This window comes from Schistosoma haematobium, chromosome ZW (genome assembly GCF_000699445.3).
Source record: "Schistosoma haematobium chromosome ZW, whole genome shotgun sequence".
NCBI lineage: Eukaryota > Metazoa > Platyhelminthes > Trematoda > Strigeidida > Schistosomatidae > Schistosoma > Schistosoma haematobium.
In genome coordinates, this window is record NC_067195.1 from 19,726,122 (window position 1) to 19,798,054 (window position 71,933).

The window sequence follows — 71,933 nt, forward strand, 5'->3', positions numbered from 1 at the left end:
AAGGGGTGTTATTTAGAGTAGCAAACCACTAAGAGCGATAAACAGATAAAGACTCTGATCCTTGACGAAAGATCACAGATAAAAATCCAGAGTCAACGCTGTTCCCAATAATTAAACCGAATGGCATCAAACATTCATTCTTACCCATATATACTGAAATGAAGCACAGCAAAATCAGCTTAATGATAGTGAAAAGTAACTGCTGTGTGATTTGCAAGTAGTTTAGTAGCGCCGAATTTCACCAAGTAGTTGAATACACCAAGTTCAGTGTTGAAGTATTTGGTAACCGGTCTGAACGACTGATTGCGTAAATGCCGAACTGGTAATCGTTACACATTGATACTAACCAACATATGTTTCTCAGCCACACAGCAACACAAGACTGCACTGTACACTCTCCCTGCCGTAATGGCGTGTAAACAAGTTGATAGCCATTTAAATTAATTTATGTAAAACCGAAGAAAATTGACAATTTCAACGTCTTGTTATAAAGAAGCACAGTCATGATCAGTAAGAACAAGGCATTCTGACGATGTGGCTTCTTCGTTGCCACGAATTTAACTGACCACCTGTGTACTTATGTTTCCCGATGTTCCAAAGCATGAACGGATAAATTTACCATCCTGAGGTCCATTAAAAGGATGCAGATCTGTGAAGTCTAACATGTTATCCAATGTACGGATAACCAAGTCGATTATGTAGTTCCTTGTCCACCAATTTCTATATCAAAATAAATCTATGATGTTTATAGAGACAAAGAAATAGATCTTTGACATGTGTACGCGAAATATGACTACACCGCAAGTGTGGACATTGAAACGCTCACAAGCACATCGCGAATATCAAGTATTAACAACATACACTTTACCATTGTCATAGCAGTGGATGTACTCTCCTGCCATCGCTTCGTGTCTCATTCTCCTAACTCGTTTGTAATTTCTAGCTGCAATTTTAGCCACAAAAGCTATAGAGAAGAGAATCATCTCTTCTGAGACATTCGTTATGTGTTTATGAGCACTTTCCACACGATCGTTTGCTTGGTTGTTCAGGCTTGGTACATGCCGTTGACAACAGCCAGCTCATAATGACTTCCGGTCAATCCATTGGTCTCTTATGCAATCATAGGCTCGTATAATGTGGATTCTAAAGCACCCGTACGTTTGAGCAAATCTGAATTTAATGCATTATGTAAAGTGGAGCTTGCATGTCCGATAGCCTGGTTTATACAAGATGTTCCAAGCATTTGCGAACATCGGCATTTCGCGACTACAGAAAATAATCTATAAAGTTAGCTCTCACCTTCCTGAAAAATACTATTAGAACATGGAACGGACACAGTATTATGTTGGCATGACTGTGCGAAGACTGCACTTAGGAAATTTCAGTCGCTGCCGAATCCACAATAAAAGTGCGTGTACCATAAGTACCATACATTATGTCTTTGAAGTATCTTAGTAGGCTTAAGAAGTCTTTGCGTCGTTCTTGCCTGCAAAGGACATGCATAACAGTGTGCCTTTGCTAAATACTGTCAGCAACGACTAGCTATAACGGTGAAAGACTTCAAGATAAAGTTGTTATTATTCGTTACTTGGCCAACTTTGTTGGTCTGATAAGTTAAATCAATACATAACACCTCTAGATAGATAGCCATTTTTTACCTGCGACTGAAACAAATAAGAGATATGTTCCGATTTTATTCGAATAACACTGCTTCGGCGTTTGGCTGGACGCGCTGTAAATTCCCGTTGATATGTTTAATGTCCAAATCCACGTAATTAGAATGTGAGTTTAACAACCTGGATACAACTGTGACCATATTTTGGCAATATCTTCCTCGGTAAGCTACTTGTGGAACCTCCGAGTAACCAGATGCCCAATGATACGCGCTGGCGTATTACACAAAAAAGGTCTTAAATATAATCATTTACTCTATAATAACTGTCGTCTCGAAGGATCTACAAAAATATATCTTTTTGTGCAAGGATGGTTGTACACAATTTTGATGGAAGTGACATTTATCTCACCACTATGAAGACTAGAAATATTAAAATTGTTGTACTTACTAGGAATTCCCGGAACAGTGATTTAATTTGTTTATTCTGATCCGGACATCTCAGAGGACTTATCAGGCGAGTAGAAAAGCCAAGAAGGAATAAAATACCTGTGGCATACAGGTTTCCGCACCGAGTCATCGATTCTTGGAACCTCTTACCCGGATCAGTGGTGTCCGCACCTTTAGACGACTCATTCAAGGGAAGACAAGATACTCACAGAAGAATACTAGAGGGAATAACATAGTCCATAGGCCTTCTGTCCTTACTACACAAATCTGAATTTGATTTAAGCCAGACAGAACTAGATAAGCACAAACAAACGTATTCCACTTGGAATTTGTGATAAACGAGTAGTCAAGTGCAAAGGAATCATTAGTCTGTACAAATGCCGCACGAACCCAAAATCCAGACTGACAGTGGTAATATTTAGGCCTAAAGGATAAATTCATTTGGTATGAAGTATAAATACCGGGGGTCAAATAGTCTACGTCTGGAGTTTCGTTTCTCGCACCGAGTACTGACCCAATCTCCCTATTTTGGGGAAAGTTTTATCCGTCGCGACATAATATCGCTGGGGATTCTTCCGATATCATCCATCATAACGATGGCATCACTTTGGTTACTTGAAAGATGGGGGCTATCAGAAATAGTATGGCTGAACTCAACACTTGTAATCGTCTTGATTTGACCACTCATGCAAAACCTTACAAATTGTCGAGGTGACGCACCAATCGTTTTACGAAACCTTGACCTTCAAGTGCTCACAAACCTCCGTCAGTGGATAATGCCACTGGGTCGTTGCCGCAGTCATTGAGGTGATCATAAAAATTGCCCGTGTCCGCTTTGACGGTTTTTTTCCGATGACTTCAATGCTTAGGGAAATTATTATTTTGTCAAAGTTATTTTGCACTTTACGTGGTGACTTCACACTTTGTGAACTTCTCAAAGCAAATTTGCCTCCCCAAGCAACTATAGTAGGCGAAATAAAGGGGAGCATGGTGTTAATTTTAGGGAAAGTTTGACAATTTGAGGAAGATGAAGGTGTTCATTTGGGAGCATTTCCCATGGCATGGGAAATCTTGAAAAGTCATACCATTCGTTCCGGGCCATTAAGGTGATAATTTCACGCATTGTCACCCATGTTCGCACCGATTTTCCGTAAGGAGAGCAGGAACATAGATTGGTGCACCAACCTTTGTTCTTACTCTCTTTAAGATAATAAGGGGAACTATGTGTATGAAATTTCCTCAAGGAATTGCCTCTGTATTTTCCTAATGTTTGCTTGGGTTACTAATAATGACTGAGAACAATTGTACTCCGTTGAAGTACACTTTATAGATAACTATAAGTTCGTGATAAAAACTTATTAAAAATATGGATCATTTCTTTGCTGTTGTCTTATTTCCAAATTCTGAGTTATTACGTGTTCTAAGGAATCTGAAGTTATCTTTACCATTTTCAGGAAATCTGGATATGAGTTGCCGCTATATCCCTTCATTAATTCGGAATGCGCCTCGCTTAAAGACCCGAGGGATCGAAATTTTGCGTGACCCACGGACAAATAAGGTTAGACTTCACCATATTGAGTTTTCCCTCAGGGTTCCTCGTATACTCTCCATGAACGCCAACTTCTGGGGATTCATGGACTGTTGCCACCGAATCCTCAGAATCAAGATGTTGAGGAGCAACGAGTTATCTCAAACCTTTATCAGCTGGATGATAATCTTAGCCGTTACATGATGCTAATGTCCCTCCAAGATCTTAACGAAAAGCTGTTTTATCGGGTAATAATAATCTAATAAGATTATTTCGCAGACTATCAGAACACATTTAGAGTATTGCTTACCACTTATTTACACACCTACTATTGGCTTGGCATGTTTGAATTTCGGTTTTGTTTTCAGAAGGCCTCGGTAAGTTGCTGTATTTACCATATTTCTAGAGGTATTTATATTACAATTCAAGATAGAGGGCATATTTTTACTTTACTAAAAAATTGGCCTGCTGATACAATTAAGGTAAATGCAAAATCTGAACTGAATACAGGTTAATTAAAGACTGTAGTCATGACTGATGGCGAACGTATATTGGGTTTCGGAGATATGGGCGCTAATGGAATGGCTATTCCTCTAAGCAAGGCTGTTCTGTACACTGCCTTAGGAGGCTTACAACCTTATCATTGCCTACCTGTGATGTTGGATGTTGGTACGAACAATGAAAAGCTTCTGGAGGTATATATTCATCTTGTTATTTTTGAAGATGGTTGAGCTATTTGTTCTAGTAGTCTGTTAATTTTTCTTATTTGACCTACTTACTGCTGGTTTTAATAACTCATGCCTATTTTTGGAATTTAAAAGACTGCAAAGTCATCCAAGAAAACGTTTTTATTTATATACATGTAAGTGAATTATGCTTGGATTTTTTAAAACCACTAACAGAATAAATTGTCTCCCATCAGTTGGCGTAAAGAGTACATTTTACGGAACTTTGTCCCAAAGGACTACCCAAGTCTAATTTTTACAGCTAGCAAATCCAAAATTAAAGTAGACATAGTAAAATATATTTATTATTTACTGATACTGATACAAAGTGCCACCAAAATATATTTGGGCCACACAATAAGGAAACGAGGTTGTAAAGAAGTGGAGAAAGGAAGGTGAGTATAGTATAACAAACTAAATGAATAAATATGTGTATAAGTAAAAATTAGTGGAAGAAGCAGTTCAGTTAGAAAAACACAACCAGACAGGATTCTTTCAGTTAAGTTGCTCTCACTTATATGAAAAAATTACAAGTAATTTACAGCAGGACCTCCACTGGGTTCTATTCTGAGTTACCTCTGATCATTTCTGGATTCACTGTGTCTCACTATCCCTCGAACCTCAACCAGCAAACATTGCTGGGCCGGCAGACCAATTCTATACAGCTGCCTACATATCCCTCACCGTGTCGTAAACTGATCGCCTTATCCCGTCAGTCTCGGTGTTGGCACATAATCCACGGTATGGGATTCGCCGGGACAACATTCGTAGTCCATGTCTGAGCCACCGATGTCGGTGTTTTTGAGTTATGACCGAGTAAATTATCTTCACTGCACCCGGACGCACATTACTGAACTTCCGCATTCCTAATATGGTCTTTCCACTGAATGTCAGCAATCTTTCGCAGACAATCACAAACAAACACCGATAACCGCTTAACATCCTCGACTCGTAAAGACCAAATTTCAAGAGTATAAAGCCAAACTACTGTCGCCGACGCGTTGTAAATCTGACATTTTACAGCCAGAATATCATGGAAAAGGCGCCAAAGATGGACTAGTTTGATATAGGCCGCTCTGATTTTTGATATACATAGATTGACTTCATCACTAATGCCACGAACTACGCTCTATTCATTAAGACAAAATCCACGCATAAAATGAAAGTGACCCGTAGTCTAGTGACTTGCTTTCTTAATTACACTACTACTATCATCATCACCATGCATTTTATTCAGTGGTCCTTAAGCTCAAGCTAAATTATGATCGGTGCAAAACTATCATATACAAAGTTAACCTTCATGCTACACCATTTCCATTAACACTTCCTAATTTATATTGTGAGCTTTCTACCCTGTAGGATATATATCAATATATCATACAAATTTCCCAAGAATATAAATGTTTGATGTTCACTTAATTACTAACGTTTCCATTTTTGTCAGGATGAGTTTTATGTTGGTCTTCGTCGGAAACGGGCCACCGGAGAAGAGTATATTTCTTTCATGGATGAAGTTGTGGAGTCATTGTCTGCGCAGTATGTTGTAATATTGTTACAATTAACAACCATATCACATCTAGTTATGGACCAAATGTTTGTCTGCATTTTGCAGACTTCAAGAATTCAAATGCTTTTCAACTTTTAGAGAGATATCGTTCTAACTACATAACATTCAATGATGATATACAAGGTTAATAAAGTGCTCGTTTTATTTTTATCCATTATTGCAATGCCATTACGTATTCATTGGTTTACAAAACTGAAATGTTCATGATAGGTATTGGAAATTAAGTTTCGTGATCGTTGTCTGATATGTTTGTACGCCAATCTAGTATTTCACAACTCTAACCTCAATGCTGTGAATGATACTGATGCTGTCCTTTTCTTTACCACGCTATTATATATTTGAACACAAATATTAGTACAAGAGGGCACCAGATGTATATGCTAACTAAAGTAAGAAGTCTAATAGTCGTATAAGAGCTTTGTTAGCCAAAATCAGTAGAATTCAATGTACATTTGAGATAATTAGTTATATATCGATTACAGTGATTATAGTTATCGAATTGAGTAACTATCAATGAACAAATATAGTGAAAAATTCACTGAAGGTCCATGAAGTAGCTTCACACTGAATAAATTAATTTAGCATGTGTTCATCTTAATTCGACATTAATTTTTCGCCCAAGTTTTATTTGGGGATTCCTCATCCCGAACATAGTCTTAATGTACTACGTGATTCACTGGATCAGTCTAGAACTTGCTGCTTCAACTCACTAATTTCGAACAGGCTTTAAGCCACAAGCATTCTCTGAGGGCTAGTGACTCAACTAATGATACCTAATTCTTAGTAGATGAGACAGGTTTAGAAACCGTGATTTGGTAATTAAAAGTTGGTTACTTAAATCAACGATTCGCAACACAATGGTGTGTTATTTTACATCACAAACTACTTGACAAAACTGCAGATATTTGGTATAAAGAGTAAACATATTAAAGAAAAGCTTAAAACAGCTTTTACATGCTTTCATGTATATAAAAAAGGAACTATCATCTTGCATGCCTTAGATAGTACTTGAACAGCTTACCAACAACAAATAATCTACTGATCCTCTGCTTAACTCACTGTAAGACCCAAATGCACTGGGTTGGGTTTTGTGTTTATTTATTAGTCGAGACTAATAAATCCGTGACAGAGATAAACAAAAGTATTTGACACTGGTTTTCAACCATTCAGCACCCAGTGTCCGACTGAGATATATATTCGCTCTTTTATACTTATAATTCATCTACTGGATAAAAATAAAATCAAATGGACTTTTTGTAGCTGTGCGTACTATTAAAATTTTTGTGAGAATATACTTAAAATTGTAATTTCTTACACATTAATTTTTCCTCGTGAATTGTATCAAATTGATTCCCATTATTCAGTTTTCGTCATAAAGACTTTGTAATTCAAGTTTTTTAGTACAATAAATGATTTAGCTATAACTGAGCAGTTTGAAAATTGAACTTTAATTGACTTACCTAATAGCTAAATATTTACCCAAAGCGTTTTACTCTCTATATCTTGGTCAGGAACTCACAGTAGCAGGTGTTTTCTACTGTTTTATTAAAGATAAAAATCTAATGATTTGACTAGAACTATATTGTAAACATTTTTAATTGACAGATATTGACGTGTGGAATGGACTTAAAAATTGCCTTTTTAAACGTATTCATTCTATTTCTATTCATCATATCAGGTTCTGCTGTGGTTATTGTATCAGGTCTAATGACTGCATCCAGAGTGACACAAAAGAAAATATCTCAGAACAGTTATCTCTTTTATGGTGGTGGGGGAGTAAGTTATGCCTTTATTTCATTCACTTGAATATGTTCAATTTATGGTTTTGTAGTAAAAACAATATATTAATTAATCTTAATCCACCTAATAATTACATGTTCATAACAAAATCTTGTAAATATAGTGAAATAATATCCATTATTGCTTTTAGCGTGCACTCTGGTTAGCTTTTCTAATTACGCCAGTTGAAATCACTGTATAATATGTAGCTTCTAATGACACTGAAAATCAACAGGATTAATAGATTTCCCTACGTAAGAACATTCAGTTGTTAAGGGCTAAGTTTAACTGGATTAAAAGTTGGCAGTCTTCAGTTATGTTTTGTATGGATTGGTATGAAGATTTAATTCTATTAAATAAGTGTTGAACAATGATATTTGAATTCTAGCTTCTTGTACACGATAATTATTTCCTAACATCAAAAATCTTAAGTAATTCGCGAAACGAATCTTTTTCGTTTCGTGAATTACGTATCGGTCTCTTCAGTATTCGTTATGTGAAATATAAAGAGCACAGAACAATATTATGTTTTGTTCCCATCGTGCCTGTACAACACTGAGTCATAATTGTAATCCTTCAACCATAACTGTTATCTTACAGACCTCGACAAAAAACATCGTCTTACATGATTCAGCCCACTAGTCACGGACCTATATGTACTAATACAATGCTCTAATTGGACACCTGTAGCTTTTTTCTAAGTTCTTGGTCAGGTGGTCATCAACTGTGGATAACACGCTTCGTTCACTTTATTCAATTGAGATTAATAATGTCACTAAATAATTTGTTTTTGTTTAATTATCTAGGCTTCTATCGGTATAGCACGTTTGTTAGTACAAGCAATTATGGAGGAAGGTTTCTCTGAAGATGAAGCTAAATCACGTATTTTTATAATGGATTCTAAAGGTTTAATTGTCACAGTATGTAAATACTTATCTAACTGTACTTATCATTAATTAATACGCCATCTTGTATTAGCTATTTTTGAGCAGTAAAAATAATAGTCTGCTTTCACGTTATCGCTCTAATTATATCGATTTCGCCTACATATCTGTATCTACACTAACATTTCTGAACACATCATCAAGTCTAGATAAAGAGAGAAATAGGTCAGTATGCACAGGTATTTGGATAGGTAGTTTGTGAAATTTTTTTATCAAGTTCGACTGCAGTTCTTCAAACTAATAATTGTACGCCTATTAATAACCACTAGCTTCAAGATTCGATCCCCGAGTTTTTAATGAGCTGTGATTGGTGGTGTTTAACTCCAATGTCGTCAACCAGCATCGCTAAAAGAATAAATTTAAAAATGTAGACCTTTAGATTCTAATTCAGTCTCTTGAAGGCGGTTTTTAGGTCACAAAACCTGAAGCTCCTAGGAGCATATTCATGAGGAGTACCGAACTAAGATGAAGTAGCTATTCAGTCTTCTATGATTTTAGTCCTCCACTTGTTAGTAATAAAGAACTTAGTTTCTAATTCGTATAGATATTTCATTGTAATGCCAAGTAGAATTGTAAACCAGTTCCATTCTTTTAGTTAAATACCACTTGATAAAATAGGAAATCCTAACGAAAGAAGGGAAACCAGACATTTCTGTTCTGGTAACTAATATTTGTGAAGCAAAGGTAACAAACATTGTCAGGTGGATGACATTCACTTCATTTCATCTTCCCAAAATCTATATAGACACCAATTTTATCGATGAAATGTGATACCACAAATATGGTTTGCATATAATAATTCGAAAGTAATTTTTACTACAAACTGACGTAGTTTGGAAGATTTGTAGGAGGTAGAAAACTCTAAGACGCACACAGGATGACCTCACACATGTTTGAACACACGATCTGTAAGTATCCTGGTAAGTAAAGGCAGTTTGCTTGAATATCTGGGCTACATGTACCTGCCATCCGGATATTTCAACAAGCTATATGCTTTCTTGTTCGTCTTAACACATCATTATGCCAATTGATCGCATAACCTATTCAGGTGCGGTTGTGAAAAGTTCACGACATTTCGCTGTACAAGTTATAAAAGAGTCTAATCGGAGACATCGTGGTCGCTGGCAATGTGCATCGAAAAGAATATACATTAATCAGATGTCGATTCCTGAACTGCTAACATCTAACTGGCGACCATTCAATATTTATCGCAAGGGTCGATCAAGAAATAAGGAAACTTGTTAGAATGCTTTGTGCTGAGAATTCTATATTGTACCGAAAGACATGATATTGAATAAAGCCAATAATAATAAGTGTGGTATAAAATCATTAAATTCAATGTTACAAACAGTCACAAATAGTTCACAGATGTTCAGTGCTGTCTGGTTTTCAGTGGTTGTTTAATCTAGGCCAGTTCGTGGTGAAAATTAGGAAGTATATAATTATATGACGTGAAGAATAGGGTCAGATTGTGAATAGATTAGGTGTTAGAGGCAACTATTTTTAGTGTAACAGTGAGGTCAAGGATAACAACGGTAAAATCGGCGTGGAAATATAGGTAAATTAAGTAATGAATTTGTTACTGTGGTTAATTTAAAAATAACTCAGGTTGGAAGATGCTTATGGAATGGGAATATTGAAATAAATCCACTTTATCCTACACTGTTTGTTCTCCATATAAAGAAGTTTATCAATCGGGATTGGTTGTACCATTAATTGTGCCTCTAAACTTCTATGTTGTGGAGCACTTGCCCATGTATTGGCCAAGTTTTTTTCACACAATGATTAATGTTATTGATTTTAAATATTTTATTATAAAATGCAGGAGTGTATGGTTCGAAATATTGGTAAGATATTCAAAATTTTAATAAATTAGTCCAAGGTCAAGTTTTACGCCTTACTATGAACTAATGCCAAAAAATACACTTGAATATCGTATTTTCCAATTCATTTAAAATTTTTCATAGCTAGTATATTGTGTTTACAATAACCTGAAAACTAAGTGTATGTTTACAATGTTTACCTAATCGTACAAATCGGTTCACACTTGGATATGTTTAAAGGGTTTTTCTAAGTCATGATTTCAATGAATGTTAAAATAAAAACTAAACCTTTATGATATTATTGATGTATAAGATTATTGACAGTTTTATCTAATTATATCATAATGGAGTGAATATCGAGAAAATGCTGTAGATCGTGGAACTATCTTATTGGGAACTATTGTTAATATTTTTACTGTATAATTATTAGACATTTGAATTATTGTATCCTTGCATCCCCCTAATTGTAATTATTCGTTTGGCGCATAAACTATTGTTATACGTTTTACTTTTCTCAAGTTGTCGTTCGTTAGTTATGGACCTATTACTTAGTTTCTGTACCACTTATGGTGCACTTATGTACTTTGTTATTCATACTGGTATGCGATCAGAAAATTATTTTATTGTATGGGATGGTGGAATGGTCACACAATAGAAATCTTATCTGGTTACTAATTTCATTTGATTGAATACTTGGTTGAGCGAAGGTTGAGGACCAATAGGTGCTAAAGTTTCGGTCATTGTTAATTGGTCCAATAAGTTCAGAACAAATTGACAAACAATCAGACTAGACAGTATTTCTGCTTCTATAATAACGTCTTGACCACATGGAGTCCGTCATAATACGGGAACCTGTTCTTTTTAAGATATAATATTGTATAACAGTATTAATGACTTCAATGTTTCTCTAAAAGCTGTAAGCTTTTTTCGTATACAAAAAACATGTACGCAACATTCAATATTTGAATTAAAACAAGTGCAAAAATAAAAATTTGATTAGAGCAGCAATAATAACCTGATGATATAAGACAAATTCATTTTATTCTGCCCAAATCATTGTTCTTAGTGTATTCAAGTTTGTAAATAAAACTATGCTTGTGAAATATTCGACTGTTGGCTTAACCAGCAGTATAATTGTCAGCATTTAACGTCATAGAGATGGTTTTTTCTAATAATTTTTTATTTTACAAAAATATTTTTTGAAATAGTATAATCAGGAAAAAACTTTGAAAGTGTCGCCAACAAATAGTTTATTCTTGTTTTCGGTTTAATCAAATTGTTTTATTTTTATCGATGTATTAAATAATGATGCCTGAAATTTTCGCAACTCCTCTCAGTTCACGCATATATTTGTAATTAAAAATCTATACTGTTCATATTCGTTGATTTTGTTTTGTACAGAGACTCTCAACAGTTCATTACTTTATAGTTGTGAAATTTGGCCTATGTAGACAGAAACAGTTGGTTCTTGACATTCGATCACAGATATTCTCGAAGTATTGTTTCATGTATAGGGGAATTATTAATTCGATGTTTCTGAGGTTCAGCTTATGATAATAGGGAGTAACGTTAAACTGGATGACAAGGCTACGAACTTTTATCGCTTTAGGTGAATGGAAATGTATAATACATGTCTTAGCTACCACATCCCTTGACATGCAGCAGAAGCTCGCGTAGGGGTCAGTTGGAGAAAAGCTGTAGTAACAAATCAATACAGCACCAATCTCCGGAGACACTAACTGTTGTATTTGTAAGTGCAGACTTTACGATTGCGCTACGGGAGAAGACTGTAAGCAATAATCGTTGGAGAACCTGGGTGGCGTGTTTTTAAATCAGTTGTAATCATCTAGACGGATTTGTTCTTTATCTTTTCTTTCAACTTTAAGTTTGTGTATTTTCTAATCGTCTTTATTTCTCGATTTCATCCGTTCGTTTCATACTCTCAACTTCTTACTGTCAATAACATTAGTATTCTCACTCATGTGTTTTTGAATTTGTCAATTTTCTCTTATGTCATCCTATAGAGCAGTTAATGTACCACACCACACTATAACTTGAAAATGCATATATTATGAATTTTTCTTATTGCTGAAACGGCAACTTTCTGTCCGACTAACATGGTTATTTCGTTTCATTACAGAGTCATGAACTTAGTGCAGCAAAATCAGAATTCGCTCGTTCTGATTATCCTAAAATAGATTCGCTTTTGGAAGCTATTCGATTAATTCGACCTTCTGTTTTAATTGGTAAGTAACTCAACATTCATAAGTTTATTTTCCCTTTCAACCAAGTGCCTTTTTATTATTTTAATCTAAAGTATATTTTTCATCTTTGTTTTTAAATCCCTTGTCTGAAACGATTCTCCAACTAATCTCAGTTCATCATAAAAGCACTTGCACGTTTTTCTGTTGCTTCTGGTAAATTACTATTATAATCCTTTTCTTGTTAAAACCCAATGATTTCCATCTATTATTTTTCGTTTTAGACTAGTGCTTTGCCTAATCATACAGCTTAGTTAAAACTTTTGAAAAATATTTCAAACATTAGTTGAACCCATATTATCACTAAGATTTAAGTAGTCATGCTTTAGCAAACCTCTTTTGAGTGATTAGTTGCACATAAGTTCATGCTTCAATGCCCCAACAAGTTCGTTGCAAGTTTTAACTAATGACAGTATATTTGATTATTTGGAATCCTTCTACAATACGAGTCTTCTTTTCAGTTCCCACACTCACCCTACTATCCGTGCATAAATAAAATTATTGAACCAAGGACTCTTATCTCAATTAGTGTCATTAGGGAGTATACGTCTCTTTCGTGTGTATTATAAGGATATTGTATAGAACACAAACTATTCCAGCTATCCTTTTTTATCATATGCTTCTCAGTAGTTAATAAAATATGATATTCGTGTTTTATAACTCTACTACTTATGAGTAGTTAGAATTTATTCTTTTGTTGGTTATCGCATACTTGGTTCGGACAGCCATTTTTAGTGGATCATGTTTGTGTTTGGCTGCTTTGAGAATTGACTGTCTTTGTTGCACTTATCGCCCTAAATTTGAGTCCTACCTTAATCTAGCCGTTATTTGTTGATCTTCATGTACAAAATCTCTGAGAAGCCAAAACAGTCTTTTGGCTATAACTAACCTTGGGTCATTCCAGTGAACTTAACGTATGGTTTCTAACTTGAAGAAGAGATCGCATATGTATATTTATCCTTATTTTCCGATTATTTTAAAGCAAATTATATTCAAATCATGATAACCTTCCTCATCTCTTTGCAGGTGCTTCTGGACAAAGTGGAGCATTCACGCGTGATATTCTTCGTGAACTGTCAACAATCCATAAGACTCCTATCATATTTGTCCTAAGCAATCAATCAAATCTCGGCGAATGCACTTCCCAGATGGCTTATAAGGCTACAGAAGTATGTTATGTTTTTTTTTACTAAGATTAATTTTGTAAATGATGTTTTTTTTATATCCTGCTGTTCACACAATGTTTATGATAGATGTTAATCAATAACTTACTGGGACAGAGAATAATCTGGTATATCTTTTTGTAATACCACCTTCTGAAACGACTACATAAACGTACAAAGTGTCAGTAAATTGTCCTGAAGATTTTTGAATCGAAATAAACTGACGATTTATCCATGTTAATAATAGCCAACTGTTATTTGATTGTTTCGTAAGGTGAATTTGGGGTCTTTTGGGCAAATTCTGTTTCTTTGAGATTAGAATTAGTATTGCCTAACACTGTGATCAAACAAACATTACCTCTGACATTTCTACATAGCCTTTTGATGAGGTAACTAACAACACGTTTGCTCCTACTAAATTTATATCAAACTTTTGGATCGTATTAAATTTTTTTCTGTTTATCTCCATGATATAGTGATTAGATTCGTTTACCGGGTGGGGATTCGTGTACTTGGCTTTGATACACACACCAAGTGTAAAGGCTGTTGACACTACCCTGTTGCCCGAACCGAAGTAGATGAAGCAGGGTTCGAACCTGCAACTCAATGTCCGAAATAGAAGCACCTTAACCATTAAAACACTTATGCACCCTTTTATCTTAATATTAGTTATCCTGTTTTGTTGTTCATAGTTTTATTCTAATTTGTACACGAAATAATACGAAATTCATTGGGGACTTTTATCAACTTCTTTTCATCTATTTCCCTTGTATATGTGTAGTGGAGATGTATATTTGTCAGTGGTTCTTCTTCAGAACCTGTTCGAACACCAGATGATCGTTTATTAAAACCGAGTCAAGGAAACAACTGCTATGTTTTTCCAAGTTTGGTTAACGCATTATCATTGGCTGTCATTCGTCCGCTAACTTATAAATTGCTATTGACTGCAGCAAAGGTAAACTACATTATTACCTGTTGTTTTTTCTTTCTAACTTGGTCTTTTTTGTAAAAAAAAAAAGTAACAAATTACTATGCATATTGAATTTATTATGATTTCAACCTAATGTAGGCGTTCGTTTTCACAAATGTCTAATAAAATGTAATGATCAGTACTTTTAAAAATCCTAGTTGTCCAAAATCTATAGAAGCATCTTGACCAAAAGATATTAACTTAATAATACTCTGCTATATTTAAAATGTTTCTAAGCTGTCTCATCGCACTTACCACGTGATATGATGGAAAGAAAAGTCAATTTTCAATTGAATTACTCATTATCAGTTTTATTCAATATTACATCCATTTTGATTCAACGTGAGGATCATTTAGTGTAGTATTTGATTGTTTTCCCAGTATGATATTTTCTTCTGTATAATATACGATATTCTTGTATTCAATTGACATGAACTATGCTCAGTAAGTGATTTGCTATAACTAAGCATGTAATTTAATCTTAATTAATAATCAAAATGGGTGTACAATCAACATATAAACGAGTGTATTTTAGACTATTTTGATTCGTCGTTGTCATAGTGTTTGGGGCTAATAAATCTTCACTTATACCAGTCTTGTGTTCTTATTTTCGCATCGCGGGAATTGCCGTGGTCCCTCGTTCCGAGTATAAGTGATCAGCGTTCTTGTTTTTCCGGCACAACACGTCTGACACCGAGGTTTCTGGATCTTAGTAGTCATTTACGAAGGCTATCAACCCATGATTTATAAACTCCAGAGAAATTTAACTCTTCATTTTTACATATTAGTGTCCCATGTACAGCACGGATATGCCACCCACGCATGTCGAGAAATCCAAATGAATGCTAATATCGCAACTCTTGCATTACAACTAAGATGCCCTGTGGTATCTTCAAAAATAAAATTTTGCGATGTGTGAGAGTGGGAGTAAAACGTGATTGGTCATTGAGTGTGGACAAACAGCCACAACCTACTGACTATTAAATATATGATTTCTTTCCCTCTCATTGATTTCTACTCCCGACCACTGAGTGTGACCGCTTGTATTTGTGTGAAATAAAATATTATCTAGTGTTATTCTGGGTCGTGAATCCTGGATCGGATATAAGGTGACTAGATTCATTACCGTAGTATACCTGAGTGAGAGGGAAATAATTTTAATCATCCTTTATATCGCTTCACCTTTAGGAAACTTCTCCAACCACATACGTCAACGGCAATAACAACTAATGATAGTAATTATTTTACATTACCAACGTAATGACGCGTCGTAGTGTTGGCGCTAAAATCGGTCTTTTTTGTAGCACATGAGGTGAACGTTGACAGAACCGGTACCCAATATCTCAGTAGTTAATTGGAGCCCGATGGATAAGTTTGGTCAGAGGCACATTCACTAGTGGATTTACTCAAACCCATTCACTGGATTTTTGTATCAATAAATGAATAGCCTTACTTAATCCCCATAATGTGCTCGTCGATGGCCCTTAACAGCAAGATAACCTGTAGATCCATGATTTTATTTACATGTTTCTGAGCTCTCAATAGTCATATTAGCTTAGAATTAAGTATGTCTAGGGTGGTGTGGACACCTTTGCTCTAAATGTAATATCATATTCAACTTCATTCTTTGGTATGTAATCCCGTACTATTTATAAAATTGAGCTATATTCAATCATTTATAAATTTTGTATATTGTAACAAGTGTTATTTCTTTGTCGTTAAGATTCCTTACTATACAATACATTCTTATGCTTTATATTTATCCAGTCATTCAAGAGTCAGTCAGGGATTCGGTGAAGAAATCTCTTTTCATCGATTTTATTCTCAAAGCTATATGGTAACAAAACATGCTATTTTAAAGAAATAATCTACAATTTATTTCTTAATGAGCATAATTTATCGGACTTAGTAACAAAAGAACAATTACAATATGGCTACAACACATGTAATTTCTATTAAGCAAATAAAAATAGAATTCTAGCGAAGTATATAGAAGGGTGACTTAGTTGTCAAGGCATTTGAATTTTGGGCACTAAGTCCCTGGTTTAAACCCTATCCTCCCACTTCAGTATCTTGAGCCATCATACTTAAGGTGCGGCTAATACCTCATACCTAGTGAATAAGTTAATTTTTTAATCAAGCGTACTAGAAAAGTCAGTTAAATATTAATAATTATGGAAAGTGAATTACCAAGTATGGTAAGATAAATCGAAAAATAAAATGGAATCGGAAATAGAGTAAAAAATGATTTGTTTATGACAAAAGGCTAACACACTGGAACAGTTGAGAAGGTGGTTGTTAGTGAAACTAGAAAACACAAATACAGGAGGATTACACAGTTTCGGGATTGAGATTGCCTAAAAGAGACCATTTCTCTGAGCCATGCACACTGCCTTTTATTATAGATCTCAATGGTTGTTTTTATACTTTTCCGCCATAAAATCATATGAGTTTTGTACCGTAATGTTTATTTTATCCTCCGAACTATAAATGCAAGAGAATCTTATCATTGATCACGTTTTGCATGAAAATTGGTATTTTGTGTGAAGTACTCTTTTTTGGTTATTAATACAGTCTACTCGGTTCGATTTCTCTAAAGAAAAAACCGTTGGATATTACAATCCGGATTCAGTTCTTTTGAATGAATATGACCACTGGTCGTCTATCTCATTAGAAAATAAATTTTATCTAGTTCTTTAGATTTCTTACTTTTTCGCAATTTTATATTCTTGTGATAACGAGCTCTTAGTTCAACCAGTGCAGTCTACTGTAAGCCTATTATTACTTATGATGTATGGCTTTTTTGATCGCTACTACTTTCAAAGAATTTAGTTCCTGTGTACAAACACTCATGCGGTTAACTAGTATAAATTTTCCTAGCCTGCGCAAAAATTTCATAAATTACATGTTCCATTTTTACAGTGATTGTAAACGTCTGATATATGACACGTACTCTAATTTTTCATCATTTTCTGCTTTTGATTATTATTCCAGAAACTATCTGAATTAGTTACAGACGATGATATATGTCAAGGTAGTATGTATCCATCAATTGCTAGATTGCCAACAATTACAAAAGAAGTCTCTTGCGCTATTATGGAACAAGCATACAAGGATAAAATTGCATTTTTTACTCCGGAACCATATAATAAAATGGAATTTATTGAATCTTACTATTATGATCATAGATATATTAATTTTACACCCGACCAATATGTTTGGTAGCCATTTTGGCGCATTTCTATTCCCTGTTTCCTCTATCTATCTTTTTGAGTAGAACTCAATTTTATCTTCAAACTGGTAAGAATGATTTCAACATATGTATTAATAGTGTTTGGCTACTGCTTATCATCTGTTCATCTTAAAGTTTTGATTTGAATATCGATGTTCGTTGTATTCATACATTTCTTCTGTAAAATGATTGTTCTGTTAAACGGTTTGTACCAACTGTGGAAAATGTTTTTCAGTAAATAACTATACCTTTCAACTGTGGTGATTAAAAAAGTAATAGAAATTATGTCGTCAACATATACCTTAGATGTTCAAAATGTATTAATAGCTTCCACAATCCTTTTTCTGGTCTCGGCGGCTTGTAATTCTATCAGTTGCAGTGGTTCTAAATATTTTTTGTAAAGATGTTCCAGTCTATCGGCAAGGCAGATCCAGATCACTGATATTGTCCACTACAAAATGACAAGGTATTTAGGAAATATGATGTTAATGGAAGAGCAGATAGATATGGTTTATGATCAGAATGGGTTTAGATCATGATAGTGAAATGTAAACTCTTCTGAGGTTTCCTGGTAAATAATATGTAGAAATGCTACATATTTGTTTTATCCAAGATGTCTGTAGTAATCCGACACGGCGCTACAGGGTTCATCAAAACATCCTATCTATATGTGATTTTGATTTTTTTTCAGTACTGTGAAAATTGGAATTCTAACGTAAAGGCAGTATTACTACCAACTATTTGCTTCAATGTTGGTTGTAACGAAAGAGTCAACAGTCATTCACTTAATTATAAATAGTTTGTGTCCCAAACTCACCAAGATTCGTATGTTACTTACCAGATTGTGAGGGTGTATATTTGTTAGTTCTAGGTTAGATCTAAGACTGATCAAATAGTTTACCTGAAGCTTCTGTAGGATTGTCAAACAATGATTATTACCTCACAGTCTATATATATAATAACTTAAAATCCTACCATCTCGTTGCGATGTATCACCACAAAACCTCTGATTGTCAAATATTTGGCTTCATGTTCGGTCTCGTTAAATTACTGGTACCAAAATGATGATTATCGGGTTGTTTAGTTGATATTGTTGTCTTGAGAACACAGGTACCCAAAGTGTATTTTTCATGTGAAATGTGGGGGAGATTTTCCTAAGGTGAAAAGTTATTGTGCATCTCTTAAAATATCTAGTTGGTGAAGTTGTTAAAGGGGCTGCCATATAAATATAATTCACAATCCTTTGATCGAATCGAAATCCGTCTGACGCCCATGATTTCTCCATGATCAAACAATACTGTACTGAGGGACTATTTGAGTAATACGAACAGAACGGTGATAGCTATTTATCATTCATGTTTCGTTATATTGTGTAACTGCTAGTAATAACATTGTGTGTGGTGTAACTATCATATCTTATCAATCAATTTTTGGCTGGTTCGGGTGATTACTTCCATCACCCTGGCTTTACATCAGTAATCAACGTTGTGTTTTATATAGTACTATAAGCTCTCGTATAGTAGTTGAATTGCGACAAACGTTTAGCTTGTTTGACAAACGTAATTCTACTGATTCCTAACTTATGTCTGATAAAACTGACGTTCGAATAAGACTCGCAAGGTCCTTGGAACAGAAGGTAAGACATACTGGCTAGACAAAAAGCCAAATGATAATATGAAGGATGGAATCTCCAATCTGCTTGTTTCTAGGTAGTCTACTTTTGTAACGAATAATGTTGGGGCCTGGATTTATACATTTTTCAGACGGAAACCTTTAAGATTCTTGTATATGGTTAGTTGTTTTGTAGAAAATGAGTTTCACCAAGAGAAGTTCGTGATTCAAAACACGGCGCGACTATTGAAATGTGTTTATTACCTGACTTATGAAGTATCATGAAATTAATGAGTACGAGCATTGGAGAAGTGACGAAAACATGTCATGGTGACATGTGTTACTTTGCGTTAGATATTATCTCAACAGTTCCTTTGCTCGCATGTCTTAGTAAAGCATAAGAAAATATTCAAGAAATGACTTTTACACAACTCATCCCAGCTATGGACAGTAGTTCCCTCCTAGATAGGAGTGCGTAAGGATAATATGTTTGGCCTTTTCATTCTAATTCTCAATCAAAACATACGAGATTTGTTCAGAAGAGCTGTAATGCTACATTGAAAAAAAGTTCTAGCAACAAATTTCTAAAAAAGCCGAGAATTTAAAGCCATTTGCAGTAAGATTGAATTATAGTTTTTACCTACTTCAGGCATGTGGTGAAAGTGAACTAGCAATTATTTACTATCTCAAGTAAATTGTTGATCTTTTCAAGTAGTCAGTATTCGGTTGTTAGTGAAGTGTAAATGTGCGGCAAAAGCCATCCAGAAACTGGTGTATTTGGAGATGTAGTTATTGACTACAAAATTTCGGTATTGGTCTAATCTAATCGATAGTTTTCGAGAGAAAATCTGATGTTTGGATGATTTATTCATGTTGTGTTAGAGGTGACACAGTCCATTTGATTGCTGAAAATAAACTAGTGTAAAATTTGAATCTGTTGATGCTTTTGTTTTAATTATTAGCACGTTGAATAGAAATGAACACTTTTGTATGGTTTAAAATATAAAGTTGTGCAGAACCTCTATCCACTTAGTTACACATTCGGTAGAGTCCATTGGTATGTCTATCCGCCTATACGTATGTTCTCAATCCAACACTACGGTACAATGAATAACTCGTGATGTGGGCTTAAATATCATACAGACGTAAGTACTAATTAAAAGAAGAATAACATTTCTCACATACAATACCAACAGCTGCGAATCCTGAGGAAAATATAATGATCCTTTAGCGATTTTTCAATTCTGCACTTCTGAATTTTCTATCGTTTGGATGACATCTTCTAAAGAATAATTTTGAAGTTTCCGACTAAAGTACTGTTGTATCTTTGCAGCCCTCAGCTCACTATGGGTTCAGAGATAATAAATATAAAAAATAAATAGGAACGATCATATCGCAAACCTAAAGTTGCTTAGCTAATCGCTTCGAAATATTCCAGTCCACAGGCTGAGTAATCCTTCCTCGTTGAGTTAATGTCATAATTTTGGTCGTCTACAACAAATCAAGACTGCTGTCTCGACTTGAATTGAATTATTTTCAGGTGAAGCTTAGTTTTGTATATAATCAGGCGAGACCATAATTTATGAACGAACCAATCAGATTTATGATAACAGGTTTTTGATTTTAGCGCGAAATTCATCCACTCATTTGGCTAATTACTATTTCGGCATTATCACTGATGTCAGTTTGTGATGAAAACCCTAGATCTAGTTCCTAACCATCAACTGTAAATCATAATTACGATTCCTAACACTGGTTTATAACCCTCATTTAGTTTTAGTTCGTAGGTTGACGCTTTCAAAGTTATTCTATCGCTGCTCAAAGGTCATCCATAAATTGTAGTTTCACCTATTTCTCTTTTTATTCAACTGTTTTAGTTGTTAAACTTTCGTTATAGTGTGATTTCTTCTTTTCTCTCATGTTATCATCGAAAAGTCTAGCTGATTACTGGACAGTGTGAAACAAGTGACTGTCATCTTCTGGGCTGTCAATACCCGATGGAATGCGATGAATGATAGAATAGTATCATGAAATTCGCACTGATCTAACACTCGCAGCCTTTACAAAGTGTGGTGGACCCAAATGTGTCCATTTATACCGGCAAGGCTGCTTGGATGAAGAGTGAATTACCAGAAGTCAATGAAATGGTAATTCTTGCTAAAACTGGTGTTGCCCAGCACAACTCTTTTGGTTTCCCTTATTGTGAATACGATTACACTAGCTCTATGAATGCCCAAATATATGTGCAGTCACCTAAAGGAAGTTCAAAACTGATTGACTTACTCTTGCTGAATTAAAAAGTTCATGCAAAGCGGTATGGAAGTACTAAAATTTTAAGCAAGTGAGTACTGAATAGAGTTTCTGCAGTGTCTCGTTCATTAATCAGCAGTCAGAAAACTCCTCTTAATCCTAGGAAAAAAGTTGTGTCTATTTCTAGCTAAAATATTAGCTTTACAATTAAAAGCCTTGCTATCATTTAGGAAATTTGTGGTTATTAGAAGTAGTCGGATTGGTATACTGGCGAGCCTATAATTTCTGGACGAACCGACCAGGTAAAGGATAACAGGCCTTGGATTTTGGCGCGAAACTTCTTTCATTCATTTGTTTACATAGCGTTTTGTCATTTCAACTGATGTCAGTTCGGGATGAAAATACTAAATCTAATTCCTAACACTAACCATTAACTGTAAATCATAATTCTAATTCTTCACACTGCTTTATAACCCTCATTCGGTCCTAGTTATCACGTAGACGCTTCTAAGGTCACGTTAACCTTGCCCGAACATCGTCAATAAATAATATTCTCACCTGGAATTCTTATTAGTCGTGCGATAAATCACAAAAGAATCATCAATTAGCACAATTAACACAAAATTCAGAGAGGATGTGATACAGACGGAAAGATGATTTTAATGAAAAAACGAGAGATGAAAAGCTTAAAAGGAAAACGTGGCCCAATATCACAAAAAAAACATGGTACCTTAACTGTATTCAAGATACCCTTAAGATGATCTTAATAATAGATTCCCTATGTTTTACTGAGTCCATAACATCAAAAGTTTCGTGTCAAGTACTCGTTTTAAGCAGGACAGTGAGCAGAAGTTTATACCCCACTGATACCACAATCTTGAATGTTTGGTCCACCTCGATTTCGTTCGTACGGAAGTCACTGTTTATTCTAGAAAACGGTATTATTTTGCAAAGATTAGTGTGGATCCTCTTGCAGAATATAAAGTATCCTTAAGGATTCTGACCACAGATCCTACTGAGTTTTGATAAATGAATTCACTTCCAAAGTGCCAGGTGATAGGTGTTTTCAGATTGTGGTAATAACTGAAATATCTCAATAAACTCATGAGAAAACTGAAAAACAAAAAACGAGGAAGCCTAGTGTTTCAAAAGGTGTAACGGTAGAGATTGTATGTTTCTCTCAAAAAATACATGAAGCTCTTAGACAGTATAGGTGTGGGGAATTAAGTAGGTAATGTGGCTGGATGAAAAATCTAAAGGGACAGATTAAGGCGGCTAGTGTTATTCATGATGAGCTACATGATAGTAGGATGTGACCCGATGATCTCACACAGGATAACAGGTATATCAAGTCACCCCGAAGAAAAAGTCCTAATAAGTTTTCAATAATGCGTGGTACCTAGTTGACTTCTAAAAATCTCATATCCGTGAGCGCAAACTTTAGCATAATCTCACACTTCCTCATTAAGAGCCAGTTTCAAAATCCTTAGCCTGGACGTGAGAATGATTCAGTGATGTACCTTAGTTCAAGTCCATAATGCACTGTATATTTGGTTTGATAACATGAAAATACTTACAAAACAATGTGAACGGGCGGTCCTACATAAACAAACGTATATGGAGCAATGAGTAAAAAATATCTGAACGACGATTTTTCCACCGGGCATAGCCATAGTCACAGCAACAAACCTGTCAGGTCAGCTGTAAAATAGTAATTTAAAACATCAAAAATATTCTTTAACTACTTGGTAATCAGTAATTAAACTTCTTAGAACAAAGTGTTATTCAAAAGAGACTGTCATCAGTCATAAAAGATCAGTTAATTGTCCGGAACAACAGGCTTTTAACAATTAGGAAACCAAATACTTATCCCACTAGAAACGGATGAAATTGTAGCAGTAAATAAATCCCCAAAATAAATAGCACTAAGTTTTCGACATTGGATGCTGACCATATGTTTTAGCGGACTCACCTAGCTGAAGGCGCTCGGTCAGGCATCCGCACCAGATCACGTGTGGTAACGCCGTGCTCAACATCAACCGCAATCGCTAGCCAGATTAGATCAGAGAATTCCGGTATATTGGTCATCGCCAAATATACTCTTCCGATCTCCTCGACTCTGTCTTTTGATTTCTCTTGGTGGGAACGAAATATATTAGAAGGTGTTACTGGTAGAAGCGTTGTCAAACACTGAATACCTGTGACATCATCATTGGTGAGACCAACGTGATCTGGTACACCTAATTGCAACTGTGAGTCTGTTCCTTTTTGGGATTTTTATATATCATTGCCTTGTTTTTTGTTTTTTTTTAAACATTGTGATTTTTTTTCGTGTTTTTTCTTGGATATATATATATTTTCCCCTCGTTCATTATCGTACTTCATACTTCATCATGGCTGAACAGACACCTAAAGTACCCAAGCTTAAGACTTTGTCCCCACCTTCGTTTCAACTGATGCCTTTCTGGCCCGACAACATCGAAGCCTGGTTTTGCTACGCAGAAGCCGACTTCTCCGAGCACGGCGTGATCGACACACGTGCACAATTCCTCGCAGTAGTCAAGGCACTACCGCGCGAATTCAACAGGTACGTAACACCTAGTATGTTTACTAGTGATGTTTCCGATCCTTACGAAATCTTAAAACGCTCGATTCTTAAACGAGGAGATCTAACCGATCGACAAAGGTTAGATCAACTCTTCAATAACATCGACCTGCAACACGGTTCTGCGACAGACATGTTGCAACGGATGAGAGAGGTTATAGGCCCAAGAACTTTCGACGAAGGTCTATTCACACAACTCTTCTTGTCAAAACTTCCCCAACAGGTGCAAGCAGTTCTGGTCTCGTTCCAGAACAACGGCTTAGACGAGCTAGCTGCATCTGCCGACCGCATTCTAGAAATTACGAAACCTACTACCAAGGTATTTTCAGTCAAAGAAAAGCCTCACACGTCTCAGAATGATATAACCGACTTATGTCACACACTCACGCGTTATCTTAGTCTTCGTACCGACCGTAAGAGATCGCGCACACCACGTAGAAGCATTTCTCGTAAGCGATCTGTCTCTAGACCACGAGAGACAGATAACCCCGACTGGTGCTGGTATCATAACCAGTATGGAAAGTTTTCCAGAAATTGCAGAAAACCCTGCAATTTTCCCAACACGAAACCGACTGATTCGAAAAACAATTCGGGAAACTTCCAAGCCGGCACGCGTTAACGGCAACCGTAGCCGGCGAACAAAGCCATCTGTTATTCGTCACAGATGTGACAACGAGAGTTCGCTACCTCGTCGACACTGGCGCAGAAGTTAGCGTTCTCCCAGCAAATCCTAACGACCGGCTTCACGAATCGACCCTAAACTTACAGGCGGCAAACGGAAAACCTATCGCTACGTATGGCAAAAGGTACGTTTACCTTATCGTGGGTTTACGCAAACCCATTCACTGGATTTTCGTTGTTGCAGATGTCTCTATACCAATCATTGGTATGGACCTTCTACAACACCACAATCTGATCATCGATACGCGCAAACGGAGGCTAGTAGATGGGAACACTAATTTGTCCGTTTGCGTAACTTCTTTTACTGGTTGTAGAGTATCCTCAGTCACAGTTAAACATATGATAGACCCACTCTATCAACCACTACTCGATAAGCACCCTGGGATACAACAAACTCAACCGAAACTACCGTGTGTAACCAGCAACGTTACACATCACATCACGACTACAGGACCACCTGTATTCTCTAAAGCACGACGACTAGCTCCTGAAAAGCTAAGGTTAGCGAAAAACGAATTCGATCACATGATGGACTTAGGAATCATACGACCGTCAAGTAGCCCATATGCATCTCCGTTGCACATGGTCCCTAAAAAGGACAGCAACGATTGGCGTCCAACTGGTGACTATCGGCGATTGAACGCGAAAACCATTCCCGATCGTTACCCGTTGCCTCACATTCACGATTTGACAGCTACCTTGAAAGGTACAACTGTCTTTTCGAAAATCGACTTGGTTAAAGCGTATAACCAAATCCCTATGGCTACTGACGACATACCGAAAACAGCTATCATAACTCCTTTCGGACTCTATGAATTTTTGCGAATGCCTTTCGGTCTAAGGAATGCTGCTCAAACATTCCAAAGATTCATAGACGACGTTTTTCGAGGTCTCAACTTCGTACACGCGTATGTTGATGACTGTCTAATCGCAAGTCCGGATAGAGAAACACATCTCAAGCATCTGGATCTTGTTTTCGAACGACTTCAAAAACATGGCATTACTGTAAACGTTCAGAAATGCCAATTCGGAACCGACTCGTTAGACTTTCTGGGACACACTATCGATGCTCAAGGCATTCGACCTCTTAGGACCAAAGTGGCGGCCATTCTGGATTACCCAGAACCGACCACCGTCAAGCAATTACGCACGTTCAACGGCCTCGTAAGTTTCTATAGACGTTTCATACCGAAATGTGCATTACTTATGAAACCTCTGACCGACCAACTTCGTGGAAATGCGAAATCCATTAATTTGGACTACACCGCACGAAAAGCATTCTCCACAGTTAAGGAACTGATTGCTAAAGCAACAATGCTCGCACATCAGGACACCCGAGCACCCATTAGCATCGCAGTAGACGCATCCGACTCAGCAATCGGAGGAGTCTTACAACAATGGGTTAACAACTCCTGGCAACCCTTGGCATTTTCTCTAGAAGGTTGCTAGACACCGAATCGAGGTACAGCACATTCGGTAGGGAACTCCTAGCTATGTATTGTGCTGTACGGCATTTCCAACACTACATCGAAGGTCGTGAATTCACTCTTTTCACGGACCATAAACCGCTCACTTTCTCGTTAAGCTCTCCTTCGGACAAGTACTCTCCCCGTGAGTCTCGACAACTGGACTACATTCCGCAGTTTACTTCAGATATTCAACACATCTCTGGAGCAAACAATGTAGTCGCAGATGCCTTATCTCGCATAACTTCCTTGAACAGTTTCCAAGGAATCGACCTTCTTAAACTCGCCGAGCTTCAAAAAGAAGACAGTGATCTTCAGCACGAGTTATCGTCCACAACACTTAAACTACGCATCAAACAGATGGGAACAGGTAAAGAAACCTTACTTTGTGACACATCTACAGGTAGGGATCGCCCAATCGTGCCGAAACATTATCGACGCAATGTCTTCAACACATTGCACAAACTTTCGCATCCAGGTGTTCGTGCAACCATCAAGCTTATAGCAGAAAGGTTTTGCTGGCCTGGAATGAATAAAGACGTGAGGGAGTGGGCACGCTCCTGTGTAAGCTGCCAAAAATCTAAGGTTATCAGACACAATAAATGTCCCTTAGGCTCGTTTAAAACTCCCGATGCTCGTTTCGACCATGTTCATTTGGATTTGGTAGGACCTTTACCAGATTCAAATGGATACTCTTATCTCTTAACCTGCGTTGACCGTTTCACTCGATGGTCAGAAGCAGTATATATCAGGGACATCACTGCTGAAACAGTGGCCCGCACCTTCGTCGAACGATGGGTAGCAAACTTCGGTTGCCCTTCAACCATCACTACAGACCGCGGACGTCAGTTTGAATCTGATCTTTTCCGTCGTCTGACCACACTTTTAGGAATCACTCGCTTCCGAACGGCCGCCTACCATCCACAAGCAAACGGGTTGGTAGAACGTTTTCACCGACAACTGAAAGCTTCGCTATCAGCAGCAAACGTTTCACAGTGGACCGACGCTCTTCCACTAGTCTTACTAGGTATCCGCAATGCAGTGAAAGCTGACATTGGATACACTGCGTCTCAACTCGTTTATAGAACGACACTTCGACTTCCAGGAGAATTCGTGGATCCTTCATCCTCTTCAATGAACATGGATCTAACCTCCTACACGAACAGGCTTACAAACGCAATGCGTTCAGTTAAACCTGCTTTCACTCGACCTCAATCAACTGATGTTTTCGTTCAACCTGACTTACGATATAGTACACACGTTTTCGTTCGTCGAGACTCGCATCGACGACCATTCGAATCAGCATACGAAGGACCCTTCAAAGTTCTTCAACGTGAATCTAAGTACTATATAGTCGATAAGAACGGAACCAACGATAGCATCAGCATCGATCGCTTAAAAGCGGCGTATTTAGAAGGAAATCCTATCCACGTCGATTTTCCTTCGGTACAATCGAACGACACGACTCCGACACTTACAATACCTCATCCGACAACCAACACACACGATGATACTTCAACAGTATCCGAAAATAAACTTAAAACGACGCGTTCTGGAAGAAGGGTGAGATTTCCAGAACATTTAAACGACTATTGCACGTAAGGCACTTCTCGACATTTTATATTATTTTAAAAAAAACAATTTTAATATGCTTATATATTTTTATTTCTATTTAAAAAAAACAAAACAAAAAAACAATTTTTTTAATGTTATTACGTGTTCATGAGTTTATTTTCCTTTTTTTCCGCCGACATTGTGTTTTTACGCACATACGAGTGTATTTCGACATGCACTTACATTTTCTTTTTTCTTTTCCAGAACGGCTGGAAAAGAACGATGACGTTTATGAGGATCCGAAATTTTTATTGTACATTTTCTTTTTTTACTATGTTGTACCTCCGTCCCATATAGTAAGGAAAGACGACCAGACGCTGCTAAATTTAGTAAGCTATCAGAAGAGTGTTTACCAACGACAAACTCGTTGGGTTTAAACTTCTGGCTGGCCACGTCTTAGGGTCGTCACTGCCCCACTAGGGGGAGTGATCTGTAGCGGTAAATAAATCCCCAAAATAAATAGCACTAAGTTTTCGACATTGGATGCTGACCATATGTTTTAGCGGACTCACCTAGCTGAAGGCGCTCGGTCAGGCATCCGCACCAGATCACGTGTGGTAACGCCGTGCTCAACATCAACCGCAATCGCTAGCCAGATTAGATCAGAGAATTCCGGTATATTGGTCATCGCCAAATATACTCTTCCGATCTCCTCGACTCTGTCTTTTGATTTCTCTTGGTGGGAACGAAATATATTAGAAGGTGTTACTGGTAGAAGCGTTGTCAAACACTGAATACCTGTGACATCATCAAAATCAAACAGAATCAGTCAAAAACACAGTTACCTAGTGCGACAGCTGAAATCAAAATTTTAAGTTATAACCAAAGTTAAAACAGTCATTCAGAGAATCACTGACTTAATGAGGTTAGTCAGTTTCATATTGCAAACAGATGAAATTAATGTGAAGGTAATGTACGTAAATGCAGAGGACGATAAAAAAATCATTACATTGAGAGAGTTGTAAGATCCATTTTGAAGGTTTTGTGTGTTGGTGAAAATCCCTCCATGTATATACTTGTACTTTATTCCTATTGATCACATTAGTTGTACATTGTTGTATTTTGATTACATTTGAATTGTTAATATTTGTATTTTTGTTATAGTTTTTGTTTTTATTACGCATTCACTGAGTTTGTGTTTCTTCCTGAACTGCATCTGCGTTGTTTTACTTGACACTTGTTCTTGGCGGTAGCCATATTGATTTGTTCCTCCTGTTGTGTGTGATCTATCCAGTCAGGATAGAATAACGTTCATTTGTTGTGATTGGTAATTTTTCCTCATCTTCTATCAACTTCTTTATTTATTGTAATTTAGATTTAATTGATTGAACAATCATTGGTTGAATAGCCGGGTGATAATATTTGTTTAGGTAATGATTTACATTAAATTCATTATGAATTATAGAACCGCTAGTTACCCGATTACTTGTTCTGATTTCGACGGGAAAGGGCGCGTGTCTAAAGTCACGGAAGGCTATTCTTCAACATCCAAACCGTAGTTTGGATCCTACAAGAGTAACAAAGAAGTATTTCTATTTGGAGTGTATGCACAGGAGATTTTTATGCAAATATACTGGAAATCTTTTACAGTTGTACCCACCTGTTGTGGCCCCCTAGTTGGAGTGACAACAACCTCTAGATACATGGCTTCAGGAGCAGACTCAATGTCCACAAACTCACGCATTAATTACTATCTCACATTCGGGATGTCTCTATCTGATGCAGGTCTTGTAACTTATACATCATGAGCACTAACTCATACCATTATCTTATTCTTAGTGAGTTCCCTAATGTCCCAGTTTACCTGTTATTCCGATACTTCCGTCCGTTCAGATGGTTTGGGTTAGCTCTAATGCCCGCTGTCTTTGTGTCAACCATATGTAGATCGACGGATTTTTTCTCTCGCCCCTTGTATTCCACTGACGTTCTTGTCTTTGGTTATCCCCATTAGGGGTTAGTCTAGCATTTTGTGTAATGTGGTCCTGATCAGTTATTTAAACATTTATCGGCTTGTATGTTTTGTAATCGCAATTAGTGAATTTGTTTCGCGGGGCTTTTAGGGCAAGTAGCTAATAAATTAATGGGCAGAAGGTTGACTGACTATAATGTGAAGGACAATAGAAGAATATCTTAATTTGGAAAAGCGAAGGAAAAACGGTCAGAAGAAATGAGTAAACAATTAGCACTCCAATGGCAATACTACAAAGTGTTAGGTAATACTGTATTGAGAAAAATAGGTGAGCTAGAATGACATATTAACCTTGTCTTATTATGTTGACGGAAAACCAAAACAAGTTTCTCTATTGCTTTATCAGAAGAATGCTACATATCCTGTTTAACATTTTGGATCTGGATTTCTTAACACTAAGCACATCAACGTAATGGTGTTTGTAGACTCCCGGCAAATGTTTACAGTCCATCTATTCACAATCTGTTAGACCTCTGTGATGTAGTTCCTGCCTCATTTATTCCCATAACAACCTAAGCTTCGCGGAGTTTCAGTTTCTAAAAGTTAATGACATTCTTTGGCTCTGGAACACCCATAAACCCAACCAGTATTTTTGAGGGAGCTTTTGGTTCTCATTCGAGTTCATTTTAAAAGTCTCTAAAATTGTTTGATGTCGGAAAAATATTAGGTTCTGGCTGGTAAAAGGGATTAATTATGCCAGTAAACAAAGAAGAAATAAGAGAGAGCGTCCGATTACTAACTTTTTTTCATTTTCTGGAGAAGAAAAAGTGATAGATAGAACTACTAATGAGTTCTTCGTAACTACTTCCAAACAGATTTTTGCACATCGTCCCAAAACCGTTTCTTACCTTAATAAGATGCCTCAACCTACTTCCGTTATCTTACCACATGTAACAGAATGATTAGTTACTGGCTAACTATATACTGAACGATGGTCTTGGTATTAATGTGTCCTAACTTTACCTTATCATGTGTGAGGACATTCTAAGAAAACTCAAAAACCGGAATCAAATTGTCTTCCTCTGGAGTCCCGTTTCTCGCGTCGAGCATTGAATTACTGGAATTCTCTTCTAGAAAATGTTATGTCAGCACCTATTGAAGCGTTCAAAGTGAAATCGTATCTTCACGGTACCTCAAGGGCTGATTTATGTTGATTGACCTCTTATTGTCACTACTCAAGATTAAAAACAAACACGTTGACTGTGTGAAATGGCTGGACGCGCTCACTGTGATGTAACCGTCCGGCCTGTGGAGATCATCTAGACTTCTACAAGGTGCCCAATAAGGCAGACCATCGTACTTCGTTTTAGGAACCTAATTTTATGGGTGTACGGTTACGCGTCGCTCATATTCCCCAAGCGAGTATAATCAAAGTTCGTACTACCCTATCAACTTGGTTTTCTGTAAAAAGTGAAATTCAGCGAGCTTCAATCTCTTACCTGATTTTTTTCCTTTTGTTGATTGATGGACCCTCTAACTCTGTAGACTTTTAAACTCTCCTTTATGCAGATGATCTTCAGATTCAGAGATAGAAAGTCAGCCCACATAATTTCTCCACTCAACGAGAATACTCATATAAGATACACGGCTAGACAACACAAAAATTCCTGACTCTCGATTATAATGAGTGTGGAATACTAATAAAGGACATAAAGGATGGTTTGCTCAGATCTTACCTTTCGGGATATTTCGGTATCACAATCTCCACCTAACCTGAATATCACTCTAAGTTGTGAAACTCTCCGCCAGAAGCTGTAGCGATGGCATCGTCTGAGGGTATTTTCTTAAGAAGGCTTGAAGATCACTTTGGTTCTGTGTTTACTAAGTTGGATCGCTATGAGCAAGCTTCACGGGTTCAGCTTTTACAAAATTATTTATTGCATCCTTCAGTTTCTGGAAAAAGCATTACATGAACAATATGTTTCTGTAACCAAGAATAAACCTAATTATTCAGATGCAGAACCCAAGGGATAAACAATTGGCTTATTCTCTCATGCATAGTTGAAATTTATATCCTCATACCGAAACTGAAAATGTAAAGTCCCGCTCATTTTGACTTCCATAACAACTTTCGCTCAGCTTTTGAGGATGCTCAGTGAATTTTTAAAAACTGAATGGATGACTTGACCAATGAGGAGCTTCAAAAGTGGTTGAAGTTTTCGAACCAACCTGACCCTAAATATATCAAGCCTTACTCCTTATATCGTGGCCTTTTCTACAGTGAAAACGTATGTGATTTTGTTATGAATTTGTGCAGGCTGTTAAAAGCGCCTGATGAAGTGGCGTTCAAAACGATTGAGATGTTTGACAGATTTTTACTTCTGTACTTTAAAAACTTGTCATTCGAAGAGTGGATAACTAATTTTGACCAGCCTTGCTTACCAAAGAAGAAAAAAATTATACTTTTTCTAATCACTGTCCTACAAGTGGTCACAAAGTTGATTTATAGACATAAAATCCTTAAAACATCAGATGCTGAAAAGGTTATGCTTAAATTAGGCCATCCATCTATCAAAAATGAGATTATAGATGCCGAGTTGTGTGTACTAAACACTTTGCAAGACTCTCTTATGTACAGAACTCTAGAGGAATGCATCGAGTTTCTTGCAGTTGTTTTTACTAGCAAGAATAGCGAAATACATTTCCCACAAAAAAAGGAGGTGATGTTCTACGTCTACTGTAAATACAATTATCTGAACCTAGAACTGAAAAAATATAATCTTCTTTTTAAGTCATCTACACATACACTTATTCTTCTCGGTTCAGCAGTATTGTTCTCGTGTTTAATACTGAATAATCACTGTAGAAAAATCAATGTTCTACGTTTGGTTGTCAAATCGCTGGGAATCGTGAGCTCACAAGACGTCCTGAAAGCAACGTTTATTCTATTAAAATCAATATAAAGTGTATCACTGATCATCCTCCATTTTTACCCGGAAAACTTGGATTTATCATTTATTATGCCTGCAAACTTGACCGGTTTTGGTCTAGAAATTCCTGTCGGTGTCAACTATTTTTATGTCAAGCCAATTTTATCAGTTGCTTTTTGTGCACTTGATAGTTCATGACTGATAATTAATTTAAACTGACTGCTTATGTACTAGGACAAGAGCTGGAAATTGCGTGAAGGTCTATGAATTTTGACCTCTAAGGAAGACTGGATATCCAGTGAACTCTGCTCAGTGCTGTTGAAAAACGTATTCATAATTATTTCAATGAAGTTCTGATAAACATAAATGGTATAGTGTACATAATTATAATTACGAACGCAGTCATTTATCTTTTTTGGTTTGTTTCTTTATGCTGTTTTGCTCTTGTTTGTACCACTTCAACAAGTAAAAAAAAAATACTCCCTGACCTCATAATACATTATTTGGTTCAAATGGTATGTACCTCTAATGATATTTTTGTTTAGCTGTCTATTTCAAGTTGATTCTTACGAAAGAAACTCCGGCAGTTATTAGAAGCGTCTAAATGATATTGTACCAATTTCAGATCTTACTCGTATGAATTAAAAATCGTAATGTTAGGGTTCTGGATAAGTAGTGGCTAAGTTGTTTGTTCCGTAGATTTTCTCTGAATGGTAATTATTTTTGCGAATCAGAATAAAGCGAGCCGAAATTACTTATCCAAAAGGTTGTGTATTTCCACAACAAATACGATACTCAGCCATTCGTAGATATATAAACGACGTAGGACCCTATCATCAGCGTGTGACGGTGAATTTGACACCATATCCACCCCTTGGATAATCTTAAAATCCACTTCTAGTAGTGCTTTAGAGAATTACCTTCAGTTAACTAAAATGCCTTTGAACTAACAATGGTAAATGTTTATCTCAATATTAGACTTTTGATATCAGTATTTCTTAATTATCTGCCTGTTTACCTATATATTTACGTACACACTTACTAAATTACTCAATTGCCTGCGTAAGCCTGGCACCCATCTTAGGCTATAGGTTGCTGACTAGAGATCCCCTAGTAACTTTGATCTGGACTTTCTTTTTCAGTTGTTGTCTAGTGCTATTTGTGGTCTTGATGCTACCCCCTAATTCTCTGTACTGTCTTTTATTAACCTCTTTTGGTTCTGAAGGCATCATATTCTTTTTGTTTATCAGTGGTGATACCTAGGTACGTGGAGGCTTTGCCATCAATTTTAATTTGATTAGCCCTTGCCGTTTTGCAATTTAAGTTCTTACTTTTGCTCTTGCAAATGTTTAGGGAGGCATTTGTCTAACTTGTACTTGTCTAACTGTACTGACTGCCTTCACATACATTCTTTGTTATGTATGCAATATCTGCCTCCGTGTCCAGCGGGTTCAGTAGTAATGGTCCATTCGAGAGTTGTTCAAGGTGTTGCACTCACCTGTTCTGTTCCCCTTGAGCCCCAGTAACCGGTTTCCTTTTTTGTTCCTGACTGGTTGCCCTGGTGTGCCTTATTTCCATTTTGACCTCTTCGCTATATCATATAGTTCTTACGTATCTTCTCTTACAGCTTGTACTGTTGTAGTTGCTCGGTCCTCTATAAATCTCCACTTGTCAGTTCTAATGCTCTTCTTCACTCATTTGTTTGCTTCAGTGTATTCGGCTGTTGCCTTATTGTTCTTCTTTCCTTGAATCCTACCCAGGCTGTCTACAGAGATTTATTGCTTATTTTGGCGCTTTTCAGGGTTCAGTATCTCCTGATACGTTGGAGTTACTACTCCTTCGATCCCTTTTCGGTTGCTTGCCATGATGTTATCAGCTTCCTCTAATAGATTATTTTGACACAATACCATCACAAACTTTGTTTCTAGGTTTGATACAGGATTTACTTACTATTTAAAATCAGAAAATTTATTTGTTTTTATTGTGATGACGGATTACTTGTAAGCCAACATTAATCTACCATAACGTGCTTATAGATACTTTCGTCAAATCTATTGAGCTAAAAAGAAAACTTCTTCTGTAAATTACTGTATTGTTATTTATCTAGTACTTAAAATGATATAACATACTTAAAATGGTATTGGTTAGCAGGCGAAAATTCTGGTAACCAGTATATTTCGTGACCATTATTGGCTCCATAACTACGACAGTGATTGGATAGTGCTAACGAAATTTGTATATTATATTTAAATTCATGTATCTTCTACAGATTATTCGAATAATACAATAAGAAAATAAAAAGTCGAGTACAAAATATGCTTAAGATTACTTTACTTCAGTCATGCATGTGAACCACAAACAAACTATGATAAAGCAGGTAGTGCGGAAATTGAACAAATTCAGATAGGAAAGACTGTAAGAGTCTACCCTATCTAAGTATGAATCGTCTTTGCATATTCAAATATACGATGTTTAAAATTTAAGGATGTGAGGGGATAAATATACAAACACGTATTTATAAAATCGTTCAACGTCAACGGTGAATAACTAACAAGGACAAATAAAACTTGTGCATATAATAGGTTACAATTTACTTGAACAGGTTAGAATGATTAGCTTGTCCAAAAGTCAGGGTGAATTCGCATGAGCGTCAAACCTATTAGAATGTCTTCTTACCAAATAAATATTTTCCTTTTAAATCAAAGTGATCTAACCCTTGCAGGAATTTTCAAAGGTTACATGTGAGAGCAGTTAGTTTGCTGGAAATCTTAAATCTGTGTCGAACAATATGACTATTCGTCTGTGCATTTGGTTAATGCTGTCAAGTTCTTGTGCCTTCTGTTAAACTGAATGTTAGTGCATTATCAAACATTTCATTCTTTGTTCTTTGCTGTATGCTAATTATCAAACGGTTAGACTTGTATCTTATTTTTTCTGACGTCAAACCAGATCGCTTTCATAAGTCCACGCATTAAGGTGCTAAGAATGAAAACTAAGGGAAAAAGGGATGAAACTTTAAAACCATAAAACTTTTTGTGAGATGCTACCTCAAGGCTTTAACTACTGATTGCTTTTATGATATATCCCTATCTCAAGAAAATGTACACAGTCCTACATGACTCAGAGTCAGTTTCCAAAATGTCATAAATTGTCCTGATTTCCTGAGCTATTTCTGCATTTGTCAGTGTAGAGTAGTGGTAGACAGTGGTTGAGAATAAGTAAAGTACGTCGCCATTATTTCCCCAAATAATTCATTGATATATCGTTATTTTGCCATAATTATCTTTGCTAACTCCGATTTTCTAATTTATATAAGTGACGTCCCAAAGGTATCTACTGTAAACAGCTTTATAATTTCAATGTCCATAATTTTTGTACGTAAAGTATGGCTTCAAGTTGGGCTAGTCCTGTAATAAGCAGATGTGTACCTCTCTAGTGCCACGGAGTGAGTAAGTTACTAAAGGCAAACACTTATTTTTATATATTTCCAGATAATTTTAAGCTAGAAACTCAGTATCTCTGATTAGATTCCGAAATAAAAGGGAAGTGATGGTCACTTTTATCTACCTTATTTCTCATTCTCAATCAAACGAATAGTATAAGGCGATACATTTAAGTGACATAAGAAGTATTATAAGGATTTCCCCATTGTGGCTTCATATATACCAGCTTACCTCTAGATAGGCAATAACTACTCAAAAGTTGAATGAATACAGAAAACTTTAGTTGTGTATTTATGAATGTCTAGGTTAACTAAATTAGAACTATCATATGGACTACTTCCAGAATGAAAAACACCAAGTTTAGAACGGATAATTGTTTTTTTATAAGCTGCTTCCTGCTTCAACCGTTGTGCTTTTGTTTTTGGAAAGGTTATATTCAATTTCAGTCATAAGTCAATATATTTATGGTCGAATAAAAATATAATTTCAAGGTATCACTCTCCAAGGAAATGGATATACTAACAATGATTCTAGACTATTTCAATCCATCACTTTCCAATATAACACATTATTTTTAAAAAAATCTGAGACATTTTAATAATAGTTATGACATAAAATTATCGAACAGTAGACAGATCAAGGATTAGAAATTATCACAAATATATTTTAAAAATTAATTCATCTTAGTTACCGTACACGATTGCCCTAGAAGTCCTTATAAAGTGAAATACAAATTCCAACTTTCTGTTTGTTGGCATTAGTCGTTTTCATAGTGATAGACAGTCTTATCCTATCAGAAGTGAAATAGACTTCATTTGAAAGTTTTGATGATCAAATAATAAACAGTATCTTTTATAATCGAATGTTTTGGATACAGTTTCACAAGAGCAAAAACGTCCACCCTTATCAAAATGTAAAAATCTACTGCTAGGAATATTTGTAAAATAATTCAATCCAGTGTGTTTATGGATCAAGAGGTGAATAGTTTATGCATTTTAGTCTCATTCAGTTGATTTACTAGACACATTTTTGAGGTGTGATTTATCTTACTGTTTCAAAGAAACTTTGAATAAATATCGACTGTAATACTGTTGAGCAAAATGAGGGACGGTAGACCGGTTGGTTAGATATTTAAAAAAAGACTCCAATAAATGTGGACTATCTATCCTTTTTACTGATTTGGAATTTCATTGAAAGAACTCAAACTCTAGACTCAGAGATTTGATAATATCCAATCGAAAACTAACAACAAAAGATTCATGATGACTGGTTTATAGTAAGGTCAGTATATCTTCTCATAAGTTAAAACTACTGACCCACTATAGCTGTTTGATACTCTATAAATGAAAGCCTGTCAGCATGAATTCCACACGAACTAAAGCCTGGAATCTTTCATTTGCACTCAGTGTAAGTATATTTTCAACGAATGATTAGTGTTATCCAAGCTTAATCACTTCGTGAAAAGTTTTCATGTGCATGTAGTGCTACCTAGAGCTTGTTTCATTTGTTGTTGAAATAAATTATTCATACACTAAACAATGCCATATTTCACTGATTGAAATCATGAGTCAATTGAAGCTAGACCACCCCTCCATGAGATTCGAACCCAGGACTTAACAGTCTCGCGCCAGGCGCTTAAACGACCGGACCACTGAGCCAGCATCCAACGGTGTTAATGTTAATGCAAGGTCGTGGATGCACACTGCTGAGGAGTCCCATACTAGGATGGAACGGCCGTCCAGTGCTTCCAGGTTTTCCATGGTGGTCTAGCTTCAATCGACTCATGATTTCAATTTGTGAAATTTCTAAAATCTCCACAAAACCTCTTCTGATAATTCCGTATTTTGCAAGACAACTGGGGAATTAAATAATATACCTGTAAAATACTATGTTTACCTGGCTGAAAACATGCTGATGCATAACGCTGTCTTCAGATGACATATTACTTAAATTTGCTTATAGCAACTATTTCTCTAGGTTTATAAGAAGAGAAATCGAACTCAAAGTAATGCTCTTATCTACATGAAAATTCAATAATTTAAAGTCACATTTATAATTTTTCTACAAATTAGCCGAATGGAAGACCAAAAATGCCGAAATATAAGTTATTGTTATGAAAAGACTGAGAATAATTCTATGAAAAATTTAATTATAAGTAAACAGTTGGCTATTGGTTCACATGTTTTATATCTAGTGACTTCTTCAAAGCAAAGCTAACGGGAATTCATAAGAATAACTTTGTTATGTTTTTCACTTGGATTGTCAACACACAAAGCAAATCAAATAATTGTGTTCTGTTTCTGTTTATTTGTTTACCGTTTAGCGCATTATTAATTTTACTGACACTTTTCATTCTAACTGATTAACTTTAAGAGAAAAAAAATAAGACGGTTATTATAAATCTTTTGTTCGATGTTGCTTCTTTTTTATTTTTCTAAACTAGAATAGTCATTGCCTATCATGAGCAAATAAAGTGAAATTTGTGAGTGCCGTCATTCAAAACAATTATTAATCTTATTAGTTATATGAAATCTTGAGGCGTTTACATTCACACGTAAAGATAAGTGAAACATAATCCACTGATGAACTTCACTATGAAAGGGGATAGTTTCAACTAATTTTTATTCATTTAATTATTTTCACTTTACGACTAATTTAAATTCATTAGACAAGTATAGTTAAATAACCATTGAGAATTGGACTGAAAGTGAATAAATAAAAAGTATATAATAGATAAAGTGTTATATATTTGAATTTAATGACAAGTGTCGATGAAGAAGTTTAAGAGAAAAGAAAGATGTGTGATGAAAAATATTTGAAATGAAAGTGGTGATAAATATTTTGTGGAGAAATATTTACAATCCAAAATTAGTTTTTCCTGAGACAAAACTAGAAAAAATGATCTATTCATATCGTCAGAAAATTGGGAATCCATTTAAGTTTTTAGGTTTTACTTTATCCCAAGTGTTAGTGAATCCCAATTACAGCTGAATTCTGTTATTTTTTTAAAGAATGAACACATCATATGAAAAGTTAATCTGCTCACGGTTTCTTGCAGTTATGAGCTTCAAGAAACCATGAGATTCAAAGGATATCCAAGTATTTACAGACACTTATGTTTTAGGTGGTTAGCTGTAATCATTAGAAAGCCCCCAACCTAGGTTTCATGATAGTCGACACTTGTCATCAAAGAGCGCGTATAGTCTTGAAGGTGGATGACGCGGGGTGTGAATTCCAGATAAAGTATTAATTTCCCCAAGACTGTAGGTCAGCACAACATCTAGATCAAGAGTTCTGTGCTGGCACCCCCAGCCGTCTATTATCAAGACATAATGCACACGATGTTAGACTATTAATAAGGACTAGGCGAATATAATGGTGATCACCTTAACCCCAATGCGAATATTATAAGGATACATGAACTTGCTTTTCGCTATATTATTGCCTACATAGTAATATGAGTATTATACGATATAAGTAATTATTATTTTTCCAATTCAATGAATTGATTAGAACGAAATGTTTATTCAGTAGTTCAACTATAAGAACTATTGACAGAATCTTGTTTGTAATGGATTTACAAAAACAGAGTGGCACAACTTTAAAGTTTATTGGTGGCTAGCTTAGATTATTAATTTGTAACGTATGTTAAATGTCGAGGATTATTTACCTATCATTTCAAACTCTTTCATGTTGCACATTGGCCTATCAGATTAGTGTGATTACTGGATGTAATAGAAACCTTTTGGCTTGTAACATCATTTATTATTATTATTATCACTGTTATTAGGAATTACTCACCATGTTTTTGTTTTACAATTCATTTCACTCAAATTAACTTGTTCTGTATTTTAAAAATGAACTTCACCTAACTATAAACCAAAATGCTCTCTTTTGCTATTTTATCAGCAATTATATCCCTGTTAAGAATTAAATTTTTGTTATCGTCATTAATTAAGGCAATTTCGCTTATTATTGAATTCCTTTAAACGTATAGTTAAACTGCATGTGTTCAAAATTAGCTTAGAGCAAACTAAATCGTACATTTCATCACAAATTGTAAAGGTACAATTTAAATCCCTCAGCCAGTGATTTAGTGATTAGTAGTTTCATTAAAATCATGAAGCTATCTATCTCAGACCGCCGTTGAAACCCTGAAAGCACTGGACGGCAGTTACGTTCTAGTATTGGACTGCTCAGCAGTGTGCATTCAGGATTCTATATTCTAGAATTTACAAGCTAAACAAACATATATTTGCTAAATTGATATTATGTGCTTTAAATGAGCGCATGAAAAGCTTCTAAGTATAAATTCATTAACTTAATAACTTATACCATCGCTCTCTACTGATTCTTACATATTTCAGTAGTATAGTTCTCAATCCACTGTGAAATTTCACTCTCTTTCAAATACATTCATTAATAATAGTTTTTTGTATTGCTGATAAGGTTATTTATTCTCAAAATCTGCTTATATACTTATCTCTTATATGATCTTTTAATTACTGTTTTATTCATAACATTAAAAATCAGGTCAGTAATATATATATATATATATATATATATATATATATATATATATATATATATATATATATATATATATATATTACTTTCGAAAAACAAAATAATAAGGATAATAAGGCCTAGTGATAATAATAATAATAATAACAATAATTGTTGTTATTAAATGAAAATTAACTTTTATTATTATTATTATCACTATTTATTTTTTGGTACATATCTTTAAATAAATAGTGATGCACGCAAATACATGAAGACGATTAAAAACAGAGGACAAGCAAGTCAACTTTATTCAGTCACACATCTCTAAAAACATATAGGAAATTTTAAATTGTGCTTACTGCATGTATATCAGTAATAACAGGTAATTATTGTACATAATAAATGGTAAAGTAAATTATTGTAAAGTAAATATTTAAGTTAATAACTTGTAAAGATTTTTTTAATTGTTATTATTATTATTTTTGTTCTCTCTTTCTCTCTATTTAATTTACTCATTTAGAAGAAAGTGGAGAAGTTTTGATGAAACATTAAACGAATAAACCTAACTTGTGGGCGTTCACACAATGATAATAAGAGCATAAGATTAATAATAACAGCTTCAGGTCGTTCATTCATTGATTCGTTGTTGATATTACCGTTTTGTCGTTTTCACTGTTATTTTAGTAGTAATAGTACTAAAGATAGAAGTATTTAACAATCTTCACGCCTATAAACAGTTGTTATTTTTTCGAGAAAATATATAACTAGGTGTAGAAGAGAAGAGTTTCTTTAATTATAGGGGAAAAAAGAGAAACGAAACATTTGTATATGAGTTTAAAATGTAGTTACGGTCACGTATATGTAAAGGTGTGTGTGTGTGTGCATAGGTTTCTTCTTCATCATTTTATTTCAAATCATTGTTATATATAAAAATGTTTCTCATTGGTAGACAAAAGTATACTTTATGCCAATCACAAGACAAATTAACATGGTAGGATTAAAAAAACGCCGAATATGTTTAGGAATTGAAATAAATAAATAAATAAAATATTAATTTAAAATAATAAAAGCATCACTATTACTAAGAACATTGTTATTTCTAACCGTATTTATATAATGGAAAAGGATTAATAATAAACAAATATCATTTGTTAAAAGGAATAAATTTTAGTTCCACTCATCCAAAAATTAATGTAAATACTCGCCTTTCTGTTTGATTAGCTCACGTACAAATAATAAAAATGATTGTTTGTTTGTTTGTTTTTTTCTCCTTTTTTTGTTTCCACTAAACAAAAGTTGGTTTTTTTTGTGTTAATGATAAAATCTATCTCTATAATCTGTCGTTAAAACAACAACAACGAAAAAAAAAGATAAATACGACAGTAGTTATACATAAATATGTAAATAAATATTACTTATTTTTCTTTATATTACTGGCGTCGGGTTTGATAGAATACTGAGATTTTTTTTCTACACACATATATCATCTCATTGCACGCAATAAATACAAGGTAAAAAAGAGAAACAATGAAAATGGATTTTACTTGTAGTTTTTCTTTTTTTTTAAATTTCTACGATACAAAAAATTGTATTGTCATTCATCGATGTGAAATACACAGTGCGTGTAATCATAATATTGTGTGAATAATTTACACATTTACATACATGAACATACTCACAACTCATATAGACATTATATAAATATAATTCAGTTGAGAAGAGTTAAATTAAAAAAACGAGTACGTTGATTATTGTTTAAGTGGGTACGTGGATAATACACCCAAAATAGTAATAATAATAATAATGGTTTTCACTTTATTAAAGATTTGTTATCAGCTATACAGTAACAATAAGAATAACATGATTTTTTAACCTTAATTCCATCTGTTTTACTCCCTTTAATTTAAAGTGTGAATTAATTACAATTTTAAAATTGCGAACAATACAAACAAAATTTAAATATACATAATGGAAAGTTGAATTTTAGGATAAAAATCTCCAATTAAATATTTAAAAAGTAATAATAAACAAACAGTTCACTTTCCTTGACTTTGAAAAACAGAAAAAAATTGAAAGAAAAAAAAAGTAAACAAGTCATGCAATCATGATTATCAGTACTATATTCATTATCATTTTTAGTAACAGTTACTAATCATATCACCTTTTAGATTTGGTTGATATCGTTGGAATATTAAATATTACACAGTTCCTGTAGATCTTTATGAATTTCTTACAATCTCTTGACTACAACTGTGGTAATTGTCATGGAAAACAATATTTTGACTGTTTTTTACTGAGGAATTTTGTCGGGAATCGGTATCAGATTCTAGTATCACATGAAGCCAAAACTACTGAATAGATGTGTTTTGTTGCTAGTAGGAAACACTTCAAAAGCGAGCACTCATAATGATTTCGAGGATTTGATCTGAGAGTCACAGATTCAGTGGCAATACATTTCCGACTTCAGTCAACTCTCAACGTAGAGTGATGACTACCTGGTGTCCAATAACTGCTGTTTAATTCCAGCCATAGCTGATTCATAAGTTAGGAAATTTTAATGGCTAAAAGGACAGTATTCATTGCAAGTTAATATCAGTTAGACTTCCATAAAAAATGGCATGCGTGAAATGAAACATCTACAGCTATTTTCTGTAGCTAACCCAATTATTTTTAAAATAACTAGCGAAAATATTGACTTTGCAAATAATATATTTAAATCCCTTGAGTTTTCAGCAATTCAGATTCAAAAAGATAAAGCAGTACTGAGAAACAAATGGACGAGAGTTGGTTTAAAAACCAACGTAAACTTAGCTTAGTGGATTAGTATAATCGTAGCTGAAGCTCATGTAAATTCGGCACAAACGTATTTATAGATAAGTAATTTCGTCAATCGAAATATCACAAAAATCCAGGTATTTTCTTTCTTTTCCAACAGAAAATCCTTGTTAGTTACTTTTCGTAAATTAAAAGACGGAATTTAATAAAGCTGTGTCTGAATATTTCCTTTATTTTGTTGTGTATTTTTTACGGAGGTCGAAATTAACAATATAGAGAATTACATTATACACAAACTAAATTTCCACTATTTTATTTAAGATCATTATGAAGTGTTTACATTATTATCATTCGCTTTGTAGACAACAAATTTAAAATATATCACGAACACTAAGTTACTGTAATCTTAACAATCTTTGTGCTTACTGTTCCCACATCTGATGAATCACAATTTTGACCTTAAAAGACGTTTCTTGAAACAAAACCGACATTTCAATTCAATGTTGATATTAAAAACTGTTTGGAGATGAAAAGTTGAACCATAGAATCTCGACTAAGTTGTATTATGGTATCATTTTAAAGGTCGTGTACGGTCATTGGGTAAGAGTTTTAATCTGGGACAAACCAGTCAATCCTTCCCGACTTTCAGTAGTTTCCTGACTCCCGCTAATATATAATAATGATTATATTAGTAATAACAACTTTGTTAATTAGTGGTTAGGTCAGTCAGATGAGCCTACTTTCACAATCTAATGAATGAACTTGATTTTAACTTTAGAAGTCAAACAGATGCTTACAATAAAAGGCTTTCAAGACAAAACACAATTAATGTCAATTATCTATCAATTTAATAGGTTATTTAAGCGATGTTAACTAGTCGAGAAAATCACTTTCAACTGTATTACAAACATCTAATTAACTCAGCGAATAGTTAAAATTATTTTGATTATTTGATTTTGCAAAATATTCAGTATGTATTACGTGTCATAATAACACCAGATTATTGATTTAGACATTATCAAGCATTCATATTAGTAAATAACTGAGTATAAATGAGAAAGTTAGAATTACGTAATCCTGAAGTATTTCAAACTAAGATGAAATAACTATTCAGTATTATCTAGTTTAAAATAACTTGCAAGCTACCTTAAATTCATGCTGAAATTTACTTTGACAACATACAGAGTTCACTTCAACATCACTTTACATAATGTCATTTAACAATCTGAAGTAAACAACAAACTTTTCAATGAATTATTCTGTTATACTGTTTGTAAAATAACAACAGTCATAACTTTCATATTCCAGTAATAAATAGCCGTCACAACGTACCTTAAAACTTGTTACAAACGAAAATTAGGCTAATAATTATTTTCAGAAAGGGTTTTGTGGATATTTTGGTAATTTTATGGTTCAATTCATGAGTCAACTGAAGTTAGAAAACCATGGAAAACTTGGAAGCACTGAACGGCCTTTCCATCCTAGGATGAGACTCCTTAGCAGTGCGCATACACGATCCCAACCTGCGAAATTCGAACCGAAGACTTATCACTATCGCGCGTGAACACTTAAACACTAGACCACTCAGTCGGCATCCAACGGTGTTAATTTAAAAATTCAACTAATCCACAAAATGGAGCGACACATCTACCATTGTCTCCAGTGAGTTACTATCTCACAACAGACCCGGTTGAACTCCACTGTTCACTACTTCTCACTAGAACTCCAGGAAATGTCTTTCGAAGCCACTCACCAATGGGCATACGATGGTTATTATCAGAAGGGGCTTTGTGGAGAATTTAGTAATTTACTAGTTGAATTCATGAGTCTATTGAAGCTAGATCACCATGGAAATCTCGGCCGTTTCGCTGAGCGGGATCGTGGATGCACACTGCTGAAGCGTCCCATACTAGGACGAAACGGCCATCCACTGCTTCCAGGTTTTCCATAGTGGTCTAGCTTCAATTGACTCATGAATTCAACTATAAAATTAATGATTATTTACTTAATATTTCAATTATTCCATGAAATTTATCTCGGAATCTATAACATCTAAAAATTTGTTTTATTTAAGAATTCCTGCTATACGCTTCGCATGTATGATTTTGTCATTTTCCTCTGTACAATTACACTATTGTCGATACTCAGGTTTAATGTCAATTTATTATACAAATACCGTAAAAAACACTGATAAAATCGTGTACCTAGAGGTTTGGATGGATTATATATTTTAAACAAAATTTTAAAGATGTCAGATAGTACTGATATACTGATCAAGTTTCATCGGTTAGTGAATTATAAAAGTACATTCTATAAACATTTGTATATTTAGTTATGTCTGCTTTTGTGTAAAATATTCTGTACACAAACAATGTTAATCTAATAGAAGGAATTACATTTTATTTCACCAATTTTTCTATCTTCGGATATCCATTTATCTGTGGATTTTTGTTTGGAAACGCGTCGTACTAAAAATCCGAACAATATAAGCCAGAAAACGATTTATTTTTAAGTTGCACATACTATTTAATTTGGTCTTATCAAAATTACATGTTAAATAACTGATTCGCAAAGTCGCCCTGTTTCATCAGCGGATCTAAAATAAACCTCTGACTTCTTTTGAAAGGACTGTGTCAACAGGTTTAGGGGTATAGTACAAGTTTGGTTGTAAAGTTGCTGTTTCAGTTCATCACTTAACTAACCCCTCCGTTTTCTATTATACAAATATTTCAATTCGTTTAACTATGACTGGGTTATAGTATGTTTCATAGCTAATCCAGGACCTGAGACATATCTGAACTCACAACTATTAAGTTTTATAATTAAAAAACGACATAAATACTAGGATTTAATAGTTCATGGCGTTTCTAATTTCACTTTATGATTAAATAACATAATTTAGAAAGCCTATCCTCAAATTAATAGCTTGTATACAAATCATATCAGTCATAGATAAAAACATTTTTTTAATTTAAAAAATCTATACAAATCACTTGGTCAAAATAAGGACCCATTTCCTGACATGGGGGTTTTAGTACTGATCAGATCAAGATACAATTCATCTTCACAATGGATTGATCATTGGGTGGTGATCAATGTCATGTATGTCAAGTCCTTCTTAGTGCAGATCGAATGCTATAGACCACGTTGCAATGTGGCCACTAGTCTAGGTGACTCGACATTGCGTGCACTATGTTGAGAGAACAAATGCTCCCTGACGAGTTCCAAGTAGCACGAAACCCGGGTCCAGGGTTTCATTTTGACTACCTCCAACCACCATCCACATTTCGTCTTGTTCAATACTGTTAAACTGAATCGGTATTTAATTTACTGACCGCGTTTTTTAATTATTAAACAGTGTGATGAGACAATTTTCTCTCATTCATGTATTTTACTTAAGACAATTCTACAAAGAATGGATTGCAAAGAAACACATGAAAGTTATGTTACTAATATTGTTATTATCATTGTTATTCATTGTATGTTTAATATAATCTAGATATAAAAACGGAATTCCAGTAATTTGATTTCGCATTCAAATCATGAACTGATCTAAATTGGACCGCCACTGAAGGTCTGGAAGCGCTGTATGGTTGTTTCATATTAGTGTGGGACTCCTCAGTAGTGCGCATTCATGACCTCGTACGCGAGAATCGAAGCCACAACGTTCGGTCTCGCGACAGACCGCTTAACCTCCAACCCACTTATCCGGTATCCAATGGTGTTAATATCTAACTCCAATCAATCCACAACAATACACAGCCATTTTTCATTGTCTTCGTCGGGTAACTGTATCATACTTGACACTGGCTCCACTGGTCACGATTCCTCACTGGGACTCCTGAAATTTCCTCTCAATCTAATCACTAGTAAGGGCATGAATTAGTTTCTATTGTTTTAATAAATACAATACATGTATAACCATTAATATCATTATATATATATATATATATATATATATATATATATATATATATATATATATATATATATATATATGTATTTGAAAGGACACGAATTCAATGTTAAAGTTGGCTATATTTATCTGCCTACATATTGAACAATCTTTTTTCTACACTAATATACATACATATACATGTATACCAATGTTAAAAACGAAATAAAATAATCCTTACTAGTCTGATTGGCGTCAATAGGATAATTGTCAAAATAATAAGTAGCACGCAACATCTTTTTTCTTCTATTTTTCTATTATTTTCTTACTGAATAACTGAATGTTTCTACGAATAAAAATCAACATTGAATTTAACTCTCTCTCTCTCTCTCTGTTGATCTATCGTGTTCATTCTTTCTTTTAAGTATCTATATGAAACGAAAATACAACTTTTGTTACTTTTTTTACCCCTGTAGAGAATAAATCAGTGATTCAGTGACCGAAATTTGTCATGATTTCAAATTGAGAAAAAATTTTCAATTTGATAATGTCCATTAGCACCACTGTACTCACACAACTATACACATACATAAATAACTATACATGAACGTTGGAAACTGACGTATTTATCTAATATATCCACAATAAATTTTATTCTATCCAATTTTCAAAGGTCATCATCATCCAGGAATTCTTTTATAGTTTGCTCTTCTCCCTTTCTTTTGTTTTTGTTTTTTCATTATCAATTTTGTTAGTTGTGGTTTACTCTGTTTTCATTTATTTTGAACAAATAAATAAATTACAAATCATTATGTTTCTTCATTTGGTACACTAAACATTCATTCATTAATAAACTGTCAATTTATATTCTGCTATGGTCCAAATTTAACTATATATATATATATATATATATATATATATATATATATATATATATATATATATATATATTTATATATTACACATACACAAACAATCACAATGGTATTATCGATATGCAAACAAGTATGAAAAAATATATATTTAATCAAGTGGTTTTTTTGATAAATAATTATGATTAACTGGTTAACCCAGAAAGAGAAAAAAAGAAAAGAAAAGAAATAATAATGAAAGTTTGGAACAAATTATTATATAATTAGACAAATCAAATAACAATTTAATAAGATGAAAACAAAATTTTTTATTTTTATTTTTTTGAATCATAAATTACCCTTTCATTTTCTTCCACTCTCGATCTCCTCCATATCCTTGTGGATTAGAGAACAGAGTCAATTGTTTATGCAGATGTACATTATTATTTTTTTTGTGGAAAAAAATGATATTTATTTCACTAACAGTACTAAAAGAGGATAGTGTTAAAAAGATGGGGACAGAAATAAAAATACATAGAGGGTAGGGAATATAAAGAGAATGAAGAAAAAAACAGAAGATAAAATAAACTTAATGGTGTTGACAATACCAAAAGAGAAAAGAAAGAAAAAAAGAGGAGAAGAGTAGGAATAAGAAGTTCATAAATGGATTAAATATCGTAATAACAAAATAAATAAATCATCATTTTTCAGTGTTTTATTTCACTATTTTTATTTGTTTCTTTTCGTAAATATGACTGTGTTTCTTTTTTTTTATTATTATTTATTTTCTTTATTTTGTGTTCCATTCAAAAGTTAAATATTTAAAATGAAGAGTTTGGTTTGTTTTAAGCCCAAAGATGTGAATTGTTCGGTAGTTACTTAGATGTTTATTATTATTGTATACAGCTCTATTTCTTGTTTGAACTCAAGAGATAGTTGGAAATTAATGAACACACAGGTTATACAATGTTTTCACTCATAAGTCTCTTACTATAAAAGCTTTAGTGAAATAAACAGCTAGTAATATTTTTGAATATAAATTACTTCAATCTCTTGTATAGTGTGCGCTTATAATTGTCTACTAATATGTTGATATTCAGTGATCAAATGCGGAAAGATGGTTTTCTAAATCTAATAGTAACACCATGTAGACAATCATTTACACTTGATTTTAATGTAGTTTATTCCAATAAAAATGATCTAATGACTGAAGCCTTTCGTTACAATATTCAGTTGAATAACAGTTTGATCCTTTGAAATGATGAAGAAATTTTGTGAAACTAACCCTCTTGTTATAAATTAAATTCTGAAGGTCATTTGACCATTTGAACAACCATTTTCTCCTTATTTCGTAATATACACTACTACTTCGCCAAGACTCAGGGAAAAACTTGCTTAGAATTTGATACGAGGAAATATACAATAAAATAATTGCTAAATGAATAGGAAGTTTGAAGTATCAAGAATAAGTTTCATCTCACTGATATAAGAACCTTTACTTACAAGCTTTTAATGAGGGATAATTTCATTTTATTTCCGTGAAGATTTTTTGATTTGTTTTAAGAAAACGCGATATTTCGATAACCATCAGAATGGGGGTTTATGGAGATTGTAGTAATTTTAATAGTTGGGTTCATGATTCGACCTAACCTAGACTACCAATGAAAACCTGGAAGCACTGAACGACCATTTGTTTTAGTATGGGACCGCTTAGTTAAACATTGCCACTGTTAGTTGTTGGTCCAGTGATCTAGAGGTTGTGTTCGCGCGCGAGACCTAAGGTCCTAGAGTCGAATCCCGCATGCGGAATCGTGGATACGCACTGCTGAGGAGTCCCATACTAGGACGAAAGGACCGTCCGGTGCTTCAAGGTTTTCAATGGTGGTCTAGCTTACATTGGCTCATGTAGCCCACCATTAAAATATTTCGATAAGTCATAAAAGCTTAAACTATCAAGAATAGTTTATCAGTTCATTAAGTAACGAACTTGCGAATCAGCCACTTACGAGATCTTGCTTTAGCAATTAAACGCAAGGTGTACTGTCCTAAAGAATCTTATACTGCCGTGTAACAGCTATTCGCTGCTTCCTGGCTTTTAATGATTATCTATTGAAGGTTAGTTGGTGAGGTATGCTATTAAAGTAAGAAGTTTGATTACTACCCAGTAGAATAAGCAGAAAATATTTTATCTGTTTACGTATTGTGGCAAATTGACTCCGTACGTTGATCCCAGAAAATGTTACACCAAGTTGAAAACGTTGGATATATTTTGCATTCTACTCGGTTATTACGTTTTACATTTCGTGTATCAATCTTAAAATGATGTAATTTATTATTGATAACAATTGTGTTGCCTAATTCGTGACTTATAACCAAACTTTACCAACTAGGAAATGTAACTAAATCAGTAATGCAAGCAATGTAAATTAATTTGAAGTAATTTTTAGTGTATTTAGGTTTTGGGTGATAAACGATAAGCTTATGAACCTGGTTTCTTTCTTTGAAACAGTCAGAAATGTCGGGTATTTCCAACATTAGTGATGATCGATAAGTGATTGCAGAAATTCTTGAAATTCTCAAACGACTCTGATATCTAACACAGCATGAAGTTTATCAAAAATGTATTTATGGGTTTTCTCAGCTAATATTGATAAGATTAGACCTTCGTTGTAACTGGCTAAAACATCCAGGAACCAAAACAAAATATAACCTTTATTAGCTTGAATAATCAATACGAATGTCAAGACAGTTCTACTGTACGGAGCTAAAACTTGGAGAACTACTACAACCATCATCAAAAAAGCACAAGTATTTATAAATAATTGTCTGCACAAGATACTCAATGTCCGTTGACCGGATACCATTAGCAACAGCCTACTCTGGCAGAGAACAAACTAACTTCCAGCTGAAGAGAAAATTAAGAAAAGACTCTGGAAGTGGATAGAACATACATCGTGAAAATCATCAAACTGCATCATGAGGCAAGCGGTAACTTGGAATCCTGAAGGGGAAAAGAAAAGAGAAAAATCAAAAAAACGCTGTGTCGGGAATTAAAAGCAGACATGAAAAGGATGAATAGCCACCGTAAAGGATTACTCAGGACAGAGTTGGATGGAGAATGTTGGTGGACGGCATATGCTCCTCTATGAGGGGTAACAGGAGTAAGTATGTAAGAGCTTGAGTAAATGAAATCAGTTATACTTTATACATAGTCTTAGCCCGATCCATGGAAAAATAATAGCATATCAACTAACTAATATAGAAAAAATTAAATGTAGCTAGCGGTGTAATTCAGGACTTGCGTTTCGTTCTATTATGGACTCGTCGTTTGGATGTACCTATATCTTAGATTTGATATTATTTAAGTAAAACTGTTCAAATTTGGACATGAAAATAATACTTTACAACACAAAAAAGACAACATTTTCCGTTGTTTAGATACACTCGGTCTTTCAAATGATCATTCAGAAGATCGAAAGTATATTCCTGATTTCTATTTCATTTATCGTTTTAAAAAAATATATGATAACGAAATAGTCATACATGTAACATATTGGATCATTTCACTTAAATATATATCATTATTTCTTTACTATAAATAGTTGTGAAATTAACAGATTTATCTTAGAACAGTATTCAGCTGGATATTTATATTATTTAAATGTCTCCATGATACATTTCATTTTATTGTCATCTCATTTCTGCTAACTTATTTATGTATTTATCCCCTTCTTTTATTTATTTGTTTATTTATATATAGCCTACACTTTATTTCATTTCATTACTATTCTCTCATATTTTTATTCATTTTGTTTCTGACAGATTCAATGAACAAACCATGTATGTGTATATATATATATATATACAAACACAATTTCATGCATAATTCTTCCCTTAAACAGTTCTAACAACATACATATTGTATATATATATGTATGAACAAAATGATATCTTGCATGAGTATTTTGATATGACTATAAAACAAACATGTGCATTGTAATATGTTTTCATTACCAAAATTGATTTAGAGATGGTGTTTAACGAACTCAATAAATATATTCGTATTTTTTCTAAGAAGAAGAAGATACATTTGAGTACTTACATGTTTAAGTCTAATTCTAACCATGATTATGACGATAGTTCTGCTTTTTTTCTTCTTCTTCTGAATGTAGATAAAATATTTCGAATGAAAATAAAAACTGCTGATAATTTTACATTTTCTTCAAGTGAACACATTTCTCCCCCCCTCCTCTTATTGAATACATACCAAACACTTAGAGACATATAGATATACACACATTGACAGTAAGCATTTATTTTAATTTTATTACAAATTATATATATACATAAACAAAAGAGAGGAAAACTGTCATTATTATTTTATCATCCACAATTAAAACAGATCCTACATTTATTTTATTAAATGCAGTAAATGTTATAAATCTCTTCCCTGTATCACATTCATATTTGTACATAGAGCAAGACAGAAATCAATGCTTGTAGCTCACCAAGTTTTATTTTGTATAAAATCTAGTTACAACAAATCATTTTTAACTAACTTTCTGTCTTTTCATATTGAATAATTACGAGTAAAGCATTGTGTATTTTAATTAAAAATATACATCAGTAGATTTCTTCTCTTCGTTTCTTTATTTCAAATCACACACACACCCATCTTTCTTCTGATCTCCCCTTTTGTTTTTTGTTGTTGTTCTATATAATTCACGAAATATCTCTAAGGAGAATTCAAAGACTGACCAATATATATTTCCATATTGAAATCATTCATTAGGTGGGAGAGATAGTCATTAAACACAAAGTAACACAAAAAAATAAACAGTGAATCAAAAAAGAGAACAAGTAGCAAACACAGATAGGTAGGTAGGTAAAGAGATAGATAGATAAATAGACTTAAAGTAAAAATGAATAAATGAAAAAAACTTCAGGTTAAGTAAAATAAAACTTGAGGATTAAAATTTTGCCAGTCTTTTCCAATTTTTTTAATTAGAGAAATATGAATTGAAAGTGAAACAAAACGATGAAAAGTGTTTTAATTAAACTTGGACATTTTCTCTAAATTAATTTCTTTTGATGATGGTGATGATAATAATAATAATAATAATAATGTACACACAGAATGAGAATAACTAAATTTCACAGGTATTTTGAGAGAGAGAGAGAGAAAGAGGGAGAGGGGGAGAGAAAGGGAAAGGGAAAGAGAGAGGACAAAAAGATGAATGTCAAATAGAAAAGTTATTTCATCAAACATATCGCTTAAGAATGACACAACTTTGATAGTTTAATTTTATCTGATTAATAAATTTTCTTTAAAAAAACTTTAGTTAAGTGAAGAGAAAATAAAGTGGTTAAAATTCAAACCAATGTTGACTAATCAGGTTTAGATTAGCTGAATATGTTCAATCAAGTACTACAGATGTGTTCAGCTATAACACAATGAAACGCTCATTTGATATATTCATATAACTTCATTTCAATTTACGAAATTATATATATTGTCTTATTTTGTGCTTAGCTATTACTTTTTGCCATGTATTAATAGATTTCAGTAGTCATGTATCTCAGTATACAAAGTTTTCTAATTCTAAATCGGACAGAGTTTTATAGTGTATGTTTTCTTCCTAATTGCCATTGATGAATAAAAAATCTCCTTCGCTTCATTGATATTCTTACCAAATACCCTCTATAGTCCACACCAAGTATTCTTCGGTATTAGACGTAACTCAGCTCTTCTATTCGACAAAACACACACTGACGAAATGCAACTCGATGCAAGAGAGAGAGATAAAGATAATAGATGACGGTCTTTTTTTCATTCGAACACTAATATATCAATTCATTCATTTATAAATTGATTTACTTGACATTGATTGTTAACTAAATATACATAACTGTAAAGAATATTATGCTGACTTAATCCACATGACTAATATTTTGAGAATATAATCAAATGTCATATAAAGCAATAATTGGAATCACTTTGATTGCAAAGTTTCAAGTGCTCAATACATGTGTCGTTCCCAGGAATTTTTATTCCACTTAGTAGGTATGTACAACATACTGAAATATAATTTTCATTAAGAATTACGTTTTAAGTCGTCAGAGTTATGCGTAGTTGCCTTATATGAACAGAATGAGAAATGAATAACACAAACATAAGAAAAGGTATGACTTTAAATGAAATCGTTAACAAAAATTATGCCCCATCATTTACTCACTATATTAACAAAAATATACCTGGAAACTCCGGAAACAATACATGTATTTAACATTGAGGACGTTTTGGATAACCGTGGTCAATAATTTTTATGCTGAACCAATCGAAAATCTCATGCTTGATCCCTTTCTAAAAAGCATGCATAAAACTACTTGAAATTTGTTAGCTGTTAAACTAGTACTAACGACTAAAATGTATAACTTCTTGTTGCATATAACTCGATTTATCGCTGGTTCATTTTAGAGATCTAACTTGCAGGCTAAAAGCACCGGACGATTCTAAAGCTTTCCATCTATGAGATTGCATAATAAAAAAATTTCAACTGAAGTTTTGCTACAGTTATAAGTGGGAAACATTTTCATCATATCAGGTCAGATAGTATTTTTCTATTGTGCATGGATAAACGTGACTTAAGGGAATCACAAAATAATTTTTGAGTCTAATAAGTATTTTTGATTAATTTATAATAAAGTTAGTTCTATTTCAGTGATCATATCAAACTACTTTTACTCGTTTATCTTATTAGTTATAAAAATAGGTATCTTAACCAGTCTGATGTAATATAAGATTAAGTATTTATGGATTATCAATGATTAACTTGTAGTTGAAAGCAGTTCATTGGTATTGCAGTGAACAAGAACACAAGTGGGCACAATCGAGTGTATCTGAACACAAAATTACAGAACATCTTAGCAAATCTCGGAACCATACAGTAAATACTTCATTTGCAAAACGTGAATTGGCTGTCTCAAGCTTGACTGCTCCTTTTGCAAATATCAGTCAGTCGTCTCAAATTTCATCGTTTTTTTTCGTTTTCACACCAATCACTCTTTGTCCTCTTTCCCTTTTCTTTGATCTTCTTAACCTTCTGCTGCCAGGTATTTCACTTTCGATTGATGATACATACTACTTATATCTATCAACATCAGTAGTACACACCACAGTACGACAAACAAACCGTCATTAAGTATCCGTAATTTCAGGTATTCATGAAATTTCAATAACTTAATCGAGTGAAAAATCACTGACCGTTCGAAGACACTAAAGTTTGTTTTGTTCCTATTTGGAGAGCTTTAGAATTGTAAGTTCTCAATCTTCCTCGACCAAAGCTAAATTTCAACAATCGGCACACGCGAACCATTTAGCTAAAATCCAGCATTTGACACTCGAATACAATCCGTCATGTATTCAAACAATAACACATTGCACTCAGAGACATTCTTCTTCATCGACCGTTTGATTGTATGAGAAACTTCTGGATTTGAATTTCGAAGTAAATTACTTAACTCGTATCTAATGGAAACAACAATTCATTGTTTCACGAAGCATTTAACGGGTTTACTTTAATGCTCTTTTCTTGTATAAATCGATTGAATTATTTCACATTACAATAGACAGGTTTTATCATTGCAAAATTAACTACTTACTCTAGTAATAGTATCTTGACATTTGTACGGAATTTGAACTTTATGGTACTTAAAATTTGGGTTGTCAAATCTGGTTTCTGACTACTAAAAGTAGTTAAAATAGCAAGGGCAGCAAACAACCATCGGTGACAACTATTATGTATCCGAGATAATATTATTTGTTGAGGAAACTCGCGAAGTACAGATTTATGTGCTTTGTTTTGAGCCACACTTTACGTATGAGAGAACGTGACTTTTCCCAGTTGCACAAACCAAAGTATATGGAGAGGGATCGAAGCCTATGATTTAGGGATTAAAAGTCGAATGCCTTAACCAATAAGCCACTACTCAACAGTATTGAGCCTTACAGTACACCCGAGTATTTACACAAGTTTATCAATTGGCTCATGATCCCAGCCATTGAAATTACTATAATATCCACAATAACTCTTCTTATATGAATCAACATATGGCCACTAGTGACTGACTTCAAGAGGTATTTCCTGGAGTTCTAGTGAGAAGTAGTGAACAGTGGAGTTCAACCGGGTCTGTTGTGAGATAGTAACTCACTGGAGACAATGGTAGATGTGTCGATCCGTTTTGTGGATTAGTTGAATTTTGGCATTAACACCGTTGGATGCCGACTGAGTGGTCTAGTGTTTAAGTGTTCACGCGCGATATTGATAGGTCTTCGGTTGAAATTTCGCGGATCGGGATCTTGTATGAGCACTGCCGAGGATTCCCACTATAGGACGAAATGGCGCTCCAGTTCTTTCAGGTTTTCCATGGTGGTCTAGCTGCAACTGACTCATGATTTCAACCATTGAAATTACAAGTTGATCTATCATATAATTACGTCCTTATTGTTGACCAAACTCTACAGACCAAGCAACAATTAGGGCATTGTTCTAAATAAGTCAACATGGTGGTATATTTTATTTGATTTTAGTTTGCTATTAATTGATACAATTAAACCAACATCAAACACTGTACACCAGGACATTTGATACCATGGAAGAATCATTTAGTGTACAAATATCTCAATCCTACACGTGATCTATCTCAATACAATTAGTGCGATCATATTGTCTCTGAATTTGACTCTAGTTGACATTAATTAAAATTGTATAGTGTTCATCAGTTCACTCAATATTTCACTTACCCCTTGACGTCAGCTCTCAACTAACCTGATACCTAGATTCACAGTTTCCTGCCAGTTGATATTAACGTCTTACAAGAAGTCTGCTTATGGTTTACTATCATTAGTAAAAGGTTAGTGAAACTAATCATCCCAACCTAGAACGATTAAAACAAGGTGTGAATTGGGTGGCAATTATCTAAATAGAGCATTCTGAACAGTGTTACTATGACTAATCATAGAACAAATCACCCAACAACCCTAGTTATTTTTATTCATATATATTGAATATTTGGATCTTACCATTAAAATTTGGAACCGCAATCGACCCTAATTATTTACTCATTGTCAATTACTATTATTCAATTATGAGTTGAGTTAACTAGATCTTATCATTATTAATTATCGTCAACTTTTATTATTAAGAAAAATGGTCAATTAGTTTCATTGTGGAAACTGTACCTATATAAAGATGATATGCATCATGATTGTCTTTGTTAATAAAATGACTAAACACCACGCAGTACTGACAAACCTTCCTGTATGTGTGGCTCAAAATAGTTCACTTAAAACGGTTTCTATGACTACTTAGTTTCCGAAGTAAGCATAATATTAGACCGACAAGGAAAATTGATGAATTTAAAATTCATTACTATTGAAATTCTTGCATTATATAAGGACATTTTTCTAAGATTTAGAAGGATTTTATGAAATTCTAGATGAGTGGGAATGAGAGTTGTGTGTAATTAGAATGTATTGTTCATTGAACAATTATTTGATATCTAACAATAACCTCATTCTCTTGTTCGTTTGAATTCATCTAAATCATGTCGAAGAAACTCTTTTATGTTGTCAGTATAGAGTTGTGAAGATTATTGAGTTTAAATTGATATCATGAATGGATCAATGTTAGACTACAATTTAAAACCTGGAAGCACTGGACTGCCATTTCGTTATAGTATGGGACTTCTCAGAAGTGCGAATCCACGATCCTGCACACGGCACTCCAACTCGAAATCTTCGGTCTCGCGCATGAACGCTTAACCTCTAGATAACTTAGCCGGCACCCAACAGTGTCAATGTATAACTTCAAACAATCCAAGATATTGCGCTACCGTTCACCATTGTCTCCAGAGAGTTACTATCTCACAACAGATCCGGTTGAACTCCACTGATCACTGCTTCTCACTAGAACTCCAGGAAATACCTCTTGAAGTCAGTCACTATTGAGTACATGATATTGTAGTGTTTAAATCGATTATGGGTGCACACTGCTGAGGAGTCCCATAATAGAACGAAATGATCGTCCAGCGCTTCCAAGTTTCTAATGTTGGTGTAACATTAATCCATTGCACTTCTTTCTTACACAAATTTCGGTTTATGATGGAACCTATTAGCAATCCATAAAATTGTATATCCATAAAATGAAAGAGAAAAATACAGCACGACACAAGCACACACATGTACAACAACTGACTAGTGAATGTTTTGCGTGTTTGACTGAATTAACTTATTAGACATTGAAACATACAAATCTTATCTATCATATACTAACAATGTTATGTTGAATATAAAACAAATAAGTGATTTGTTTTTGCATGCTTCTCTCATCAACATCTCCTCTTTCTTTTGTTTTAATCTCATGTGACAGTTCACTTGAATAGATTTCCTCTCTTTCTGTATTTCATCTTTTCTTGTTCTATTGCTCTAGTCACTTTTACTTACTACTATCCTTATTAATGTCACTTATGTTGCGGCTGTTGTGATTATTATTTTTATCATTGTAATCGTTAATGTTCAAATAAACAGTACATTCCTAAAGCAATCTTAATCTGTATCGTGTGTATTTAGCTTCGAATTGATTATCAGTACAGAATGATAATTATCTAATACTAAACAATAAAGTAATGTATGCTGAAATGGTTTATTTGACATATCTTATTGATAATGAGAAATATAGTCTATGTTAATTGATTATTATCATAGATAAAAATGGAGATGGAAAATATACTGCTAGTATAACTGTTTATCTCCGCAGATGTATCTATTTACTGAAAACTATTGAATTAGTTTTGAGGAAATGTTGAATATATTAGTAACTAGGGTTGTCTTAAATCTAGTTTGTCAAGTTTATGACTCTTATATGCAAAGAAATGAAGTCTTGAAACCTGAACACCGATTAATTGGAGGAATCCTCGGTTGTTAAGATCATGTTGTTTCGCTTCTCATTTTTGTTTCATCTTGATAAGATGTTAGTATCGCTACCTCTTAAAACTGGGGATACAGCTGGTTACTTGCTACTGTATAAGGAAAAAAGACTGATATGACTAGATTTGGAAATAAAGGCAAGTCTGTAGATAAAGAGTTATTCATGCGCCAACAATGGACACATTATATCCTTAACCATCAATTCAAATATTGTATCGCAAATACAGTGAATTACATGTGATTTACTTACCTGATCTACTGGTAAATTTGAATATAATGAATTGCGAAGAAGTCGATACCATACAAATATACCTTGTTTACCTTTAATTCATATGTCTAATTTATCTTTTCATAAATATATTTATTACTTGTTTGACTTCTAAATGTTTATTTAATCAAAGTTATAACAAACTTATGGAGAGATATATTCTGCTGCGTAGTACCGTATTTAAATTCTCAAATTCTGCGTAACTAGGAAGTTGATCCCATGAAAATTCTTTATAGTAAACACCACGATTAGATGAAATACCTCTAATTGCTTGCATCTTCAAAATCGCTAGTTACATTGGAGACACGGTCTGGAATGACTGATAAGTTAAGAATTAATAATTTCGCAATAAAGAAACTACGCACACTAAAACGATTGGTGTTTAGTGAATTAGTTTGTTCTAGAGAAGCATTGATTGTCAAACTGGAGAGTCTGTACATTTTAATTCAGGTACAATCAAACTAGATGAAAGGTAGCACGTAATGTAAACTAAAATTTCGAAGAGGAGGTTTCGATTAAGGGCGTTAAGCAAAACACGTACTAATTTTAATATACTATTAAGAAGTATAATCGTCTGTTGATCTGATTTTCGGAGATAGATATCATTCTTTATTATAGAATTACCATACATATATCTCCATACGTATATATCCAATAATATATCCATCAAAGTTTAAGTTTGATTTTGTACATAGCAGTGATTCGTTTTCAGTACTGTAGTAATGTAAAGTTCTGAATTATCCAATAGCCTGTCCTATTCGATAACAATATTTTTAATGAATAAATTGTGCTCTAACAACATATTTCTTCTATCAATATGATTCCTAATATAAACCATCGAATCACCGAAACAGTTTGTTATCAATAACACGTAAAAGTATTATGAACAAGAGAGAATGTTATTGGCTGGCAACAATAACTATAAGGGAAAAAATACGGATTAGGCTACCAAGGTTAGTTTAATTCAATGAATGAACATTTGTTTCATGTACTAAAGCTGAAATTTTCAGAGTCTTATCTCAAATAGTTTAGTTCATTAAGTCTTACTGTTCAGAGCACTTGAGCATTTCGAGTTACCTTGTATATTTAATTATGCTAATGTGTTTTAGACAGTAATAATGTATTTTTTATTTCTAGTTAAAGTTACTTTATTATTCCCAGCTGTACATGATATTTGTAGTTGAAATTTTCTAAAGAAGATGGGATAATTCATTTATAACATGATATGGTGAGACTATAATTTATGAACGACTTTTGGGCGACGCTTGACTGGCCTTGAGAGTGTCTGCCTAATAAATAGGGTCAAATGAGGGTTATAAACCTGTGTGAGGAATTAGAATTGTGATTTACAGTTTATGGTTGAGCTTAGGGATTAAATTTTGGGTTTTCATCACAAACTAATATCAGCTATAATGCCAAAATTCTATCTATCCCAATGAATGAGTAAATTTTACTCCAAAATCCAAGACCTGTTATCTTATACGTGATTGGTTCGTCCATAAATTATATTTCGCCAAAGCAAATGAACAACAATCTTTTAGTGTAATTTGGTTTGTATACTTTGGGATTTCACGATGATCATGCTCTTTAATTTTCTGTTTATTGTTTCCATCAGCAATCTCCATCCAATTATAATAGGATTCCTGAATTAAGTAATAAGAATTAATTAAATGAATTGTGTTTTATGCAGTTAAATTAATTTGTCAATTAATTATACATTTCTCAATGATGTTATTCCATTTGTCTAATCAGATCTTAATCTTGTATTTCTCCAAGATGACTTATCAATTTAAACTGTTTGACATGACAGTGTCAAAACAAGTGTAATAGGAATTTAGTAAAATGGCCATTTTATCTGGGTTGACGAAAACAGATGATAAGTTGTAAACAGAGTTGCTTTTTATTAAAAAGAAAACTATCTATCCATTAATGGTATCTCTGGAATATTTTGAAGCATTCCTACCTATTCTACATTTTTAACTATGATGTTCAAAAATAACTATCATAATAATGTAAAATGATCCCCCCCACACACACAATAAATTAAAAATAAATATGCGTCTTGGTTTGTTTATTGGTAGTAAACAATTAATAATGATAATAATAATAATAATAAGATGGATATATATGACATTCATTTCCGCATTTCCATAGACTGGTCATTGAAAATCAAATTTTTAATTACCACTTAATTAAACACTTCCTTATAAGCAATCATTAGCTATGGATCATAATAATTTTTGATTCTAATTCACATATAAACAATAATAATTGTTATTCTACTTATTATATAGAAACATTTTAAAGAAGACAAAAATGTATAACGAAATGCACCGTAAAATAGGAAGGATAATGTTAAGATTTATCCATTTTTTTCAACAACAACAAACAAACAACGGAAATATCAATCAGAATTACGAAAGTATTTGTGTTTTATGATTAAAATGAATATGAATTTGAGTAAACAAGTGTTTTATTCCTTACCTGATTAAACAAATGAATAGTATATAAATTCATGTGTAAATGTTTAGCATCTTAAATTTGTTAAAAACAGATTCAATTGATTTCAAATGGATAGATTGATTAATGTATTACTGTTTATATTAATATTAATTAAATGTGACAAGTAGCAGTTAAATACAAACTATAATAAATGATTTAATTTTGATAGTTAGTAATTATGATATGTACTTTATCAGTATAGGGTTGTAAAGATTGTTGAGTTTTAATTGAGATCAAGAACTGATCAATGTTAGATTATCATTTGAAACATGGAAGCACTGGACGACCATTTCGTTCTAGTATAGACTTCGACAATGCGTACCCACGATCTCGCACACGGGATTCGACAATGGGACCTTTGATCTTGAGCGTGAACGCTTAACCTCTAAACCACTCAGTTGGTATACAACGGTGTTAATGTCTAACTTCAACCGGACATGGTAGAACTGCACTGATTATGGCTTTTTACTAGAAGGTTAGAAATTAATAACTTTGGATGCCGGCTCAGTGATCTGGAAGTTAAATGCTCTCACGTGAGACCTAGAGTCTTATGGTCGAATGCTATGTAAGGGATACGCACTGTCTGGGAAATTCATACTAGGACGAAATGGTCGTCCAATGCTTCCAGGTTTTAAATAATAATCTAACATTGATCGGTTCACGATCTCAAATGAAATGTACTTTTTTGATGGAAATGTTATCTATGATTTTAACCTAAAACCTACTTTGATCCTGTGTCAAGTTCTAATTGTGAAGTATTGAGAGAGTTCTAAGCTAGGACGATATATATATATATATATATATATATATATATATATATATATATATATATGCTTTCTTTAGTATATAATATCATTCTATGTAAGTAATAATTTTCAGTGATACAAGTTCTTTTAAAAATCATCCCAACAAATCACAGTTTACACTTTTTAAAAAAACATTTTCATATTTGTTTTCATTACACAAATCTACAACCATTCATATGTACCCATGTTTAGAACACTTTTATTTGTCTGTCATGATAACATTATTAACAGGCAGTTTAGCTTAAATTTATAATTATCCCTTTAAAAAAATAATAAATAAAATACAGTAGTTTAAAATGCATTTCCCCACCTCATTTACGTTGATTCATTTAAAAAACCAAAACAAAAAAGAAAAAGGAAATCGAAATAACGTAATAAAAGGAAGATAACTAAATGGGTAAAATTATTTTCCTCCATCAACTGTTGATAGCAAGTACATTTAGTCAACATGTAAACATCATACATATGCGGATATAACATTATCTTCGCTTGTATACATGATATATATATATATATATATATATATATATACATATACTACTTATTATAAACATTCGTTATTAATAAGTAATGAGTGATTTAGGAATACAAACCTTACTTATACAAATTTCATTTTTCACTTAAACATATATAAATTTAACTGATAAGAATATATACGTGAATACGAAACAAGTACATATTAGCAGTGAATTCATTCATATATATTGAAACAATTTGCTTGTATGGATATATATATATAAATAACTTTCTACCCAACATAATCAATTTTATTTTCCTTCTATTAGTAATGATCTTCTGATACCGCAAATCATTTCTCTATGTGATTATATTCATCGTCCCTTTCTAAACTGCATACATATCTTACCAATTATTATCAATTCATTAAAATTACCATCGAAAATGTAGGAGAAAAGCAATTGGACTAACTAAAGCTCTTTAATTTGCATTTATATATATCATTTGTATACATGTTTATTAGTTCTGTTAAAATATATGTTTACATAGGAAACATGTCAATCATATTAGTTGAATGTCGACGCTTAAAAGGCAAAAATGATAATGATAATAATAATAATAATAATAAACACATATTAAGGAATTATAAATGCATATACATATGTTTGTTTTTATTTGTTTGTAGCTGTAATTGTTCTATTTTTTTCCTTTTCTGTTTTACACGACACCATTTATTAAAAGTTGAACACTTACTTCACTTTCAATTACTTTGCTCTACTGTACTATACTCTGTTCAGTTAAACTCATCCCATACATATATATATATATATATATATATATATATATACAATAACAGTAGTATATAATGATGCTTCCACGATGAGTTGAAATGTAAACAAATAATTTAACAAGTCAGTAAAATAACAGACGATGATGGACTACATTAAATTATGTGTATAATTATGTGTTTATTTGTTTATGTTTCTCTTTGCAAATTTTGTTCATGTTTATTATTATTTTTCTTTTCTGGCATTAACAAAAATGTAAACAATTAAAGTTTGATGATACATTCATGTACTTGTGCGCTGATTATTTTTGTTGCTGGTAAAACTAGTACACTCCTTTTTTGTTTGTTTGTTTGTTTGTTTGTTTCTTTCTTTCGGCCGATTTCCCTCTGTTCATTGAAATGATATTCTCTTGTTGATTTTATTTTTTTTCTATGCTTTTCTTTTTATCACGATATCGTTTTTTTTCTGTTTGTATAATTTTATGCCTGTATAATGATAAGGCTGAGACTAATTTAACAGTTATGTATGGAGAAAATGAAAAGTAAGGTTATTATAAAAGTCAGAGTCATATATTTGAGGCAGATATTCTTTCTACAATGGTCTTTGGCACTACTACTACTACATTTTATATATCAGTGTTAACAAATTTCACCAGACTAATCTACATAAATAACAGATTCTAAGAGTAGTAATTTTTTATCTCAGATACTGATTGAATTGCATGTCGAATAGGCAGTAGCTTTAGAATACTACTACTCATATATATACATATATGGAGTTTTATTTCAATCAATAGAAGGTATCAAAATGTCGATTTTAATAGTTGTTCAGTCATTCACATCTTAAAAAATATGTAAAAACCATCAAAGTACAAATTTGTTTTGGTTAGAGTTCATAGGAAAGATGGTCTTCAAAAAAACAAATCAACATTTCTTTTCAAATAAACACATGATAACTAATTGTAGAATCCGTTTTTATCGTTTCTTAAAAATGTGTTCATGAACTGTCTAAAACTAAGGATTTCTGGTAATTACTAACTGATAAGATCATTTATCAAATGCCTAAAGCTAGTTTTTTCAGTGTTTAATAAACATTGATAAATACTGATAACATTCTATCAAGTACACTGATCAGGAAGGAGATGAACAACAATTCTACACTAATAAAAATAGTAGTATACAAGCTTTATAGTACTACATTGCATTGGATAACTGGATGAATTGATCTCCTTTAATAGAATATAAGGAGATTAAAAGTCATAAACATTTTATTCTCTTTATCGCTTATTCATTGTTGAAATTTACGGAATTAATATGTGTTTTCTCTAAACGATTTCCTTTAATAATAGCTAATAAACAAAGTAAACAGAATGATCAGTTATTTCCTTTTAACTGACTAGGTGATAAATGCTGCACACACGAATAATTGAGGAAGAATATTCAAATAATTAACTGAAATAATTGACCTACATGAGTTTCAGGTACTTTCTCAGTTTGAAAATCATGTAGACCAAGGTCTGGTATTACATTTTCACTTTCAACCGGATTTATAATGAATTTCTTAGGACTGTCCTAAGAACGTTTGAAGTCTGGATTTAGTCATATCAATAATGTGTCACTTCTTTACCGATGATGTTCAAAACTAGTTATGCAATTTCACGAACAGGTTGAAGTTGAGAATATGGACAACCATATTTTGATTCAGTGGTCTAAGGCTATATTATTCGGTAGGAGAACTGAAGGAATTCGGTCGCATAACGCTTGGATATGTGCGTAAGCATTACTGATAAGTTACAAGCATTAATTCATCATAAAAACTGATAACAGAAGAGCATAGATTATAAACCTAATAGTCAAGAACGTTGATATTTTTTTGAAAAGTTCTGGGTTCATTTCTTGAACAACAAAATATTCTTGGACTGACTGATATTCATTCCCCTATAAAAATGTAAATCAAAGTCGTTTTAATATTGGTGTAGTTTTAAAATTCCTATTATCCAGAACTCATTGAGAATCACTAATTTACTGGTTGAATTCATTAGTCAATTGAAGCTAGACCACCATGGAAAACCTGGAAGCACTGGATAGTCGTTTCGTCCTAGTATGGGACTTCTCAGAAGTGCACATCCACGATCGCGAACATGGGATTCAAACCCAGGACCTACCAGTCTCGCGCGCGAACTCTTAACCTCCAGACCACTGAGCCGACATCCAACGGTGTTAATGTCCAACTCCAACCAATCCACGATATTTCGCGACCGTTCAACATTGTCATCAGTGAGTTACTATCTCACAACAGACTAACTAATTTGTTATCTGAAATAATAGCTTCACACCTATTAGCAAATTGATCAATTAATCAGTTTCTCATACGGTACTAAGGTACTAAGCATTGTACTATTCTTTTGATTCACTAATCTACTGGTTTCTTTTAATACACCGTTAGTTTGGAATAAATTAATTGAATTTTGTAAGAAAGATTACAAAACTACCACGTAAAGGTGTCTCAGAGCCAATTTCTATTGTTTACGCTAATTGATCACTGAGCGCTATGTATTTTACTCAATTGTGTTGACAGAACTCCATCGATCATGTAAAGTTTTGTCTACCAGTTTGAGTGGCTTGACGTGTTGGTGGAATTTTTGAGTATCATTCCGCTGAAAGCAATTAAGAGAAAACCTTGAAAGTAAACTGTTTTTAAACTTGTTATCGATCATCTTGTTAAAAACTATATTGGTAGCGGGACTTGAATATGTACATCAAGTTTTCAATACCAAAACAACTAACCGGTCATATTCTAGTTTAACAGAAATTTTTTGTCTTATTAATGCCTTCGAATCACAAGAGAATTCTAACCAAATATTCGATGAAACACAGCTCTGTAAATAGTGTTGAATTGTATAATTGATATATTCTTCATACGTACAATCTATTCTTTATAACTAAAATCTACGGTTTTTTGAGACGAAAATTCAGAACAACATAAAACTCAAAGTATTTGTTAAAAGTAGATATTTAGACAAATATGTGAGTTGACAATGTAATCTAATTCCACCATTTCTTACTATTCTAAGACATAAAATACACATGTATTTGGAAACAATTTGCCCATACAATTGAATCATGTTTGTTAAACTGTTATCACTTGGAAAAATCAAAGATTCTTTCAAAGATATTCTTCATGTAAAATGCCGTAAACTTCACCAAAACATTCCGAAATCGATGTACTAAGAAGATACAACAAAAGAACTTATCAAAATACAATGTTATCGACGAAATTCTTATAAGCAATGTTTAAGATGGTTTAAAGAAACCTAGTGAACTTTGTTTAAGTAATAGACAATTATTCTGTCTACTAGTTATGAGAACTGTTACTTGTACCAATGACTACTTATAATCCTTTAAGTTTGAGCTATATGCTTCATGTTCACACCTACGTTGGTAACTAATAACATTCGTGTAGCCTCGGAATTCATTTGAAAAATCATTTATTGGATTTAGATATTGAAAATGGTAGAATTAGTATCATAGCATGAGTTAGCATGCATATAATCGACCTTAATGACTTAAAGATCACAGGTTTTATTGTGAATAGAAGTAACAAGTTTATAGCTTTAAGAGGTATAGAGAAACAGTCACTCAATTATTCTTTTTATTCATCAGGCAAGTAACTGAAATGAATAAAGATATCAGTTGTGTATAAATCCTTTTTTCCAGGAACAATATAACCAGTTTATCTATGTACTGCATCTATATTATTACATTGGTTCAGTATCTTATGAATAATTGATAGATAAACAAACCGATAGTTGTCAACAATACGATTTTTAACATCAGTATTCATCACATAAGAAAAAGAAGAAAAACTTATACTTGAAAAAGCTAAACATTCAACAATCATTCAAAGTGGACGATATGTTTTTGTCTTTTTTAAATGTTCCATTGTAACAAGAACAACAAATGACATAAAATATGTAAAACCATCTGTTGAAAATGAATGAACTTTAGAATCAAAAGTATAACAAATTCATGGTTTAAGCTTTGCAATAAAATAATTAGAAAAGTAGGAATTGAGAAATAATCAAAGCACCTTTATCGACTGATAACTGTAGCCAGTAAATGAAAACTATTGATATTTTAGGGAACTTAGTTCATTATTTAAATACGTCTTTTTTGTTTAGATACAAGTGACAGTATGCTATTGACCTCTGTCATTTTTTACCCACATTCTAAACATTATTGTTCTTTATCAGCCTAGTTTTTGTTGTTGTTTCTTCATCAACATTTCTATGCCCTCTTAAACTGAAAAAGTGAATTTTAAGCCACAAATTTACGTTTTGTAACCAATGTCATTTTTCGAGATAATTTACATTTCAATTCTAAGTGAAGTAAACTGATTATTTTGTATTGTTAAGTGCATTACATTCTGGATAGCTTAATTAAATCGTTTAGTTCATCTTGCCGTTATATTTTATAATAATTATTACCAGAAATCCTCGTGTTCACTTCATCTTGTACAACGTTTGATTTATTACAAAAATAAAGGTTATGATGAAAAAAACCTCAAATTTTAACATGGTTTTAACTAACTGCCTCCACTCTAAAACTCTGAAGCTCTGCTAACTAAGATCTCAATATAATGCATTCCGCTCTTGTATAAATCAAAAGTATTTTGATTGAGATCATGAACCGATTGATGTCAGACCACCATTGAAAACCTGGAACCACTGGATGGCCGTTTCGTCCTATTGTGCGACTCCTCAGAAGCATGCCAGCTCAGTAGTCTTGAGGTTAAGCGTTCGCGCGCAAGAATGAAGGCCCTGGGTTCAAATCCCGCGAGCGAGATCGTCGGTGCGCACTGGTGAGTAGTCCCACTATAGGACGAAACGGCGGTCTAGTGTTTCCAGGTTTTCAATGGTGTTCTAACATAACTCGGTTCATGATCTCAATCAAAAGCTTAATAATCTCTACAAACCCAATACTGATAATCAAAAGTATTTATCAAGCTGGATTAATACAACGTCTATAACATTTATTAGTTATGTCAGGTACTTAAGTTTGGAGTTATGAGACTTAATGTATATATTACTTAACATGGCTATGTTAGACTGATTTTATTATTAGTCTCTGTTAACAATTTATATGGTATATGATATTACGTCACATAAATTCCGTTATATTAATTCAGCTTCTTCAAGAACCCAGAACTTTAGTATTCATATTCATTGTGACATTTCAGTTGGGATACTTGGGACACACTAGGATGTTAAATCGAAAGAAATTAATGATATTCGTAACTTATTTGTTGTCTACAGAGGTAAGAATATTAAACCAGAGTTCCAACCTTATAAAGTCCAGAAATATTCAGATAACTGCTAGTGGACAGAACTGGCAGTATATGATTGGACGTACTAACGAACACTGATAAGATTAGGTAGGATTGGCATCTGTATGGTAAACCAATAAGAGGAAAATAAAGAGACTGTGACCAAAGTCAAACACGTTGAGAGAAAGACCAATCTAAGTGACATCACTAGATGATAGCCTAGGTATATCGTAAATCAACTGAAATCAAAAGTATAGATCACTAAAATATAACTTACTAGTCTGTATGTATCATGATAACTTTATGACCTAGAAGTCCTGAATGTAATATCATTGAAGTTTCCAGCACACACTACTTAGGTTTTTGGAAGTGAGACAAAACAGTTATTGATTTTTATCTAATTGTCATTAGCTCTCTAGGTGGTAGTAATAAGAATAAACTTCAGATTGCTGCTAGATTATGTATCATAGGAATGTAATATATTGAATAAAACAATAAATATCGACTATTTTAACTCCTACAAAATTAGGTGCCTGTACGATTCACAGTTAAATGAAAATAATCAATAATATTTCAAGCTCAATAAAATCGTATATTTAAGCCTTGTACTAATATGGAGAAACCTATTAGTTAGTAAAGCTTAGTTATAAAAGTCAGTATAACATTGTTGAATGTATAGACAAATTTAAGAATTCTGGATATTTTGTGAAATGTAGATATGATCCTGTAGTGTCTAGTACTATGTCAAGCCCACATCGGTTGTCGTAACTTCTGAACAGACCAAGTTATCCATTCATCTTGAGCCACATTTTGATTTTATCAATTGTTCGCTTATTAACATTGACTGTTTTTACATGAGAGTATGTGTACGCATTGCTTACCCTATTAATTATGTATCTGCAGCTAATTGTGGTCTGATTAAAAATATTAAGTCACGCTTGATCAAATCGGGCTGACTCACTCGCCTTCCGCGTCTCGCTTTGTTCCCCAATATTCCAACGTCTATCTCCTCTCCGTATAGCTTTCCTTTATATATTTCAACTCACTCATGCACAACAGCTTTTCTGCTAGAATTCACTCAGTGTGTTTGTGGCTTATTGACCTGTTCTATTCAATAATAAACTGTAGTCGGCCCTTCATGTTACCTTCTGAATTCATACACTATCGGGATTTATTTACTAACGGTTATTAGGGAGATTGATATAGGAAGCCTGAAGAATTATCTTGAAGATAACCTACTGCAAACCTAATTTCATGTTTTATATTCCTTACTTCACAAACGAAACCAAATTTCATTCGTAAATGGGGCATGAATTTTCCAGGTTTTTTACTTTTAATTTATTCAGATGAAACAATAATTCAAGAAAAGGTTTTAAGATACCTATTGAAACTATTTATTATTGTCAAACTGTTTAGTACTTTCAATCAATCTTTCTATCTTGTTAAACTTGACCTTCCAGCTTAGTAGATAATTCTCGAAGAGAAATTGTTTATAACAGTGAAAGTTGTCTTGAATATGAAAATTCAACTTACCTAATATACTTGCAGCAGGATTAGTACTCATTGTAGTGAAGTTTAAAGAATGTTTTTAACCACAGATTAAAACGATTGACTGATAGAACAAAATTACTAAGTTCTGTGTTTTGCCTTAGACTAGTTAAAAAACTGCTCCGTTTCCATAAATTGTGACTGGACCAACATGTCCTTCGTCATCTTGTCATAAAATTAAACAAATAAAACTTGAACTTTTTTAAGGCAGTGAACTTCTGCTTATTATCGACTGATCACTGAGTATTGGTCAATGTCTTGCGTGCTAATTCCTTCCTAGTGCTGATCGAATTCTTTTGAACAAGGTTTGATGTTGTCACTAATCTAAGTGACTCAGCATCACGTGCACTATGTTTAGACGTAGGGTGGTTGTATTATTGACTACCTCCAACCATGACTGCAGTAAATTCCAGTTTCATTGTTGTTTGTAATAACATGATGAAGCATTAAAATAAGTCAACATTCTACTTTATAAAAATGATTTCTGTGTTATCTATCCAAGTCGACAACATCTACCATAAAGAATTTATTATGACTGTGTGTGAAAAAAATACATTACTGATCCTATTTGCATTTGTTATACTCGTAACTAGAAATATTCATGATGGCTTCAAATCAGATTCTTATTCTGAATGTCAACAGCTTACTCTACACCTTTTAATT

At 33.6% G+C, this 71,933-nt stretch overlaps 2 protein-coding genes across 5 annotated transcripts; both read left to right on the forward strand.

Moving 5' to 3' along the window:
* The first annotated feature begins 2,774 nt into the window (after positions 1–2,774).
* On the forward strand, positions 2,775–18,326 carry ME1_1 (NADP-dependent malic enzyme). 4 transcript variants are annotated; one of them, XM_051210632.1, is made up of 14 exons: positions 2,775–2,869; positions 3,517–3,620; positions 3,653–3,838; positions 3,870–3,967; positions 3,997–4,072; positions 4,112–4,285; positions 5,760–5,851; positions 5,896–6,005; positions 7,561–7,658; positions 8,468–8,581; positions 12,569–12,674; positions 13,716–13,858; positions 14,634–14,807; positions 17,817–18,326. In XM_051210632.1, the coding sequence occupies exons 2-14, from the start codon at positions 3,528–3,530 to the stop codon at positions 18,045–18,047; spliced, it is 1,695 nt and encodes a 564-aa protein (XP_051070645.1). In that variant the 5' UTR covers positions 2,775–2,869; positions 3,517–3,527; the 3' UTR covers positions 18,048–18,326. The 4 variants fall into 4 exon arrangements, with proteins under 4 accessions (XP_051070645.1, XP_051070646.1, XP_051070647.1 ...); XM_051210633.1 differs by adding an exon at positions 16,590–16,659 and having other exon boundaries at positions 2,777–2,869; positions 3,517–3,838; positions 3,870–4,072; XM_051210635.1 differs by having other exon boundaries at positions 2,831–2,869; positions 3,517–3,838; positions 3,870–4,072.
* Positions 18,327–32,312: 13,986 nt separating this feature from the next.
* MS3_00001104 (uncharacterized protein) lies at positions 32,313–33,737 on the forward strand. Its single transcript, XM_051208612.1, has one exon. The coding sequence runs from the start codon at positions 32,365–32,367 to the stop codon at positions 33,151–33,153; it is 789 nt and encodes a 262-aa protein (XP_051070649.1). The 5' UTR covers positions 32,313–32,364; the 3' UTR covers positions 33,154–33,737.
* The last annotated feature ends 38,196 nt before the right edge of the window (positions 33,738–71,933 follow it).

What these genes read in the sequence shown, in the direction of transcription:
- ME1_1 (XM_051210632.1), top strand. Translation starts at nt 3,528, where the DNA reads ATGAGTTGCCGCTATATCCCTTCATTAATTCGGAATGCGCCTCGCTTA. An exon ending in GTGACCCACGGACAAATAAG is followed by an intron (nt 3,621 to 3,652) that starts GTTAGACTTCAC and finishes GTTTTCCCTCAG; the next exon opens with GGTTCCTCGTATACTCTCCA. An exon ending in GGCCTGCTGATACAATTAAG is followed by an intron (nt 4,073 to 4,111) that starts GTAAATGCAAAA and finishes GGTTAATTAAAG; the next exon opens with ACTGTAGTCATGACTGATGG.
- MS3_00001104 (XM_051208612.1), top strand. Translation starts at nt 32,365, where the DNA reads ATGGATGACTTGACCAATGAGGAGCTTCAAAAGTGGTTGAAGTTTTCG.